At 41.6% G+C, this 63,365-nt stretch overlaps 1 protein-coding gene across 1 annotated transcript; it reads right to left on the reverse strand.

Annotated features, from left to right (window-relative positions):
• Positions 1-17,819: 17,819 nt before the first annotated feature.
• AMOTL2 (angiomotin like 2) lies at positions 17,820-45,199 on the reverse strand. The gene is made up of 10 exons (XM_027845237.1): positions 44,832-45,199; positions 41,077-41,895; positions 34,288-34,585; positions 32,094-32,238; positions 31,087-31,179; positions 25,869-26,164; positions 23,804-24,096; positions 21,763-21,977; positions 21,148-21,339; positions 17,820-19,936 (listed from the first exon to the last, which is right to left on the reverse strand). Exons 2-10 carry the CDS (start codon positions 41,817-41,819, stop codon positions 19,878-19,880), a joined length of 2,334 nt encoding a protein of 777 aa, XP_027701038.1. The 5' UTR covers positions 41,820-41,895; positions 44,832-45,199; the 3' UTR covers positions 17,820-19,877.
• Positions 45,200-63,365: the final 18,166 nt, after the last annotated feature.

Here is a 63,365-nt window from a genome sequence, read left to right on the forward strand (position 1 = left end):
TTTCTTTCTTTCTTTCTTTCTTTCTTTCTTTCTTTCTTTCTTTCTTTCTTCTTTCCTTCCCTCCTTCCTTTGTTTGTTTCTTCCTTCCTTCCTTCCTTCCTTCCTTCCTTCCTTCCTTCCTTTCTTTCTTTCTTCCTTAGTGGGGAGGGAAAGTATAAGGGAGAGAAAATAAAAGCTTGTTAATTTGAATTTTAATTTAATTTTAGAAATGTGTGACCCACACTGTTGCACAAACTGGTAGCCTAATTTAGAAGTTCTTTATTTTGAGGCTCAGCTTATGTGCCACCTCCTTTAGAAACACTTTTTAGATTCCTCTTGTCTGTGCTTTTCTTCCTCAAGTCAGGTCAACAAGCTTTTATTTTGGGGGCAGCTAGGTGGTGCAGTGGATAGCGCTCTGGCCTTAGAGTCAGGAGTACCTGAGTTCTAATCCAGCCTCAGACATAAAACACTCACTAGCTGTGTGACCCTGGGCAAATCACTTAACCCCATTGCCTCATCAAAAAATAAAAAATAAAAACAAGCATTTATTTTCTTCTGTGTCAGACTCTTTGCTAAGCCCTGAGGATACAAAGACAGGCAAATGAAAGTCCTTGCTTTCAAAAAGTTCACAGTCAAATGGGGGATGCAACATCCAAAGAACTATACAAAGATATGTATATAGAATAAATACAGAATATACAGAATAAATACAGAAATGTACAGAATAAATTGGTAATAATCTCAGAGGGAAGGCACTGAGATGAAAAAGGATTGGAAAAGGTTCCTTGCAAAGGTAGGACGTTAGTTGAGACTTGAAGGAAGTCAGGGAAGCCAGGAGACAGGGAAGAGGAGGACAGAGAGAGTTCCAGGCATGGGGGACAGACAGCGAAAATGCCCAGAGATGAGAAGCATCCTGTGTAAAGAATAGCAAAGAGGCCAGGGTCACTGGATCACAGGAAAGGTAGAAAGGGGCCAGGTTATAGAAGGCTTTAATAACCAGAGAATTTTATATTTGATCCTGGAGGAAATAAGAAACCACTGGAGTTGACTGAATGGGGACAGGGAATGGTAGGGATGATCAAAGTTGTGCTTTGGGAAGATCAATATGACAGCTGAGCCGAGGATGGATTTTAGTGAGAAGAGACTCGAGGCTGGGAGACCAACTAGCAGATTATTAGAGTAGGTGATGAGAGTCTTCATCAAGATGGTTGAAGTGTTGAAAGAGGGAAGAGAGCATATATACGAGAGATGCTACGAAGGTAGAAATGACAAGAACCTGGAAATTGATTGAATATGGGGAAGTGAAAGAGAGAGTGAGGGCCGGAGGAATGCACCTAGATTGTGAGCCTGAGTGACCGGGAGTGTGGCGGCGCCCTCAACAGTCACAGAGAAGTTATGAAAAGAAAGGGTTATGGGGAAAAAATAATGAGTTCAGTCCGGGACATGATGACTATTATACTGCATGTATTTATCTCTTTAAGTGTTGCCTTGCCCTAGTAAAATGTAAGCTATTTGAAGGTGGGAATTGTTTCTGATCTTGTCTTTGTTTTCCCAGCACCAAGTACAGCACCTTTCTTAAGCATAGGAAGTCTTTAATAACTGCCCAGTAGATTAGACTGAAAAATTGACCCTGCTTCTTACTTTACCTGTGTGATCTTGAGCAAGTCACTTAACATCCGTCTCTGAGCCTCCACCTATCTTCTCGTCTATAAAATGAAGGGACTGAACTAGAAGGCCTCTGAGATCCCTTCCCACTCGTGGTCTAGGAGCCCAAGATTCTATGAATTGACAACGAGAATGTAGGCATGCTTTAATTCAGAGCAGATGCTATTCAAGACACAGGCAGAAACGCTGCTTCGTAGTAACAAGGTATGTCATAGATTGGATGAGAATGTCTGCATGCTTACAATTTAGTCCTGGAGTAAAAGAATGTGCCAGACGGCTGGAAATATTTTCAGACCAGATCATATTTTCTTATGGTGTCAGATGTTCAACTGACGGTTCTTATTTTAAACAGGATGCAAAACCGGATGAGCCGGGCTTTCATGTTGAATTGTCCATGGCCAAGTCTCTTTGTGGTGCTATTCACATGTTTTAAATCTAGTAACAGTAAATAAGCAGAAGAGACAATTTGGAGCTTACATTCCTGGGACAAAACTTGAAGGGAATCACATTAAAAAAATGAATATTTTGTGGGTGCTGCAGTAGCTGTCAAATATTCACCCTCACTGGGGGAAAAATGGAGGCCATTGGAGTCCATGGCAGCTACTTTTTGGAACTTCGAAGGCTCTTTGGGACAGACAAGGCCAAGTGGCTAGTGATGCTATAAGCAGTAGGACTTTATTAGGGATAAGGACCAGAGCTGCGATTTCATTGCTATAGGGAACTCCCAGATGAGACAAGTCCGTCTAGCAATGTAAATTAGCACCTTCTCGGCAAGTTATTCTCTTAAAGAGTTGCCTAGAGCACTGAGCCGTTAAGTGAGTTGTTCAGAGTTGCTGAGACAGTATGTATCAGAAGAAGGATCTGAACTCTGGTCCCCCTGGTCCCATGGCCTACTTCATATCCAATGCCCCATGTTGTTTCTCTAGAGTTTTATTATCAGTGCATCTTCATTTAAGGGAAGGCTTACTGCTTGAAGAGAGATACCTGGGGGTGGGCAAGAGCAATCATATGCACAAGGGCAGAGGTAACCAAAGAAAGCTGCAGTGGCTAGTGATTAAGGATACAACTAAGGAGATCACTGTAACCCCCAGAGGAATGATTTTCAGGCTACAAAAAGAGGAAGGGGGTCAATGGTCCTTTGATCCTCTGAGAAATTGCCCTCTAGCCTCATCACATGACAGCCATGTCAAGCTCTCATGGCTCCTATTTTATGGATGACACCTGGGTCCTTCATGCAGACATCAATGCAGAGGTTAAATGGAAAGATTAGAGTTTCAAATGGAGTGATAGGTCTCTCTCTGGCATAAGGCAAGGATTGGCTATGAGGCTGTGTTACAGAAGGTTCCAGCATTGACCATTTGTGCATGAAGGATTCCGAACATGGAGAGTTTCAAAAAGAGACAGGGCAAAAGGTGCCAAACAGGTGGAGTAGGGGCACATCTGAAACAGAGGCAGCATGTTGCAAGAAATGCAAAGACATCCTCCCCCCCAAACAGAAGTTTTTCCAAAGTATCACAGGGGACTAAAAAGTGAAGGAGTGCAGGAGAAATTTCTGTCCAACTTGGGTTAGAAATAATCCTATTTAGAGATAGGGGACTGGACTAAATGACCTTAGGGGAGGGGCCTTGGTGGCCTGAGAAATTGACAAAGCTGTAATTTGATATTTTTAGGTAGTGCCAGCTCCTCTATAGTACAGCCAACTTGCAGTTTATTGTGTGCTATTTGTCCAATAAATACTTGTTGACTGACTGACTTGTGGAATCCTGGTACATACCAGAGCAGAAGACAAAGTTAAACATTAATCTGAAAGCATGTTGTTCTGGGACACTAACAGTTCTCAGGAAGCAGAAAATGTTAATGAGCTTTCAAATGCCGGGTTAGTGAATAAAATCTGTTTTGAAACTGGTTGGGGAGGGGAGATAGAGGAGAGGTGGCACTGAGCTGGGGGGGAGGGGGACTCCCCTGCTTCTGGCTGAATTTCTCTCCTGTGCTCTCAGTGCCAATGACAGGAGGGAAGAGAGACTAACCAGGAAGTTAACCATTGATAGGTGGGCATTCCTTCACTCTCTGCAGGTAAATAGAATGAAACAATGGGGAGACGGGGAGATGGGATCATTTTTCTATAGCAGACTTCACAGGCCACCAACACTTTTATTTAAAAGGGCCATGGAAAGATAGACTAAAAATTAATTGGAAACTAAATAACCCAATCCTAAAGGATGAATGGGTCAAAAAAAAAAAGAATGAATGGGTCAAACAACAAACCATAGAAACAATCAATAACTTCATTCAAGAGAATGACAATAATGAGACAACATACCAAAACTTATGGGATGCAGCGAAAGCAGTTCTGAGGGGAAGTTTTATATCCCTAAATGCTTACATGAATAAAATAGAGAAAGAGGAGATCAATGAATTGGGCATGCAACTAAAAAAACTAGAAAAAGAACAAATTAAAAATCCTCAATTAAATACCAAATTAGAAATACTGAAAAGCAAAGGAGAGATTAATAAAATTGAAATTAAGAAAACTATTGAACTAATAAATAAAACTAAGAGCTGGTTTTATGGAAAAAAACACAATAAAATAGATAAACCTATAGTTAATATAATTTAAAAAAAGAAAGAAGAAAACCAACACCTTTATTTGAGGAAACTGAGTCCCAGAGAATTCAAGTGGTTTCCCCAAAGTCACAGACTAAGTGTCAGAGGCAGATTCCAAGACTAGTTTCTCTGTCTCTAGGCAGGGATTCTTTAACTTGATGCCTATAAACTTGTTCTTGTTTTTAATATTTGGATAACTATATTTCAGTGTAATTAGTTTTCTTTGTAATCCTATGAATTTTATTTTATTGAAAATGTATTTTACTTTATTTAAAAATATTCTTCTGAGAAGGGGTCCATAAAGTCCACCAGATGGCCAAAAGGTGAAGATTCCCTGTGCTGAAGTCAGTGCTTTTTCTACCCTTCCACATGATATGGCCTCCCTAGAATCTTAGCATTAGAAGAGACCTCAGAGATTGGCTAGTCTAACCCCCATCTGAACTATGGATCACCTCCACAGCATTTCCCTCCCTGCCCCACTCCCCAGTAGGCATCCTACCTTTGTTTGAACACTTATACTAATGGGGACTTCAGTGCCACACCTATTAGGAAGTACTTTCTTATGTTTGACTGAAAACTGCCTCTCAGTAATTTCAACAAGCATTCTTTAAGCACCTAACTCATACTGAACAGCTTGGAAAGGGCAGTATAGTTCCTGAAATTCAACAGGGGGAGGGCATTCCAGGCATAGGAAACAGTATGAACAAAAGCCCAGAAAAAGCAGGTTCAGAGTACAATGAGTAATCCAGTCTGACTATATATAGGATGAGAGAGTAATAGCCTGAATGCAATGCTGGAGATGTCTTGTGCCAATCTGACTGCTGAGATAACAATAATAATAGTTAACATCTATGTAGTACTTTTTTTTAAGGTTTGCAAAGCACTTTACAAATATTTTCTACTTATAATAATCTTGTGAAATAGGTGCTAATATTATCCCCAATTTACAGATGAGGAAACTGAGGTTAAGTGATTTGCCTGAAGTCACACAGATACTAAGTGACTAAAGCCAGATTTGAACTTGGCTCTTCCTGATTCCAGGTCCAGGTCTCTATCCACTGTGTCACCTAACAAAGTTGGAAAGTCTGGTTGCCTCCAGTTTGTGCAAGGTCTTGTATTCTAGGTAAGGGAACTCAAATATTACTTGCTAAGCAATAGGGAGCCAGTGAAAGTTTTTGAATAGAGGGGACACAGGATAGATGTCTATGCATAATGGAGATCAGTCTGAGAGTGATTTGACAATTTTATTAGAAGGGAGGAAGAGACAACAGGTGAGGATTATTAGATCTTTTAACCATCTCTTCCTCAATCATGCCCTCTAGATAATCATCCTTCTTCTGCCACAATGCTTTAGATGTTCAAAAAAATCTACCCTATCCCCCCAAGCACTCTTTTCTCCAAGTAAAACATCCTCAGTCCTTCTGGTTATTCCTCAGGTACCAAGGTTTCAAGTCCTCTGGGCCACACTGATTGCTTTCTTCTGGATGTGTCCCAGCTTGGCCCTTTCTGTCTTAAAAAGAGCCTCAATAGGGCAACCTCAGAAATTCTCTGGAGGTGGAGTAAAGGTGGTTTTGCTTGGAAAAACAGATGTACTTTTCCTTTGAATAGAGCTGAGAACTTGACAAAGAATGGGAATTTAATGAAATTCTAGCATTTTCTAAGTTCCCACTGTGTGTAAGCCATTTTGCCAGGCTCTGGGGACACAAAGGTAGCTATGAAATGGGCTTTGCTCTCAAGGACCCTACAATGAATGCAATGGTGGGAGTGGGGATGGGGGGAAAGAGAGAGAGCAGAAAATAAGAGGGAAGAGAATAATTTGTATAGGGCTTTCTATGTGCCAGGCACGGTGTTAAGTGCTTTTTACAAATATTATGCCATTTATCATAAAACATTTGTTTATGAAAGATTCTGGGCATGGAAAGTTTTGGGAAAGAGATAGAATAGGGGTGCCAAGCAGGTAGAGTTGAGGGCACTTCTAGAATAGAGACAGTCTGTTGTAAGGAATGCTAAGACACCCCAGAGGTTTTACTAAAGTCTCATGGGGGTCTAAAGAGGCAAGGAGAACAGGAGAGATATCTATTCTGACCCTCATAACAGCACTGTGAGATAGTGCCATTATTATACCCATTTTACAGTTGAAGAAACTGAGACAGACAGAAGTTAAGTGATTTGCCCAGAGTCACAGCTAGTAAGTGTCTGAGGCAGGATTTGAATTCAGGTCCTCCTGACTTCAGGTCTGGTGCTCTATCCACTGAGCCACCTAGCTGACCCCCCTCCCTTTGTTCTTGTCAGACCTTATCTGAAATATTGTGTTGAGTTTTGAGAATCACATTTTAGGAAAGGCAGTGACAAACCATCTAGTGAAACCTAATTTGGTTGGTGAAAAAATTCAAAACTGTATGGGTTAAAACAAGCATAGGTTAAAAGAACAGGGAATATTTAGACTAGAGAAAAAAGACACCAGTCACTCAATAAGTATTTATTTTTATTATTAGAGGCAATTGGGGTTAAATGACTTTCCCAGGGCCACCCAGCTAGTGTCTGAGGTCAGATCTGAACTCAGGTGCTGCTGACTCCAGGGCTGGCACTTTGTCCACTGTGCCACCTAGCTTTCCCCTTAATAGGCATTTATTAAGCACTTAAAATGTGCCAGGTGCTGTGGGGATATAGAGAATGGCAAAAGTAGTCCCTGTCTTCAAGCCACTCACCTTCTAATGGGGGAGAAAACAGGTAAACAGGTACATAGAAGGTACAATCAATCCTCAGCTCTCTGGTGTTTAACTTTTGAGACTTTGCCAAGCATTTGCATGATTTTATTAATAACCTCATTTTCCACCTTCACGTTGGCAACTGCACATTCATGGCTATGCACAGTAGAGACAAAGAGTGAAAGGCACAATGCCCGCAAATTTGGGGAGCTACTAGTAGGATACCTAATAGGCACTTCACTGGTCTTGTTCACCCCACTGTTGTAAAAAGCTCCCCAGGTATTCGTTGTATATTTTAATTGTTTGCCTTGAAAACTCAAGTTTTGTGGTGCGATTATGCCCCCAAAGCAAAGTGCAAATCTTTTGGGCTCTAAGCCCAAGCATACAAAGTCAGTGATAGGACTTTGTGAGAAAATAAAGGTGTTGGATAAGCTCCGTGCCAGAATGTCTACAGCCTCTCCAAGCTGTGCATTTAGAGTTAATGAATCAACAATTCAGTATGTCCTCAAAAGGAGGAAAGCATCTATTGGTACTGTAGATTTCATATGTTGTGAAAAGTGAATATTGTCTGAAATCAATGTTTTTTTTTTTAATTGAGACATTAATTATTAACAAGCAAAAATATTTTGCATATCACCAATTTTATTTTATGTACTAATTTTATGGGTTATTTCATGGTTACTGTATTAGGAAAAATGCATATTATCAGAGTTGATCTTATAAAGAATTGTATGCAGAAACGTGTGTTGGCCACCTCTAGAGAAAGATTACAGTTCTTGGTCATGGGAACCTAACCCCATATTTCCCATACATTCAATATCAACATTCACATTTCATACTTTCATATTTTCTAGGATCGTTAACCTCACAAAAGTTGAGGATTGACTGTATATACAGAGGAAATGGAAAGTAATCCCAGAGGGGAAGGCACTAACAGCTGGAGGGAACAGGAAAGACCTCCTGCTGAGGGTGGAATTTGAGCTAAGTTGAAGGAAGCCAGAAGGTGGAGGTGAGGAGGAAGGGTGCTGCAGGCATGAAGGAACAGAGCCTACAAAGGTCTGGAGAGGGCTGCTAAGAGTTTTCTGTGTGAGGAATGTCAAGGAATCCAGTGGAGCTAAATCAGAGAGTGTCTAGAGGCTAGTAAAGTGTAAGAAACCTGGAAAGGGAGGAAAGGACCAGGTTGTGAAGATCTTTAAATGTCAAACGGAAGGCTTTACGTTTGGTCCTAAATGTAATAGGGAGCCATTGAAATTCATTGAGTTGGAGGGAGAGGACACAAGATCCATACTTAAGGAAAATCACTTTGGCAGCTGAATGGGGAGATAATTGAGGTGGGGAGACTAATTACAAGATTATTGTAATTATTGTAAAATTATTATAACTGATTGTAAGATTATTACAATTATTGCAATAGTCTAGGAGAGGTGATGAGGGTCTGAGCTTGAGGGGTGCCTTAGGAGCCAAGAGGAGACATACAAGAAGGGCTGCCAAGGGCTTTCATGGGGGAGAAGGATCAAGTTGTTCTGCTTAATCCCGAAGGGCAGGACCAAGAACAAGAGCTGAAAGGATAGCAGAAAAATGCTAGATTTGGTGTCAAATAATGTGGTTGTTATTTGGAGAGGCAATTGGGTTAAGTGACTTGCCCAGGGTCACACAGCTATGAAGTGTGAAGTGACAAGTGTCTGAGGTGGGATTTGAACTCAGGTCCTTGTGACTCTAGGGCCAGTGCTCTATCCATGCTGCCCCATGATGTGGTTTTAAATCCCATTTCTGCCACTTATTATCCATGCAGGAGTGAGAAGGAAAAGATAGGTAGAAAAGATGTTACCAAGGCAGAACTGACAGGATTTGGCAATCGATTAAATCAGAAGGGAGGTGGCTTGAGTAAGGGAGAGGCAATTAAAGGAAAGGGAAAAGTCAAGGATGACCCTGAGTTTAGGAGCCTAGATGACTGGGAGGACAGTGGTGCCAGCCACTGATCTTTGGCAGTGATGCCAATCCAATGAACTTTATCCCAAACCCTCTTAGTCTCTTCATTTTTGTGGTAAAGATCATTAGATAATGCAGTCAGTGCTAAAATGGATCTTAGAGGTCATCTTCCCTGACTTGTCATTTTATAGATGAAGACACAGAAGCCCAGAGAGGTTTAACGACATAGCAAAGGACACTCCAATACTAAGTAGAGATGCTGAGATTTGAACTTAGGGCATCTGGGACTCAAATACGGCATACTTTCCACTGCCCTGGGAGGAGCTCCCATGAGAATTGATTCCTAATTTCTCATATCCATTAAGGACTGAATAGGAGAAATGACCCTATATATGTTGAAGTAAAACTAAAGTAAGACTTCAGGTGGAAATTTTTAATGGTGAATATTGAAAGAATTTGGCCCAGACTATAGAGGCCATGGACTTGAGCTGATGAAAGTGGTTGTGGTAGAATCTCTTTTCCTAGAGACCTTTAAAAGTAGGATAAGATAGCCTTTTGTTTTTCATTAACTGCAATCTTTCTTGAACCAGTAAAGAGGATGGATTTGAGAGGTTCTCTTGAGACCCCTCCCATCATTCATTTCTATGTTTTAAGTATCTGTTGTGCTGTGCACCAGAAAAGAACCTAAAAAAAAATACTATGCCTTCTACCCCTGAGGAATCAAGTCAGCAAGTATTTATTAAGCATCTACTCCATATCAAGCCCTGTGCTAAGCAGTAGTGAGACAAAAAAAAAAGGCAAAAGACAGTCTCTGCTCTCAAGGAGCTCATAGTCTATAATAGTTTACAACATGTAAACAGCTAATGCACAAATAGGATATAGACAAGATACATTGGGACTTGAAGGTAGCCAGGGAAGGCAGTAGGTGGAGATAAGGAGGGAGAGCAGTCCAGGCAGGGAGGACAGTTAGTGAAAATGCCTGGAGTCAGGAGATGGAGTATCTTGTTCAAGGAACAGCAAGGAATAGCAAGTGTCACTGGATTGTAGAATGATTAGAGGAGAGCAAGGTGTGAGAAGACTGGAAAAGTCTTCCAACCAACAGACTAAGGAAGTAGGAGGAGCAGAAACAGGAGACTGTCAATTATGGTCTTTGTGTGGGACTTTTTTAAGGAGAGCAAATAGGGGTTTATAGATTGCATGTAGTTAATTTCAAAAGAATAGGTATAATCACCTTGAAAATGAAAAATAATGATTCAAACCTAGATTATTCATAGTATCACTCCCACTTTCTTCCTCCTGCCCTTAACAAATACAAGGAGACCAGAATTTTTTATTTTTACCAGTGGTCTTTTGTCCATATAATGATAGTCTTACCTCCAAATATGGATTTGTTCATTCACTGTTTTTCCTTAAGCAAAAATTTATAAGTAACTATTCCCTCTGTCTAGGGTTAGGTGAGTTTAGTAGGAAGATGGAGGGGTTCAGGGAAGCTGGGGAGAAGAGGTGTATACTAATACCTAGAATACAAGTTAGAATATGATAAATTCAAAGGAGAGGTCAAACAGAGACTTACAATGGATTCGAGGAAGAAGGTATGGATCACTGGTAGGTGGGAGAATTTGGGAAGGCTTCATGAAGAAACAGCACCTAAGCGAGGCCTTGAAAGAAGGGAAGGATTTTAACAGACGAAGATGCAGCAGATAGTGTTGGACTGGGGTAAGAATTGCTAAAGTGATGGATGAATGTGAGTTGCAGTGATATTGCTGTCACTCAATGCTTAGTGCTGCGCATTGGCCATTATTAGATCCTAAATACATATTGCTGATTGGAAGAATGAAAGTGAATTTTCCTTTTTTTTTTTTCATAAGCAGCAATGTATACATTACTAGCTATCCTTTATTACCACATCTGAATCCTGGACACTTACGGTGTCCGAGGGAGTAAGGGGACAATGATTTGGTTCGTGTTCCTGATGAGTAGAACTTGGAAGATATGTTTAGATTCTTGCAATTCTCAAACACTGCAATGAATCTGCAATCTCACTAATGCAGATTGCAATCCATCCATAATTGCCCATCCTATCAATTCTTTTCCATGTTCTCCCATAAGTCTTCTTGACTCCAAACAGTGTCATGTCCACTTCAAAATTCGACACACCTCTTAAAAGGGTTACACCCAAACTATCCCCCAGGAGAAATTGCTAAGATCCCCGAGGGAGACATGGATTTGTAACCCTCTCGGAAGACAATTTCGTAGGATCATAGACTTAAAGATGGAAGAATCTTGGAGGCCACCAAGTCAATCCCCTGATTTCAAAGATGAGGAAACTGAGGCCCAAAAGTTAAATTTTCCCAGGGTTACACAGGCAGTAATTGTGTAAGTAGGATCTTCCACACTCCTGCTTCCATACCCTCTTCACTGCGGCATTCTGCCTTAAAAAATATCTGTATCTATATCTATACATATGGATATGGGGGAGTGAGAGACAGTGAGCAGTTAAGGTTTTACTGGGAACCTGAGGGACAAGGAGGAAGACATTGCTCTTTACAGTAATAGAGAAGGCAGGAGTAGGGGGAAAAATAACGAGTTCTGTTTTGGACATATTGGGATATCTACCGGACATCCAGTTTGAGATATCTGAAAGACATCTGGAGACATAAGATTAGAAGTTAGCAAAGAGATTGGTTGAGGTTGTATAACATCAATTTGTACTGGATCCAATCAGATAGTTACTGATTTTCTTCATCTTTGTTCAACATGTTATCACATATGTAGGAGATGGATGGTGAAACTGAATCAAGGTTGAGACTTGCTTGGGTGTCATCTGCAATATGACGAGGGGGCCGAGGATTCAAGAGACAAAAACTGTGTGGAGTTGAAGTGGTTCACCAAGGGGTCAAGAGGGGAAAAGAAGAGAGAAAGGCTAGCACAGGGGAGATAGTCTGGGAGATAATTAAGGGGTGAAGGGATTAAAGGGATATATATATTAAAGGTGAAGGGATTAATAGTGTGGAAGAAGAGTAGGGTTTTGTAAGGGAAGGCAGAAGGAAAGGTGGCCAATAGTTTATGATCAATAAGGGAACTTTGGAATTCTAGAACGTAACAGTGGTACATTTGTGGGTGATGGCAAGAGCAAAGGCATGATCATCTTTGTATGTGGCTGAAAATAGGGTGGAGGAGTAGCTCATGGGAGGAGAGTAGGCTGAGGAACTGAGTGGTTAGGGTATTTGAGAGGATCAATATGTATATTGAAATCCCTTAGTACGAGGGCAGGAGCTGGGGAGGAGAGAAAATTGTAAGCCAGGAATCCAATTCACTGAGGAAGGAAACAGAGTGACATGGAGTTCTGTAGACACAGCCACCAGAATTTTTTTAAAAAATTATTTTATTTTTTAATTTATGGAATAAAATAAGCATTTCCATAACACAGTATAATAAAAAATAGATTGCACATGAAACTACAAATCTATAATGTACAATTTGCTATTCCTTTTAAATATATAATAAAGTTATGTAAATTTCTTTTTTTTCCTTTTTTTCTTCCCTCCTCTACCCAATGGCTACCATTAGACACAAACATATATATATATATGTATACACACACACACATACACATACACACATATATACATATATATGTATATATGTAAATTCTATACATACTTCTATTTATCAGTTCTTTCTTTGGATGCAGATAGCATCTTTCTTCATATGTCCTTTATTGTTAATTTGGATATTTGTAATAGTCAAAATGATGGATTAGCTAAGTCGTTATTAAAACCCTACTGCTGTTACTATATACAGTGTTCTCTTGGTGCTTCTCATTTCACTCTTCATTATTTTGTCCAAGTCTTTCCATATTTTTCTAAGATCATTGAGCTCATCATTTTTTATAGCACAGTAGTATTCCATCATGATCATATATTACACCTTGTTCAGCCATTCCCCAATTGATGGGCATCCCCACAATTTCCAGTTCTTTGCCACCACAATGAGAACTGCTATAAATATTTAAGAACATATAAGTTCTTTTCTTTTTCTCCTAATCATCTTTGGAAATTGACCTAGTAGTGGTATTGCTGGGTTAAAGGGCATAGGCAGTTTAATAACTCTTTGGGCAGATATGAATAGCATGAAGTCAAAGGAATAAACATTTAATAAGCACCTACTATGTGTCAGGCACAGCATGGTGACACAAAGAAAAACAGAAGAAAGTTCCTGCCCTCAAGGAGCTCACAATCTAATAGAAGAAGACAACACCTAAAAAAAAAAAAGCTGAAAAGGGGGGAGGGAAAGGTTGATGTCTTGCAGCAACAGAAGGAAATAATCTGAGGAGATGAGAGTTTCAGAGTTGATTTCATCTTGCAGAATGATGAGTTTCTGGAGATCATAAAGTCCAGGAAAGTAGCCAGTTGGGAAATGATGAGGAGAATTCCCTGAGAGCCCTTCTTAAATGGTGAAGGATGAAGTTCCACTCAGGATGTTTTAAGTAATTTGAGGAGATGATCATGAGTATTACTGAACAACATGTATTTATTAGTTTACTTTTTTTTTTCATTTTATTTATTTAACTTTTGAGGAATAGCTACCTTTTTATTTTAAGCAATGATGATATTGTATAATTTCAATTATATCCAAATATTTTCATCAACTTACAGTAAAACATTTTTATCATTTAAAAAAAATGGTGGGGGATGAGGAAGAAGTCTCCAATGCATCACTGCATTATTTCCCTTCAGTGACTGAGGCCTCACTAACTCAAAAATCTGCTTATCCCTTCATTGAAGAGCAGTTAGGGAGGTAGCATGTTGCACAAAGAGCACTAAATTTGGCATCTCAGCTCTACTACTTAACTATGCCTGTGAGCTGACAAACTTGTGTGACTCTGTGCCTCTCAGTGGCTCAGTTTCTCCTCTGCAAAATGAGGGAGTTGGACTAGATAATCTCTAAAACCCCTTCCACGGGCAGCTAGGTGGCACAGTGGGTAGGGCTCTGGCCTTGAAGTCAGGTGGACCTGAGTTCAAATCCAGTTTCAGACACACAACATGTACTAGCTACGTGACCCTGGGCAAATCACTTAACCCCAATTGCCAAGCCAAAAAAAAAAAATAGTCTAAAGCCCCTTCCAGCTCCTAAATCCATACTTCTATCAAAATGTTCTTTTACTGAGCCAAAATATGCTTCCCTGTAACTTGTGAGGAAAGGACTTTGTAGATTTTTACAATGCCACAAAAATGTGAGTTATTATGGTTGTTATTATTCCCATGAAACTTTATTGTGCAATTCCTGCCAAGAAAGGGTTATTAGAGTGAGAGGAACATGTAAATAGGCTTTCATATTGCACCTTAAAGACTTACATGCTTCAGCCATTTGGAATGTACTCAATCTCCCTATCTGCCCTAAAGAAAAACTCAAATGATACTTGATAAAAAGAAAAATACCACCAACACTCCTAATGAATATATATGGAAACTACTATTAGTTTTGAGGCCAGCATTGGCAAGTGGAGAAGGTGGGTGTTTCATTGTTTTTTTACTGGCCACAGAGAGTCCCAACTGTCTGTGTAGCCTCTGTAAGGATCAGAGGTTCTTGAAAGGAGAGCCCACTGTGAACACGTGAGGATTCTGGATATGATGGATGTGAAGGTGGTTTATCTATCCTTTTTTTTTTTACCTTGGGGACATAATCACTTAAACTCACCCTATTTGATACCAATATTTTGATGAGAAAGATTCCTGTAGATCTAGTCTTGGCAGACAGTACAGAAAGAGGAAATGATATGAAGCTTCTGGGTCCTATTCAAACATTGCCAAAGATAATCTAGCCCTGCTTGTGTAAAAGCTTCTGGGTGCCTACCTAGCAAAATCAAGGAAAAACTCCACCTCATCCACAGTATATTAGGACTAAATCACAGACAGAAACGAAAATCTACCAACTAGCTATGAATCCACATATCCCTTCTCCCCATCCCTAGCAATCTATGCTGAGTTTGGGCAATGGTAGGTAATGAGTGAAATGATCATAGAATTCAGAGCCGTAATGGGTCTTAGTCAAGGCAATTAAAGAAGCTTGCATTAAAAACTTAAAATGTGCCAGGTCTTCAACTAGTCTAACCCCTTATTTTCCTATTTTTTACTAATTTCAATCATTCTGTGTTTACTGGTTGCTTCTCTACTGCCTACAAACATACCCATAACTCCCCCACCCTCAAAAAACCCTTACTTGATCCATCCGTCATCTTTGCTCTTGTCCCACATCTTTCTTCCATTTTGTGCCTGAACTCCTTGAGAAAGCCATCTACAATAGATATTTTCCCTTTCTTCTTCACTTTTTTATCTGGCTTCTAATATCATCAATCAACTGAAGATGATCTCTCCAAAGTTGCCAATGATCTCTTATGTCACATCTAATGACCTTTTCTCAGTCTCTGTCCTTACTGACTTGTTTATAGCCTTTGATACTGTGGATAACTCCTTTTTCCTTGATAATTTCTTCTTTCTAGATTTCCCTGACACTGTTCTCTCCTGACTTTCCTCCTGCCTATCTGACCACAGGCCTTTCTATGTCTCTATTCCTGGATCTTCATCAAGTTTACATTGGATAACCATTGCGGTCCCTCAAAACTCTGTCCTGGACCCTCTCCTTTTCTTTATACAAGTTCACATGGTGACCTCATCAGCTACCATGGTTTCAATTATCATCTCTACACATATGACTTTCAGATCTACTTGTCTACTGTCTACTAGAGACAGATCTAATGTTTCTCCCAGTCTCCAGTCTTGCTTCTCCAAATGTTTAGTATGCATCTTGAACTGGATGTCCCATAGATATCTTAAACTCAGTATGTCCAAAACTGAACTCTTATTTTTGACCCAGACCTTCCTCTGCTCCTAACTTCCATATTGCTGTTGAGGGTACTACCATCCTCTCAGTCACACAGGCTAGAAACCTGGGTTTCATCCTTAACTCCTCACTCTCAATCTTCATATCCAATCAGTTTCCAAGCTTTGTAACATTTTTAATATACGCCTCCTTTTCTCCTCTGTCATCATTTTGGAGCAGGTCTTTATCACCTCATATCTGAACTACTGCAATAGGTAGATGGTTGGTGTCCCAGCCTCAAGTCTCTCCCTACTCCAGTACATCTTCCATTCAGTTGTCAAAGTAATCTTCCTAAAGCATAGGTCTAATCATGTCCCTCCTCTTCCCATTCAATACACTCCAGTGGTTCCATTTCCTCTAGCATAAAATACAAAATCCTCTATTTGTCTTTTAAAGCTCTCCATAGCTGGGCCCCCTCCTACTTCTTCAGTCTTCTATATACCTCCCAATATATTCCACAATCCAGTGTCACTGGCCTCCTGGCTTTTCCTCAAACTGGACACCCCATCTCCTAACTCCAAATGTTTTCCTTGGCTGGTTCCCAGGCCTGGAACTCTGTCCCTCCTCATTTCACCCTTCTAGCTTATGTAGTTTCCTTCAAATCTCAGCTGAAGTCCTACCTTCTGTAAGAAGCCTTTCCAAATCTTCCTTAATCTTAGTGTCTTCCCTCTGAGACTACCCTTGATTCTTTCCATCCATCCATCCATCCATCCATCCATCCATCCAACCATCCACCCAATCTTTCTCTCTCTCTCTGCCTCTATCTCTTTCTGTACAAGGTTGTTTCCATGCTGTTTCTCCATTAGACTGTGAGCTCCCCGAGAGCAGGGACTGTTGGCCTCTTTTTTCCCCTTAGCACTCAGTGACTGGAATATGTGTTTAGTGAATGCTAGTTGACTTGGATTCATTTAAGGATCAGACTAAGTGTTACCTCCTACAAGACGTTCCTGTTCTCACCAGCCCATTGTTTCCCTCTGACTGTCCCCAACCTCCATTTCATATTTATTTGCAAATATTTCATATTTACTTGGGTACTTATTTCTCCCTTGGTAAAATGTAAGCTCTTTGAGGGCAAAGACTTTTTTTCATTTGAGAAAGGAAGCAGAAGCAGCTGTGGGAATTGGGAAGGGCCTCATTTAGGAGGTGGCTTTAGAGCTACCTTTGAAAGGGTGGGGCAGGGAGGGGAGAGCAAGGGGGAGCAATATAGCATATAAACACATTCCTATGCATTCTCACTCCTCCTTGGGCTAAAATCCAATGGGAACAATCTCATTTTACACCTTTCCTTTAAGCTACATCACTAAACATTTAAGTTCTGCCTTTTGTTTCCCAGGTGATTGTGCCCAATTTTACCTGTGCATTGCAAATAGATGCCTATGACCAAATGTGCCAGCCCATTGCCCCTACAGACATCCCAGAGACATCAATAAATAAGAAGTTAGCCAGAGGAGATCCCTGATCAATTTGATTAATTCCTCAATCAACTTGAAGAATAGAGAATATTTAGGGAATCTGATGAGTCCCTTCCCAGTACAGCATCATTCTGTCTTCAGTCATTTCAGTCCTCTAACTCTTCGTGATCCCATTTGAGGTTTTCTTGGCAAAGATATTAGGCTGGTTTGCTATTTCTTTCTCTGGATTATTTTAGAATAGGAAACTGAGGCAAACAGGGTTAAGTGACTTGCCCAGGGTCACATAGCTAAAAAGTGTTCTGAGGCCAGATTTGAACTCAGGAAGACGAGTCTTCCTGACTTCAGGCCCAACGCACTATTCACTTAGCTGCCCCTAATTTATTCAACATAAACTAGATTCTCCTAGTTGGAAATGATCTCAGGGGCTACCTTAGCCTGCACCTGCCCCTTCAAAGCCTCCCAAGGTAGCCCACCTCACTTTCAGAAAATAGCAATTATTTAGTATTGATTGTTCATGAAAATATCCTGATCTTTGTTTAAAACATGACTGGAATGAATCTGATTAAGGTTACGATTTGGAGTTCAGATCTCTTTGCCCCAGGGTCTCTCTCCATGCAGGGATAAAAACAAAGAGAACAGCTTGTTTCAACATTTTTACTTTTTTTTTTAATTAAAATACTGTTATACCAAGTGGAATGCTACAGCAATCCTGGTACAGGGCGGCACAGCAACACAGCCAAGTTTACATTTTTAAATACTTAAGATAACTTAAAACATACAAACAAACATCATTATCTTTGGCAGAAAAAGTTCACAGCACGAAAAAATACTTTTAAAAGAAATACCAATATTAATCCAAAATATATTAAGTTGTCTTCCTCTTTCACAATATTTTTCCGCTTTGTTTTGCTTTTTGTTTTTGCTTTGTAAACAATGCACAGGAACCAAATCCATTTTAAAGCGTGTAGGGAAGGGTAGACAATAAAAAATGCAGTTGTCCAGCAAATGCACAGATGGTTTAAAAGAAAACTTAAGGAACCAGGAAAAAATATACATATATATATAAAATCTAAAAACAAAGAGAGGGATAGATATGCAGATTGAGCTGAAAACTGGAAGGACAAACCAGGGAAACATTATTTTTCCTGGGGTCTGAGCTGTATGACTTATATACAAGTCAAAATCCACTACTGTCAGAAGCCAGCTGTCAGTAGCAAAGGGCACATTAAGAGAATTTTCACTTATACAATATCAGTGTATTTGGTATTATTCCAGAGTGTGGGGGATCAAAATGTGCAGCTAAAAATCCAATTAATCCTCTGCCTGTTTAAAAAGGAAGTCCTTTTTTCTTCTTCTCCTAATTCTGTTGTGGCTGGTGTTTTTTTTTTTTTTCCTTTCTTTCCCAAAGCATAATCCCATCTCCAGCTCAGGGTTCTGTGACCTCAAAAAAAAGTCAGCTGAACTTAAGATGGTTGCTGCCATTTGTCCCCTGAATGGAAACAGAGAGAGAGGAGAGAACACTGGGATACACCCACTACACTCAGATACTCACACTGATACATTCCATTTGGCTCATGGTTTATAACCAAACAAACAGAAGGGAAATTCCACTGACAGGAATCGTGGAGACTGTCCAAAAGGCAGGCAATGGCATCTGAAGGGCTCTCCAGATGGATATTTAATGTTTGAAAGAAACAGGATGCAAAATGGAGGAAAAGGATAAGATGGCAAACTTTCAAAAGATCAGAGTGTTCGCATTCAAAAGGATTTAAAAAAAAATTTAAGAAATCAAATATTATAAAGGAACAGGACAGGGAAAGGACAAAGAGAGCAGCTGACAGGGAAAGGGAAAACAAAGCATGTGGGAAAGAACCTGAAATGAAAAATATCCACTGTTCCCCACAAGAAAGAATTATATACAAATAATAGGACAATGTCTCCTAGTGCAGCCGCCTAAGGGTACACGGTCCATTCTAAGAGTGTTAAGGGACTTTTCCTCTTAGCAAGCTGGCTGGAGCAGCTGATAAAACCAATAAAAACCATATCCACCCCACCAGATTCCAGTCCTTGTAAGATGAAAGGGGAAGAAGCCAGGGCTGGAGAACAGAGGAGGAGTAAGAATCTTGCAGAGCCAGGAAAACACAACACGGGCTGACTTCAGGCAACTTGCATTTGAGGTTTTACCAACAAGATGGCTCTCCATGGAAACTGAGCAACCAGTTCTTCCAGGACCCACATGTGGGTGTCTTCTCCACACACGGCCCTCCCCACATACCTTATCACTCTTAACTGCCTCCCTCTCATTGTTCAAGGCAAGTTAGGATCAAGAGGGGGGCTCAGCCCCTCTCTGAACTCTTTGCATCTCTTTATCTGCCTGTGGGATTTGCGGATAGCTCCAGCAAACCCTGACTGGGCCCATGACTTCCAACAGCTTGTTCAGGGAGAACTGTGGTCAATGGGTCATGTAGGAGGCAGATCACACAACAGCTCTGCTCCCACCTGATCACTTTCCTTCCAAACTCCGAGGCCTAAAACTGGCCAAACAGAGTGAGCGCGTCCCCAGCCAGGTCACAGGGTAGGAAGGATTCCCCAGATTATGTCAGAGGAAAGATGGGAGCTAGTAGTTTGAGAGGGATCTGATGGGATCTGCGGAGGTGGGCACGAAGCTATTTTGAGGGCCATGGAGCCAGCTGCTTCTTTAAATCAGGATTTCCACCATCTCAGATATGTCCTGAGTCTTCGATGTAGCGGAAGACTCTGAGGAAGAGAAAACACACATATGAGCGAATATCCCAAGGCCTTTATTTTTCCCTCTTCTAATATACAAACATCATTTTAAGACAAGCCCTCTCCTTTCTACACGGTGGCCTGCCCTGACATTTTTGGTGACAGAAATGCTCATTCAAAGAACATGTAAGAATCTGTTCCCTTCTCCCTCCTAGCCTCTAATGTACGCAGATACGTTTATCTCCTTTCCTTTGGCTAGAGGCTTTGGGGGGAGGGTGTAAGCAGTATGTGAGGGAGGGGAGGCTGGAAGTTCTTCACATATTTGTGGTTCTCTACTCCGATGAGGCACAGACAGAACTATGTAGATTCTACTACTGAAGGGGCGGGAGAGGAGAAGACAAAAGGAATCTCCTCTGTGCTCTTCCCTCCCAGTCCCTTTGTAAAACAAATTCTTCTGATTAGAGAAGGCCATTAGCCTAACTGGTCAGTGTGGTTTTCCAGGCCTGGAATACATTCCCTTCTCACCTCCACCTCTTCCTTCCTTCAAGGCTAAGCTCAAGTTTTAAAGTCTATAAAGCCTTTCCGGATCCCAGCTGCCACTCCAACATTTCCATTTACTTGGAATATAATTTTACATTTATTTCTATGTGACATGTCTGATATGTCGTCTACAACCCTTAGAAGAACGTAAGCTCCTTGAGGATGAGGACTGTCCTGTTGTCTCTGTATCTCTAGCATCTAGCATGGTAGGTTTATAGGTGGCATAAAGTAGGCACTTAATAAATGTTTGCTGAATGAATGAACCTCATGAATGATGAATTTCATCTCTACAATGCAGTGTGCAAGAAACATCAGACAGATTCACATCCCTTTTCTTCTTGACTTTCATCATTCTCTGTTCTCTACACCCTCCTCTCCACCTCACCCCCATCACAATTTGCTTCTATGATCTCAGCTACAGCAGCATACAAGCACTTTATGAACTCTTTATGGTTGTCAAGGCCAGCTCATATCACGTAGGTTAGGCTCAATCAAATGTCAATGGTTTAAGACGATTGGTAGAAGACGATGGGGAGACAAGTTTTATTTCATTTCATTTCCTTTTCCTTCCTCCTTCCATTCCTACCCACTCACCCCCTTTTCTCTCTCTCTCTCTCTCTCTCTCTCTCTCTCTCTCTCTCTCTCTCTCCCCGGAGTTAGGGACAAGTGACCAGGGCAGCCCAACAGGGTGAAATACTTACCAGTTAGAGCTCCACCATGGTTGCCGTTGCTGCTACCACTGTTGCAGCCCAGGAGGCCCTCAGGCCCATGCCCGTGGGAGGTGACGACACTGTCAGGAAGGCCATCAGTCTGAGTACTTCCATCTTTGCTTACATGTTTGACATGGGAGGGATGGGGGCCAGTGGGCATCTCCTCTGCTGGGACCCGACCTCCTAGAAGAACATAGGATATTTTAAGGTTGTCATCAGCACCCTCACAAAATGGTACTTATTGGGGAACATTAGGGAAAGAGAAGGGAATAAGCAATTATTTAACAGCTATATTATATGCCAGGTACAAGTCAGGCACTGCTAAGTTAAGTGTTTTACAAATAATATTTGCAAATTTTTTTTCATTTGGGATTTGAACTCCATTCCTGACACTCCAAATCTAGTGTGTTTCTACTATACCACACTTAATCTAGTAGGGCAGCTCTATCTTCTTTGGAAGCTCACGAGAGCTCAATCTCTTGCTTTCAGGGTCCCTAGATTTTTGGATGAGATGAACCAAATAAAATAGGAACCTTGAAAAAACTAGTGTAAGACCTCAAGGCAAAATTCTCTCCACATTACTCCATTCTCCCAGGGTCCTCTTACCTGCTGCTCCCCAGGAGAGACCATCAGACTGTCCTTCACTGATGGTTGAGACCGCCTGCCAGCCTTGGGTCCCTGAAGCTGCAAAGATGGATGGCACAGATTTAGCAGGTCGCAGAGAGCACTGCAAGGCCTTGCCTGGGTCCTTCCTTGAACGCTGCTGAAGTACTTTTATCACAGCATCCTTCTCCAGGATCTGGGCATGAAGCACTTTTAACCTGGGGTTCGGGAAAGCAAAGAAAGCATCTATTTAATGCTAAGTCAAAAAAAAAAAAACAGTAGCAACAGCAACATTTTTTGAAGATGTTCCCATCTCAGCCTCCCTTGTGCCTTTTGGAACCACAGAAAAGTCAAAAGAATGCATGCAGCTTGAGGGCAAGAGGCATTTGTTTCTTTCATCTTTGTTTTTACCAGTGGCTAGCATAGAGTTTAATGCATAACAGGGCAATTAATAAGTGAATGCTGGATTGGACTGAAAACAGCTGCTTTCTCATGACCAAGGTTCACTATAGGTCCTCTGGATACACAATCGCATTCTGACTTCTAATTACAGCTTAAAATCCACATTCTGAAAACAGGACCTATATAAGCTGTTAGAGCATTTCTTCATCACTTGCAATGGATGGGAAAGGCATAAGATTTAGTGTCTAGTACTGGCTGGCTCATAATAGGTACACAATAAATGCTTATGGATTGATTTAAGTCTACTTCAATGATGGCACCTACACAGCCCTTCCTTCAGAGGCACCAATTAGGTATGCTGTACAAAGATGAAGTGAAGCCATGCATGTGAAAACCAAGCCCTATATCTGCCCACACAGACCAAAGAGTTAGGATCAAATGCCAATCAGCTGGAAACATCAAATCATTTGACATCTGCTCAGAAATAAACAGTCAGCTATTTTCAGAACCATAGTCAGATTCTTGCCTAAAATGTTCGAAGATAGTGGGGCCTCATGCTACTCATGAGCTCTGCAAACTTAGGGCAAGTCTGCCTCAGTTTCCTCGTATATAAAATGTAGGATTTTTAGGGAGAGTTAAACTCCCTACTTCACTGGGTCACTATTAGAATCAAATGAGAAAACTAATGTAAACCATTTGGAGAATTTTAAAACACTGCTACTGTTATTATTATCCATATCTATTTTACCTGGTGGCAAAACTAACCTGTTCAAGTGTGCTATAAATTTTGTAGAGTCAAATAGTGAATAATCCTGGGAACATGAATCTTTAGAAACCTATCATTAGCATCATCTTCACTGACAAACAGTGTTTGCTGATTACCTTTAGGGTTTTTACTTGTGCCTGAGAATAGGTTTTAAAGTATAATAACATACTATACCATAAGAATACTATATAACAGCCCATATTTCTAGAGTACTTGATGGTTTACAAAGCATTTACCTCATTACCCTATGAGATTGGTAACATGTGATTATCTCCATTTTACAGAAGAGAATGTCTATAATGGATTTTACAAGTCTTAAAGTACTACATAAATGAAAGCTGCTATTATTCTGTTAACCTATTCAAATCCTACCTCAGATACTTAATAGCTTTGTCACCTTTGTCAAGTCACTTAATCTGTCTGCCTCAGTTTCCCCATCTGTAAAATTCAGATAATGACAACACCTGCCTCCTAGGGTTATTGTGATGAACAAATGAGATGTTTGTAAAGCATTTTGAAAATATTAAAGTGTTATATAAATCTAGCTATTATTGTTATCATTATTTATACTCAGTGAGAAACCTGAAGTCCAGTGGTTTGCCTAAGGTCTTAGTAGCGGAACACAGACAGAAGCCAGGTGTCCCACCTGCCAGTCCAATGTTCCTTTCATCATGCCACACTTCAGTTATTCATTACAGTCAAAGAAGCCTCACCGGGGTTTGCGTGATCAGGATAACTGCCCCAAACTTGTGTTTCACTAAAAGCTACAGAGATTCTATTTGGCACTGCAGGGCTTACTCAGCACTTCACCAAATTAACTTCCGTAGGGGAGGTACAGGGAGAAGAATAGGGCCAGGTGCCTCCACAAGTTCCTACCTGTTCTCCATCTCCTGGTGTTTGTGGTTGGCGAGGAGGAGATCTTCATTGAAGCTGCTATTGGGAGAGTGCTGAGGGGAGTGGTTGATGATGGTGGTGTCCCGCTGAGCGGCGGCTGTCGCGGCGGCATCCATGGCAAACTGCTTCATCGTACATTCTTCCAGGTACTTCTGCTCCCACTTGGTCATGTCTGCCTCGAGGGCTAAGATCCTCTCCTCCTTTTCCCTCAGCTGCTCTGCCAGCCTCGGCACACTGAGCTCGGGCGATCCGCTGCTGGGCGCTGCCATCTGTCTCTGCATTGGCACAAAATGAGGCTAAGGTCACCTACTGGCAGCTGACCGATATCAAAGGAGGCTGGTAAGCAGTTAGACCCACTTTTGAGCTTGCTTCATCCCTCCCCCTTCTTGGACAAATAAGTTCATGTTTGAGGGTGGAACCTTCAGATAGGTCTTAGAATAACAAATTATGTCTAGATCCTTTTGCAAGTTTTACTGCCTACAAACTCATAAATGAGCTCAGGACAGACTATGGGTAAGGTCAGGAGTGCTTCTGTGAGTGATGGTAATAATAATACTTCGAATTTATATAGCACCTTAACGCATGCAAAGTACTTTACAAAGGTTATCTCATTGAGCCTTACAACAATCCTAGAAGGTAGGGACTGTGATTATCTCCATTTCACAGATGAGGAAACTGAGGCTGAGTGAGATTAAGTGACTTGGCCAGTCACACAGGTAGTGTCTGAGTCAAGATTTGAATTCACCAGGTCCGGCACTCTTTGCACTATGCCTCCTAGCTTTCAGCTAACTGCCAAAATTCTGCTAAGAGCACATTAGGAAAGAGAGACACTTATTACAGATGGTAGAAGGCAAGATCCTGAAGGCAGGGGGGTGTTTTTCATTCTGTCTTTGTATTTCCCCAGCCCCTAGCAGAGTGACTTCCACAAGGAAGTTTAATAAATCTGGAGTCAATGGTCACAAATACAGAGAATGAATTTAGTACATAGGCTATCAACCCTTGTTGGAAGGGTCAAACGAGTCACGTCAAGTGGCTGAGTGATGCTAAGTAAGTCCCTGACTTCTCTAAAGCTCAGTTTTCTCATCTGTAAAAGGAAGATAACAATACCTATGCTACTACCTACCTCATAGAGTTGTTGAGAGGATCAAATGAAATAATACATCTAGAACAAGGGAGCTGGCCAAGATGAATGTAAGGTGGTAAGACCTATAGCTATAAAATGCTATACATATGTACAATTATTATTACTGTTAATAACAAGAGTTAACATTTATATAGCACATTATGGTCTGCAAACCACTCTATAAAAAATTAGCTCATTTTATCCTCGCGATAACCTTAGGAGGTAGAGGTGCTATTATTATCTGAATTTCACAGATGAAGAAACTGAAGCCAACAGAGGTTAAGTGACTTGCTCAGGGTCACACAGCTGGATTCAAATGCAGGCTCTCTTGACACTAGGTCCAGCACTCCTTTCCAGCAGGCTACTCCTCTCCTACTGAACCTTCTCCTTGGTTGTCATATTTTAAAACTCTCTGGCCTAGAAACCTTTCCTCTAATTGCAGATATTCCCACTCAGCATGATAATTGACTGTCCCCACCCCTCCTGCTCCCACCCCCTTTTAAAACAGAGTCTGAAGAACCCAATTCCCTATTGATTTAGTCTGGGAAGCAATTCTGTCCCCAAAGTGGTTTGGGACATGGAGAAGTCTGATTAGAGGAAAACAGATGTCAAGGTCACGATTTCCTCATAGTTAACCAAATAACAGTTGGCAGAGCTCATGTCAACATCAGTTTGTCGGAGGGGCTGAGCATCCGGCAAATGAGCAGAGGAACTTTTGGTTGGTTAGAAAAATACCAGCCATGTACATAGACCTTGGGGGTAGGGAGAGGGTTGGGATCAAAGAAGAAGAGGCTTAGTCACAGATTTAGAGCTAGAAGGGACCTTAGCAGGTGACTTGTCCAGGGTCTCATGGCTGCTAAGTAAGTGCCTGTGGCAGGTCTTCTCGACTTTTAAGTATAGCCCAGGCATAGGTCACTCACTCACCTGCTGTGTCCTAAGAGTCTTCAGCTCCTGCTCTAGGCGGGTCCGAAGACGTAGCTCCAGCTGTTCCCTCTTTTCACAGGCTGCCTGGAGCTGCCCCAGGGCCTGCTGAAGCCTCTCCACCTTCTCCACGTATGCCTTCTTCTTCCGAAGCTCATCTTCTGCCTTTGCGGCCCGGGCCTGGGCATTACCCAGGGCCTGCTCCAGCAGCTCCGCCCGTCGCCGCTGGTCCTCATTGGAGCTTCGGAGCAATGAGATCTCCCGTTCCATCTTTTCCTGTTCTTGCTGAGACTCATAGTCTGAGAGGGAAGAGAAGGAGAAGACGTCTATTCATTCCCTTGTTCAAAGATTTGATGAGAATCTAACATGTACAAGGCATGATGGGAGACAAAATGATAGGAAGACTGCTTCTTTCAGGAGGATTCCTGGGATGTAGCTATTGGAGGGTTCTTTCACCCAGACACATTTCATTCAGCTGACCTGTCTGTTATATGCAGAAAGACTTATTCTAATGGGTCAATTCCTTCCAAAGGAGTAAGATTTAGAGCTGGAAATGACCTTGGAAGATGTTCTGGACCAGAAGTGTCAAACACATGGCCCACAACACTCCCGAGAGCAGATCAAACCAGATTACAATATAACTGGAAAATATTTAACAAAACAAATCAATAAAATGCAATAAAATCTACGTAATATTATTATATTTTAAAATTAAGTCAATCTGTGGCCTGTAAGGGATCCTCTTGTATAGTGGCCCCCATTTCTATTTGGGTTTTGACACCACTGGTCTAGATCAATCCTTTATTTTATAGATGGGAAAAATTAGGCCCATAGTGGTCAAGTGACTTATCCAAAGTTACTCAGCTAATAAACATCAGAGCTGACTCTTCCATTTCCAAAGCCAGTGCTTTATGCTACATCAGCAGTGTGCTAAGAAATGTGAAACTGCTCTTTTCCATTCCCTCTTGGAATTGGATTTTAATAGTGGGGAAGGTAAAAAGGGAGACTTTGCAAGCCAGTATGTGTGTTTCCTTACAAAGTATGAATTTGGAAAATTGTAGAAGAGAAAGCCTATGTTTAGTACAAGGTGGTTCATTTTTAGTGAAAATATCAAAACTCAAAAAATGTATTTAGACAAGTGGGAAGTTTTTTTTGGGGGGGGGGAGGTTGTTTGCTTTTAAAAAAGCATTCTATTAAGTTTCTAAGGTCAATTCCCAGATATGTCAAGAGGCCAAGATCAGGCTGTCAGCTAGAATAAATACCCTGAGGCCTAGACCATGATGGGAGGGAGAGAGGGCTTTAACTGCACGTGGAATTTTCCCTAAAACCCAAGAGCTGGAAAATAAGGAAAAGGTAGGGACTGACATCCCAAGGCACCACAAATAAATAAATAGACAAGCTCCCAAACCCTCAATTCAGTCTTAGTTTTCCATGAGACAACTTTAAGAGTTCATTCAGTCCAATCTCTTCACTCGAAGTCTCTTCAAGGAGGCAATAACTTGGTCAAGGTTGTAGAGTTTAATTAGGGACAGTCATAACTAGAACTCGGGTCTCTTGACTCCTCCAGTCCAGGACTATTTCCACTACTGCCTGTCACTCTTATTTGCCAAGAGTCTGCCAAATATATGAAACTGCAGGGGAGCAAGGAACAAACATGCAGTATAGGCGTGGGGTAGAAATGCTGGCGTTGTGAGACTGCTTAGAAAACAGATTTTTTCACTGAAAGACAAGTCCAATTGTAATAGGGACTGCTGAAACAGCCTGCATTTTCTCTGATGTCAAAAGAGTTTTAGGAAAGAAGAGAGCCTTGGGAAATACAATAATACCCTAATGCCCTAAGTGATTAGTTTACTTAAGGTTGGGAGGGCCGGAAAGGGGAATGCAGGCCTATCCCAGACCAAGCCCTTTGTTTCCTTCTGTTATGAAATCATCAGATGTATACACAGGCATAAAAAACCATTCTGGGGCAAAAGGTGCTCTTTGGGAGAAAGTTTGGGGTTTTTTGTAGGGGGAAATGTGGAAACAGGTTTTAATTTTTTGTTCATTCTGTTACAGCATCAAATGTCTGAATAATAGGCTTGGGGGAGGAGAGGTCAGCAGAGGAAGAAAAATGAGTTTGATTTAAAAAAAAGTTTAAAAATATTTTGATCTTTGTTTTTGTGTTGTCTGAATTTCCCCTTTATGTCCTGGTCCCCACCCCTACCCCCAGTCCTCCAAAAGTTTGATCTTTGTGGGGACATGGGGAAGTAGACAAGAGAGTTTCTGGATGGAAACACTTCAGGGCCCAATGAGACTCTTCTTCTACCTTGCTCTACACCTTTTCCCAGTTGGCGGCCTGGTCCAGGGCCATTCAATTCATGTTAGAACAGTAGCCACGTGGAGTGTCCAGATGATTAAATAATCTCGAGTTCACAGCTCTCAGTCAGGATTATCAGTGCCATGTGTTTATGTATGTGTGTGTGTGTACACATATGTCATATCTAAATTTTATAAGAAAAGACTGCCACAATGTCTGCCTTTTAAAAGGTAGCTTACTGCCTCTTGGATAAAAAAAAAATAGCATGGCAAACACTGGAGACCTTTGATGTGAAAATAAACGTTTCCATCCTGCGGGCTGTGAGGGGCTAGAAAACTAGGCAAAGAAACACAGCCTTGTTTGCAGGATACTAAAATTTTGCAGAAGGAATTTTGTCAACATGTCCCCTTCCCAAATCTCCCAGTTCTAGGTTCTCAAGAGCCTTTCTTAGAATGAGCTTTCTTTCAGGATGTGTCCCCCTTTCTTGTGCACCTGAGTGGGAGGAGGAAATCAGTAAGTCACACTTTGTCTTCTCTCAGCTGGCCCAAACAGGACCCTGATGGAAGAACGTAAGATAAGTTTTATTTCAAGGAGGGAAACTTCATCAAAGTAAACAATTTGTGTGCCTGTGGGTGAGTTTGTGAAACAGAGGGGGTGGTGGAGGAAGGAGCACAATTGTAATAAGTGGGTTAGTGAATGGGAAAGGTGATGTGATAGGGTGACTTTTAGAGAAAATTACAGAAAATGCTTTTAAATAATTTTACTGTAAGACCATGAATGAAACAGCCTAAAGGCTAACCCAGGGGTGGGAAACCGGCCCTAAACTGAAGCCCCTTGGGTAAAATATAGGTACACACAGAAAGAGATGTGGATGTGTATATATATGCATATACACACATACACATGCACACATATTAATACACAGAATAAGGGAAAGAAGCTAACAGACTTGGGACTGAGCTGAGGGGAGGAGAGAGCACAGAATGGAAGAGCAGGAACAGCCTCTGGAATGTGAAGAATCCAGGTCACACTGATGGCTGTGGTGATTAATAACTGGGGCTGAAGTGCCAAGAACAGCTTAGTTCTCCCTGAGGAACTCAAAAAACTTTCAAGAGCAGATTGGCCTCTTCTGCTGCCTTAAAGAAACCTTACTCTGCCTCCCTCCTTACCATTTTCCTTTCTTTCTAGCAAAATTCCCAGAAGCCTATATCCCCCATCTGCCATCCCATGTCTCCATGCAGTATTCACCCGAATTCATGCCCACTTTCAACCCTTAACCCCAACCCCCAGTAAGACCACACCCTTTCCACAGCTAAGTTCTCTAGGGCCTTTTTTACCTGCCTTCTTTTACCTATCACTTCCCACACCTATGTTTCTCTCCCTCTCTAGGACCTTTAAATCACTGAACCCCTCCCACTATGCCTGGTCCATGAGGCCACTTCAGGCACCCACTCCCTCTTCTCTGCTCAAGATTCTACCCTGAGCTATTTGAATGGTGCCCTCTGGGACACCTTAGCCTTCCTCTAAGTCTCTGTGGGTCACCAATGGCCAATTCTGGATCACCGCCCCCCAGCTACTTTTTTTCAGGTCACAGGTAATGTTGGGAAGGAAGATGATGAACCATGGCCCATCAGAGACTCACACACCCTCAGAAGGATTTGTCCCAGACCCTCTCTCTTTTCCTTAAAATTCCCTAACACCAAAACCTCCCCAAACAGTAACTTCACATCTTACTTGACGAAAAGGGTACTCCCTTGTGTCCTCCTGCCTTCACCTTGACATATCTGTTCCTAAATCTCTCCTCTCAATCTTTCTTCTCTTCAATTTCAGAAGGTACTTTCTCTCCAGTTCTATTAAGCTAAGAACTCCTCCACTTGAGTCCTCTGGGCTTCTCCCCTTCCGCCTCCAGACGTGCTCAGGCTGCATGCTAGGTATTTAATAAATATTTGCTGCCTTCTCTTTAAAAACAAAAACCCAAATACTTGACTTGACTCTACCCATTCTATCTACCACCTAATTTTTCTCCTTCCTTTCACAGCCAAACATATTTCCTGCTATTTCCAAACTTTTTGAATGTGAGGGTTATAGCTGTTGCCTCCACTTTTCATTTAGATACTTTATATATCCTCACCATTCCCCTGAAAGTAATAGATCAATGAGATCAATTGATTAATAGATCAATGGCCTATTCTCTATATTTATCCTTCTTGACTTGTCTTCAATATTTGATGCCCCTCACTGACAATTTCTTAAAACTCTTTCCTGACTTGGTTTCTTTGTTACAGCATTTTGCTGGTCTTTCTCCCTCATATCCCTTTTTTGACATAGTTTTTACTGTCTCAGATCCAGAGCTGGAAGGACCCTCAGTGGCCACCTAGCCCAAGATCATACCTATACTAAACATCACAGGTGGGTTTGAACCCGGGTCCTCTGATATATCCTTTGCTGGTTCTTCTTTCCTCCCTATCTTCAAAATCAATACTCTTTACTTTCCCAAGCAGCCTAAACTAACCTTCAAATTCAGAAACCCTCTCCCAACTTTACCATTTCTATAAGTGGTAAAAGGATTATTCCAGTCAGCTAGGTTGAAAATATTAGTTGTCTTTTCCTTTCCTTCTTCCCTCAGGGCTAATCTGCTATTAAGTCCATGGTTTCGTCCTCCAAAGTCCTTCTCAGTTGCGTACTTTACTTTCCAACCTACCCACCACATCATTACCCTTATGATGTCATTCATGCCTGGATTACTACAACACCCTTTCTCCCCACTGTGGACACACTTGGGTTTTTTTGTTTGTTTGTTTGTTTGTTTTTGTATCTCTCTCACTACCTAGCACAACGCTATATACTCAGCCAAAAAGTGTCACCTCAGCCAGCCAAGCCCCACCAAGACAACAAGAAGGCCAGAAAAGGGTATTTGGTACTTACTCTGAGCCAGAAGCTTGGCCACCATGCCCTGGTTGCCCTCCTGGGCCTCCTGCGTCTTGCTGGCTAGTTGTCTGTTTGCAGATTCTAACCTCTCTGTTTGAAATGTTAAGAGAAGGAAGGAAAAAAAAGTTTTTTCTTCAGAGTCTAGGTAAGCTGTAACCCAAATTTTTCCCAAGAAATATATGAGGAAAAAAAAATTCACTTGAACTGAGCCTGGCTGAAATGGGAATTAAGAAACACTTAAAGTTAAAGCTGGAATATTCCTCATAGATAACCTAATTTAATCCTCTCATTTTATAGATGAAGAAATGAAGCCCATATAGAGGAAATGACTTCTCCAACATCACAGAGTTAAGGCCACAGCCAGGACTAGAGTCAGGGTCTTTTTACTCCCATACTAATGCTTTTTGATTCAAATCAGAAGAAGAGCTCACCCACAAACCATCAAAGGGTCAAGAGTTTTGTGTCCGTCCAGAGACCAGACAGCCGATCAATATTTTTTCCAATGGCAGCGACTAGTAGTGACTCCAAGGAAAATGCATCAAGGCTTTAAAAACACATCTGGGGCATTGGCCTAGATGAGTCCCACCTCCAGGAGGAGCCTGCCTAGAACGTGCAGTGTGGCTGGTATCTAATATAGAGGAGTAATAGGAAGTCCCACAGCATGGGATGCCAGGAAAAGGTCCTCAATACAATTTATGAGTTTAGGGTGAAGAGACATTTTTATGTTGTCTCCCCCCATTAGACTGTGAGCTCTTTGAAAGCAGAAACTGTTTTTCTTTCTTTGTATCCCCAGCACTTAGTATAGTGCCTGGTACATGGCAGATACTTAACAAATGCTTGCTGACTTGATTTAATGTAGAGATTCTGAGACTTTTCCCAAGGTAGAGGAGGCAAACGAAGACATCTTGGGAAAATAGAACCCCACCCCCACCCCGAGTATATTGGGTCATAGGCAGCAATTGTTTCCACACTGCTTCCCTTTGACCATTTTGACTTTTTCTCACCTCTTAGATCGCTGTTAAAATCCTGCAGCCGCCTCATCTCTCCACTCATCTTGTTCCTCATGGTCTTCTCCAAGGTCTCTCTCTTAGTAGAAGCTTTCATCAAGTTTTCATAGGCCTCAGAGATGCATTGGATTTCTGTTTCCAGCTGCGGGAGAGGGGTAGCAAAAAGGGACATAAGGGATCAGAGTCTTTTCTCAGGAAAGCAGAGAAGAGCAATAACTAAGGTTATCATGAGTAGCTTCAGTCTTTTTTTCTTCCTTTTCTAACACTGTTGAAACCTTCTATGTCTAACTGGATTCACAAGTTAATTCTTTTGAGGACTGTTCTGCCCTGAGAAGCTTAAGGAGGGAAGTCAGAGAGGGGAGCTGGAGGAAGCTACATAAAATCGTTGCATTCTCATTCCTGTCTGCAACAGAATGGTTGTTTGATACAGGCATAAAAACTGAAGGTGTAAATCAATGGAATTAACCATTTCCAGTAGCAGAACAGACATATCTTGCTTGAGGAATCAAAAGAAAAATTGGCTTTAATGGTTTTCACCATCAAGTCCCACACTCAGAATAAAAACCAGCTTTACAGGATCGTGAGATCATTGGTCTACATGACCTCAACAAATTAGGTACTCCAGGATTTTCATGGAGTACATTCTAGAAAGACCCCAATTTGTTGTCCCTTTCTGATGGTTCTGTAAAATAATGCCATCTAAAAACTCTCTGAAGGCTCATGTGGTGGTGGGGTGATTTATATCTAACCACTACATGGCTCCTTTGGACATGAATCACTATGAACTTCTGCCTTTAATAATGCAAAACTTCCCAGAGAGAAGTATTCATTTTCAGGCCAGCCTATCCCACGAAGCACAGGAGAGGATGTGGACAGTTAGGCTCCTTCCCACTGACAGCCCATTTTGTCAAGGATCTGGTGTCCTTCTCTTGTTTTATTATCAGGCCACATGGGAAAAAGTCTCCTGTGCCTTTAACACCCTCTGAAGTCATCTTCCTGGGATTTCCCCATCTGTGTCTTGAACTTCAGAGTTGCCAATTTCAGAATTTAAGTCATGGAAAAAAAGAGAGAGCAAATACTATCAAATAAGATTTTCTTAAGGATATAACCAGCCAAGTCAGTTTCCACCTCTTTCTGCAGTCTTCTCTCCTCCTCAGCCATATCCATCCACCACTGGGAAACTACAAATCGGGTCTAGATCAAAGGTTCTTAACTTGGGGTCTAGGAACTTCTTAAAAAAAATATTTTGATGATTCTATTTCAGTATAATTGGTTTTCTTTGAAATACTATTTTATCTTATGCATTTAGAAATATCATTCTGAAAAAGAGGTCCACAGGCTTCACCGGACTGCCAAAGGGGGTTATGAGACAAAAGAGGTTAAGAACCCGGAGTCTGTCGAGATCCCACTTAATTTTCCATTTTTATTCAGGTTACTACGGGTTCTGCACGTGCTCCCTCGAGTCTCCAGAATTCCTACAAGTCACCCATCTGTTCCGGTATGGAGGGGGGGAGAGGAGGGCTCTCTCTTTGGCTGAAGCTGGCCTGAAACAGAGTTCCCGTTGTGTACCTTAACACAAAGGGCTCTCTGTGGGAGGCCCTGCAGAGGGAGGGACAGAGAAAAGTTGCAAATGTGAAGGGAGATGGTGAATGGTCTCTTTCTAATCAGCCCAACAACTGTGTCTGCTCCAGACTTCTTGTATTGTATGTTACTGCTTCACAGCTGTTTGAAGTGTATGTGTGAGTGTGTGTGTGTGTGTGTGTGTGTGTGTGTGTGTGTGTGCGCGCGCGTACTCACACACGCTCGCATAGAGGGCTGTTAAGGAGTGTTAATGCCCTGGGTGAATTTGGAAAGGTGAGGAGCTTGAGGACTAGGACTGTGAGATCAACCATTAAAACACAGTGGAAACCACCATTTTCTGTTCCTTTTTCTTACTCTATCCAATCCCATTCACTTGAACCTTCTCACTAATCTCTTTGTTTTATCTTGTGGAAATCCTTTATTGCTCCATGGATCCCTGGACTGTGTTAGGTCTGCTTGCCCTTACTGGTCAGCTAGAGTCAGCCAAAGGAGCTCATAGGCACCGGTGGCTCTGGAAAGGGACATCCCTGACCTCAGTCCAAGGAAAAATACTGAATTCACTGTACACACATTTGGCACTCTACCCAGTACCACACATCTATTAACATACCTTCTGAATCCGGCTCGCCTTCTCGTTATAAGTCTGAAATTCCCTCAGCAACTTCTCATTCTCTCTCTGTAGTTTCTCATTGTCTCTCAGAATGGCCTCCATCTGGGCCAGGTGGCTGTTGGTGGAAGCAGCCTGTGCTGACATCAGTGCCTCAACCCCAGCTGGGGTGAGGGAGCCCATGGGGCTGTGGCACAGGGCAGCAGGGTGGGGGTGGGCAGGCTGTGGTGGTGGGAGCTGCTGCTGTTGCTGCTGCTGCTGCTGCTGTAGGAAAGTCTGGGGCACCTGAGCCTGCAAGATCCTACAAGAGATTCAGAAACAATTGGAGAAGCCATTAGTCATTACCTCATTAGCAGCCTTACCTGCTCTTTTGAAGGGCTGGGGAAATCTTGTGTGGGTTTCAACTTTCACCTGCTCTCATTCTTTTGGGGGAATTTCAGTTGAGGATGAAGCACTCTTTCTGAGATCATCAACATAAAGGAAAGAATGCAGGACTTGGAATCAGGAGACCTGGGTCTGAATACCACCTCTGGCATTCACTAGTGGTCTAGGAAAGTTGCTTCCCTTTTCTGAGCCTCAGTTTGCTTGTCTGTAAAATGGGGCCATTTGCACTACCATGACTGATGGGGGGGGATTATTTGTAAACTTTAAAGAGCAACACACATGAGTTTTCATTAGCATCCTATTACTGTTAGGTTTTAGGAAGCAAAGAAATTACCTACTCCAACTCCCTCATCTCAGAAAATACAAATAATTTCCTTAAAGTAACACCAGCATCTTGGGAGAGCCAAGATTCAAGCCCATTTTCTGACTTGTTTCTCTACATCATGAAGTGGTGATAAGACTGTGAGAATTTCTCTCTTAAATGACAAAACCATTTTAGCTTCTCAAGGGCCATTCACATATGCCCAGGTGCTCTCTATAAGGACAGATGGGTTAACACTATGAAGGAGAGATCCTTATTCCTGGTAAGGTGCAGGCCTCACGTCAAGACTTGACTCCCAGTTCCATATATTTTTGTTGGCTATCCTGACACAAGGATCTCTCCCTCTCTCCCCAGAACATATTTCACAAATAAGGTAACATTACTAACACAACACCAAATGCTCACTGAGAAGGAACTTTCATTGACTGACTAATCCAAACCTCTCACTTAACAGATGAGGTAAGTGAGGCCAGGGATGCTAAATGAATGGCCCAGGATCACCGAGGTAAAGTGTCAGGGGTAGGATTCAAACCTAGATCCTCTCTCTCCAGAGTCAGAGTTTTTTTCATTGTACTCCACTGCCTGCCTCTACTATTCCTCAAATCCTTGGAGTAAGAGAACATCTGCCTGCAGAAAACTCCAATCCATACTACCCTTTCCCCTCCCTCAGATACCTACTAAAATCTAAGAAAATACAGTAAAAAAGAAAGACAGTCCATGTTCCTCTTACATCAGGAGCCTGTGGGCCAATGGTCATTATGCTCATACTTGGGATTGTGAATAAAGGCTTGTAATGTTGGATGAATAGGTAATCAAACTCCTTGCAGTCAAAAAATTCTCCCTTTACTCTTAAACTAATGGACACACCCCAATGAATTCAATATGGCTGCTCTCCTGCAACTTGGCTACCAGACACTTCCTTAGGGACTCACACCTCCATTTGGCCGTAGTCTGGCTCTAAGACGATTAGTTAAACATAGCCTGCATTCTTCTGTGATGACTTGGTTCCCAGAAAGAATAAAGAAGTCTCCTTTCTGCCTCACACCTCCCTTCCCTTCTCCTTTTCTTCCCCTCCCCCTTCCCTTACTTTTTGTTCTCCAGAAAACAGTCTACTTCCTTTCTGTGATATTATCTTTTCCTGTCAGAGTTCAATAAGGCTGGTCCAAAAGGAGAAGCCACTACTTAGTTTCCAAAATCCTTCCCAGACAGTTCCCTGAAAAGCCAAAGATAATGTGGGTAGCTTTTTTTTGGGGGGGTGGGGTGGGGGAAAGTGGGTAAGAGTGGGAGGAATCAGAAGGGACAAAAAAAAAAAGAAAAGAAAAGGATAATTGGGCTTTCTTTCCCTCCTCCACTCCAACTAGGTTAGGTCATTCATTTCAAGAAACTATATGACTTAAAGGTGAAATAAGCCAGCAGAATGAAAATCAGGCAGGGAATTCAAAGACAGACAGGCTTGCCTCCTCTTTTTTTTTTCCTTCCCCAATTTAACTCTTTGTTGAGCATTGATGGAAATCCTTGGGATTCATGGGGAAAGGAGGATGATAGGCTTCTGTGTGTATTTACATCACAGAATCAAGAAAAGTGAGAGCTGGGAAGGACCACTGAAGGTCGAACCCCTTGATTTTACAACTGAGAAACTTGCTCAGTTCTGCTTACCTAGGTGATAAGGGGAGTGGAAGGCAGGGAGAGCAAAGGACATAAAATTGAGATGAGGTCAATGTCTCCCCGGAGGTCAGATGATTTCTGGGAGCCAAATGATTTCTGAAAACTCTTTTCAGGGCAGGCACAAAACTTGATTTTAAAAAGTCACTGGAACTTGGCTTTGAATTCTAGTTCTCTGCCACCACTAGTGTGAACCTGTTCAAGTCACTTAACCTCAGTTTCCTCATCTGTAAAATGAGAAAGCTGGACTAGATGGCCTTTCCAACTTTAAATCTATGGGCCCAAGAAAGACAGAGGCCAAGGTTGCCAAGATGGAACAATAGGGTCCTATAATAAGTAACATGGGACTGTTGTGCTCAGCAAGCAGTTCCTATCCTGAGGAAGTATCTCTGCTGAAATGACAGAAAACAATCCTCTTTTCCCTTGACCCTGGGCTCTGGCTGGCCCTGGAATGAAGCCTGGAAAGCAGATTCCTAGAATCACAAATCTAGCACTAACATGAAATCTCAGAGACTATCTAATGCAGCCCCCTCATTTTACAGATGGGAAAACTGAGGTGAGAGAGGTTTTAAATGGGTGCCCAAGGTCACTCAAGTAGTGTCACAGGTGCCAGGTGAACCCAGGTACTCTCTAACTCCAAAGCAAAGCATTCCTTACTGTGCCTGGTTGAGGCAATCATAACTTAATGCCTCTTCTTGGAGAAGAAGCTAGTTAAGTAGTCAATTAGCCAATCAATCAATAAACATTTATTAAGCACCTACCGTATTCCAGGCATTGTGCTAAGCACTGGAGATACAAACAGGGACGAAAGACGGTCCCTGCCCTCCAGTGTTTAGGAAAGCAAACAATCTCCAGGTCTGAGTGGGCCTGGACAAATCCACTCTGAACTTTTTGGGTGTTTCCTCTTTCAAATAAAAGGTTTGGATCAAGTTGTCTCTAAGGTCACTTGCAGTTCAAAAGCTGTTACCTTTGGATTTTTAATCCCCCTTCTGCATACAGTGTTCAGGGGGACTTTCCAAGCCAGCATGACCGCCTTTGCTCTCCTCCATCTTTGTTCTGGCCAATTCTCTACTTGCAAAGAGTAATATTTAGATGAATGTCTACTGGACAGAGTAAATAAAGAAGAAACCCAAATCTCTCTGTTTTGCCTTGGGTGGTAGAGACGATAGAGTACTGGACCTGGAATGGGGAAGACCTGAGTTTGAATCCTGTCTCAAGATACTAACTGTGTAACCTTGGGCAAGGCACTTAACCTTTCTCTTAGCCTCAGTTTCCACATCTGTGAATGGGATAATAACAGCACTTAACTCACCAAGCTGTTGTGAGACTCAAATGAGATAAAATACAAAAAGGACTTGGCTAGCATATAAATATTAACTCGTTACTCGCCATAATTTTAGTAAAAGGTTGGGAAAGGGAAGGAAGGAGCTGAAGCTGTCAAATTAAAAGGGGTATTTAGGTCAAATGATCAAATACTCTATGTGTTCCAGCCTACTACTACACTCCACTTTGAACACAAGAAATATTCAAGGAGGCCACTATGCTGAGCACAATACTGAGTACTGAGGGGACACAAAATAAATACTCAGCTGCTCTCAAAGAACTTCTGGGGGGCCAAGTACAGTCAGAAGTTTGATCTCCTAGACCCAGAATAAGAAAAGAGGAGACTAGAAGCTTATGGAATTAGCAAATTGGAAAAAAAGTTTAGTATAGCTGGCTAAGGCAGGAGCTAGTCACCCCGAGTAAGGATTCCAGGTGGATTCTGATTGAAGAGTTAACCAGTCAGTATTAGAGGTCTAGGGTTTGAAGGCTGCCCAGCAGGGACACTTCAGGGACTGAGAAGATTAGGGACCACCAGGACAAGACCAGAGGTCTTGGAAATAAGGTAGGTATATGTGTGTGTGAAGAGGCATCTTTCATCCCTCCTTTGCTATGGTCTTTCCCTTAGTCCCCCTTTTGTTTTATTCCCTAACCCCTTCACTCCCCTACCCCAACATTCCCTCTCTTTTCCTTCAATCTGCAATGGCTAACTTGCAAGAGGATGACTTTGGCTTTGGGGCCCATCTGGAAATGTCTATTTCTTAAGGTTGCCAAATGCCCTGTAAATAGGAGACAGTCCTATGTACACACATGAGACTGATCCATTTTATCAGTGCCTTGTTCCATAGTCTACTTTGTTCTGACATAAGGCGCCTGTGTTTAAACCCAAGCAGACACTGCCAAAGACTTTTCTTATCAAATAACTCCTCCTTGACTTATTTAGACTTTGTCCTATTTCTCCAAATTAAAAGCAGACAGCCTTACCACTGTTACACCTGTCCCCCTAATGCCATGAATAGCAATAAGGAGTTAAGAATAGTATAATTTATAGAAAGAGAAATGTGCCAATTAACTGAGCGGTCTAGGAATCAGGAGATTTGGGATTTAGTCCTAGCTCTGATGCTTACTAGCTTTGTGACCCTAGTTAAGTCACTCCCAGGTCCTCAGTTTCCTTATTTATCAAATGAGATAAGACTATAGATCACAGGTTCTTAACCTGAGGTCAATGAACTTTTTTTTTTAAAATAACTATATTTCAAAATAATTGGTTTCCTTTCTGGAATTCTGTGTATTTTATTTTATATATTTAAAAACTTTATTATGCTAAGGCATCTATAGGCTTTACCAAACTGCCAAAGGGGTTCAAGATCCCAAAAAGATTAAGAACCCCTGGGTTGGATAATCTCTAAGGTTTTACTCTGATCCAATGGCTGTACTATGGAAGTTGGTGCTTTTGACTTCACAGCCCTCTGGGAAAATCTATCAATGATTTGGAATTAAAAGTCCATAGACTCTTTAGTTTAGAGGGCTGGTTAGGATAAGGTGCAAACTCTCTGGGCCTCACCTTTCCCAATTCTTACCTACAGACAATAGTTCCTTTTCCTGAACTTAAAAAGATGATACACAGATTGAAAAGATAATTGTAGGTACACAATATTTCAAACCCCTAACTGTAAACTATAAGTCAGACATGTTATTCCTGTTCTTAACTGGGGCTGGGCTCCTTCTCTACCCAATATGTACATTCTCTAAGCCTAGCTTCTAACCATTATCTTTAGTTCATTAAAATAAGGGATTTCCTCCCCTGGACAAACAGATAGAAAGGGTTTGCAATGTCACAGACAAAGTCACAAGATTCAAATATGAAAAAGAAATGCAACTTCAAAGAAGACAAATACAAAATGGAAATGATACACACTGGCCCCACCCCCACGGCTCTCACTGCTTCCTTAATATGGAAGGAAGCAGCAAAAGCAGAAAGGGAAAGGCACCATTTCTAAAGTAGAAACTGTGGCTCCAGATAGGAGCCTTCCCAACTCAAGATGACTCTGCATAGACTCATCTAAAGACAGTCAGCTGGTTCAGTGGATAGAGTGCTAAGCCTGGAGTCAAGAAGATCTAAGTCTAAATCTGTCCTCAAGACACTTGCTAGCTGTGTGACCTTGGGCAAGTCTCTTAACCTCAGTTTCCCCAACAGTAAAATGAGGATGATAATAGTACCCAAAGTGGTTGTGAGGATCAGGTGGGATAATATTTGCTAGCACAATGTTTGGTACATAGCAGGTATTATATAAATGCTGTTATTATTATCTTTGCTTAGTATTAGGGCTCAATGGCGGAACTACAGGCATCTCAAGGAGATGGCTGGGGAGTAGTTGGTCTTGCTGAACGTTTTTAATTTATCAGTGGAGGTTAGGGAGTGATATTCAGAAATAAATGTGATCTAAAAACAAAAGGCATCAATCCTAAAAAAATTAAACATATCCTCAACATGCAATGGCCCCCGGTTGCTAGATGCTTTCCCTAATATCTAAGTTCACCCTTTCTGCTTCTACTTTGATTTTTTTTGAAGCTTTAAATTTGGAGGCAGAGGGCCCTGGATTTGAGATTTGGCTTGGTTACCTCCTACCTGTGTGATCTTAAGCAAGTCAATACAAAATAGTATTAATAATGATGATGATAAAGCTTCTACTACCTTCACAGGCTGTTATGAAAATGTGTATGTATGGAGGACACATATAAATATCAGCCACTAATACTATTGCCTTTGGCTTATTCAGACAGACTTGTCACTGGAATGCTACACATACACAGGCTAACAAGAGAACAGATGGTTTTCTGATTACAAGTTAAAGGGCTCGGGGAGTCAGAGAACTTGTGTCCAAATCCTTCTTCTGATACACATTTCCTATATGACCTTCAGCAAGTCACTTAACCCCGGACTCAATCTCATCAGTAAAGTCAATAGAGTTGGACTAGACAGGTTCTAAGGTCCCTTCCAGCTCTGTGACTCTAAGGAAAGCTTAGAAAACCTAAATGTGGGGATGGGAGTGGAGCCCCCCCAAGGTCTCAGAATCAAGATAAGAGAGCTGTTGTTGAGTTACCTGACTTCAGGATGCTGGAAATCAGGGCTGCCCCTGGAATAGTGCCTGGGGTCACTGCCTGTAAAGGGCTCCTGTGGTGGAATGATGTAGGGGTACTCTGGCGGGGGACCCCGGGGCTCCAGGCCCTCAGTGTGATGCCCCCTGGTGGTGGACAGCTGATAGTGGCGAGAAAGCTGAGGAAAGCTGTGGGAGGAGCTCATGTGGTTGTATGCCTTGGCACCATTCCTCTCTAAGGATAACTGGAGGAGGCGCTCGCTTAGCGACCTTACGTGCCCATGTTTCAGCTCCTTCAGAGAATCATCCTGCCTTTTGTTGCTTGCTACATTGCCCCTACGGGGTTCCTTGTCCACAGGGGCCCCTGGGCAAGGCAAGCCTGCCTGCTGTCCTCTTTGCGAGGCGTAATACTGAGAGTGGACTTTTGCTTCTTCATAAGTGGGCAGCTCCTCGCCTTTGCTCTGGGGCTGGTAGAATCGGTAGAGGGCATTCTCCAAGTAGGCATGGTCGCCATGGTGCTCCTGGCCCTGGGGTTCCTGCCTGGTGGACTGCTGTACCATCTGACTCTCTTCTTGAGTCAGGCTCTCTAGGGAAGAGCGGGGGCTGCCCCCGTTCCCCCCACCTCCTCCTCGAAGAGCCTGCTGTTGGATGGCCAGCAGGGTTCGGTTCTCCGTCAGGTTACCATAGCGCAGCTGCTCCTGGATGAGCCTGTGCAAGACGGTCCCTGAAGAATCTTCCACAGTTCTCATTCTTTGCTCTTCTGTAAACAACTGGAGGTCTCACAATCACCTGGAGCTCTAACAGCAATTGGCCAGGGGTAAATACCTGCAAAGGGAAGGACAGAGTCATCAAGGGTGGAGCTCCTTCCACTGGCCCAGGAGAATGGGGAGAAGGACTTTCCATAAAACACTATGTAGTGGGATTTCATTTTCATGGAACCCCACTATTCTGTTTTGTCCTGAAAAAGGTATCATTAGCCCTAAATCCCAAATAATAGTCAATAACTCTACTGTAGGCTCTACCATCTCTGTAGTTCAAAAGTTCAGTGACAACTAGAGAAAATGCCCCATTACCACTCCCTGGTGAAGGTGAACCAATTCTAATCATGAAAAGGCTATAACTCACATCTATGTGACATGGGGAGGTCTGACCAGGTGTTACTTCCCCCAAAACAGAACTGGCAGGAGCTAAGCTGACATGTTTGAACCAATGTCATGGGATGACCTTGAGGATTATTCTGAGACAGCGAATATCAGAAACAGGGAAGGAGGAAATGAATATGTAGTGCCAGATAATGAAGAAGGAAAGGATCGGATATGAATTATGGTATTGTGAACAGAGGCTTTATTTAACAAGCCATTGGAGCAAGAATGTCCTGCCAACAAAAACTAGTCAAATCACATGGTCCCCATAAGCTGAAAAGCATACACCCTTTTACCTGGTCCAACTCACAGTGTCTTAATGCATCAGAGAAGTCAAGGATGACAAAGAGGTAATTTCCCTAGATATTTTTTTCCCCACTATTTGGACAGAGTCTAACTGGCTGTCCTCCTCAGTCTGCTGATAGTAATTCATAATAGCTGTAGTCATAATTAACAGTAATAGCACATTCCCTACAGTGGCAGTACAATGGGTTCTCACCCATTCCATGACTTCAATAGGGCACAGAACTGAGTCTAGTAGGGGTTGTCTTGTTACAGTTAAAGTGTTCTAGGGAAGAGCTTTCCAAGTTATCATATCTGGAAGCTAGGAAGCTACTGACTCCTAAGACATCACCATCACCACAACATTCCCCAACTCTTTAGCCATCAAAACTCAAATCAATTTGTACATTAAACTCATTTTTAAAAGAGAAGTCTATGATAGTGATTTTGAATAGGGGCCATATTTCCCAAGCCATACTGAAGTGACCATCTCAGAGAGCTGAGTGAATTTGTGAGTGTTCCTGAGTCTCTAAGCCAATGTGATATCTAGAAATCACCAGTTTAGTTTGGTATAATGATAATAATAATAATAATAATAAAGAGCAGCTAGCATTTATATAGAGCCTTAAGGCTTGCAAAGCACTTGACAAATATTTTCTTATCTTCATAGAAATTCTGGGAGGTAGATGCTATTATTATCCCCCATTTACAGATAAGGATTCTGAGGCAGACCCAGGTTGAGTGACTTGCTCAGGGTCACACTGATAGTAAGTTAGTAAATGCATGAGGCAGGATTTGACTGACTCCAGGCTCTATCCACTATATCACCTAGCTGACTACCACCCTCCTTCCCTTCCCCCTCATTCTATGCCAAACTCCACAACCCAACTATGACACTGGAAGGATCTTTGGCTAAGTTAGAAATTGCATAAATAGTATAACTTTCCACCCAGTCTTTTCATCATACCAGCCTACCACTCCTAGGCCAGGAGTGGAGAGATTCTGAATTCACAATTTACAGAACCAACAAAAATCCTTAGGAGTCAAACCACCCTTATATTTCATAATTACCAGGGCATTTTCTACAGTAATCACAGTCTAATAAATGGTGGGCTCACTAATGAAGACTGTCAGGAAAGAATAAATATCAAGACAATCCAGAATCTACTTCAGACACACCATCACTTGAGCTCTCAAGGTGTACTATGCAAATTGTCGCGTCTTGGGGGCAAGCTAATAATTTATTTGTAATGTTGGCCCTGATGAAAAAACATTAATCTCAAATATCAAATAACTAAACCACAAGACCATCATAAACTACAAGTCCTTTTTCTGTGGGTTAAGGAGGGGACTGGAGCTATAAATTATTATACAAATAATCATCTCCCCCTAAAGTATTTATTTTCTAGCTTTCTGTTAACACTTAATGTTCCACTAAATAAGGCGGAGTGGGGGTGGGAGAAGAAACTGCCTGAAAATTCTCTCCAAAATACTGAGATTCCTAGGTGCCTAAATTAAACCAGGCTTTCTAACAACTTCTGCAAGAGTCCCAGAATTGTAGCTGGATCTCCCCCGCCCCATACAAATAACTTCTGAGTCAATATCCTCCGAACTCCTTAGTTTTAGAACCAATTTGAACATTAATTCACCTCCAAAGTGTTCGACTGATTGCCATCTGAAAAGTATTTATATTTCCTTTGCTGCTGTGGTCCCTCTTTGTTTTCCAAATATTTCGGCCCTGACATCATCAGGGTTTGGACTGCAATTAACATTCTTTCTAAGTGAGAGTCAGGCTTATGGCTCCAGAAAGCATTTTTCCAAACAAGACAAAGAGGATTTCTTTAACTAGTTGGGGGGCAAAAGCACCTGTAACTCAAAACTAAACAAATAATTCTTGGATTGCCCCCCTTTTATTTAATTCCATCCCTCTCTCTCCCCTTCCTGCTCCTCCCGTTTCCAAATACCAGAAGACTGGGAAATCCACAGGCTTCAAGGGCACTGAAAGAGCCAGGGTCAAGAGCTAAGTTATCCCCCCTTCTGTCCCCCAAGTATCCTCAGGCTGGAATGATCCAGCCTACGGGAAGATTTCGCCCATCTAAACCGCAGAAAAGCCTGCAAGAGTCGCGCAATGTAGAAACCCAGTCTAGTCAAAAGCACTGCGACCTATCGTAGGGAGAACAGACGAATGGGGGACCTTTCTCAGCTCCGAATCATCCGCTCTCGCCTCCCCTAGGCTCTTTCTGCATTGGCCGGGGTGCTCGCTCCCTCTCTCCTGGCTGTGCGCTAGGATCTACGAGCTTCCAAATAGAACACGTTAATTTCCCTTGTGAAACTTACCAACCCATAGCCTGAGAGCCTCAGTCCTAGAACTTCAGACCCAGCCACACAGACGTCGCCGGGGAGCTAGCCGTACAGAGCTCTTTCGGAGGGAAAAAAAATGCAGAATGCGTGCGTGCCTTGGCTTATTTGCGGCCCCTTCCTACCCCCACTGCCGAAGTGCCAAAGCAAAACTTTAATAATAATTAAAAAAAAAAGAATTGGAAAAATCAGAGGAGCGCAAGGAAAAGTCCGCACGCAGCTCTGAGCTCCCGTGCACTGAGATCCTGCCTCTGTGACTGCTGGAAGCGAGACTGCGCTCCTCCAGCTGTACCGCGAGCCACAGAGGTTGGACTGTGCAAGAGGCGGCAGCTATGCCAGGAATGTGAGAGTTTCAGGTTCCCCCTTGGGATCAAAGCTAACCACAAATAACCTCTTTGCGCTCGGCCCATCCAGCGGCAGCAGTGAGAGGCTGCGCACTGCAGGGGCTACTAACTGGGCTCCCCCGCCCCCTTCACCACATGGCTCCATAGCCCAAGGAGAGATTCTTCCCCCAATTTTTCTTTTCTTCTGATTTCTTCTTTCTACTTGGCTCAGGCTTCTAGCTGCCATTAACTCATTCACTCCCAAATGAATATTTGTGCCTGAGGAGTCTCCAATGGATATTTTTTTTTGGACCCTAACAATATTTAAAATTTTAATTTCTAATTAGTGCAGTCCCTCTAAATAAGGAATTCTTAACTTGGGGTCCGTGGACTTCTTTTTTTAAATTTTGATAGCTATTTTTCAACATAATCGGTTTCTTTTGCATTCCATATAATCCTATGTATTTTATGCATTTAAAACATTATTCTGACAAAGAGTGGATACGGCTTCACTAAAATTGCCATAGGGGTCCATGACCAAAAAAAAAAAAAAAAAAGGTTAAGAACTCCAGCTCTAAAGAAAGTTTTTTTTTTTTTTTTTGGTTTGGGTTCAAGCTACAGATCTTTTATACTCTTAAATAAGTTTGCAGAAACTCTTTACACATGTTATTTGATCCTCACAACAACCCTTTGAAATAGATGCTATTATTATCCTCATTTTACAGATAAATAAACTGAGACAAAGAGAGTTTAAGTGACTTGCCCAGGGACACACAGCTATTAATAAATTGACTAAGGCAGAAGTTAAACTTAGATCATGGTGTCTCCAAATTCAGGATTCTGTCTGTTAGGCCTCAGCAAAAGAATTCAATCCATTTCCAAATTCTCTAGGCCCTCACAGATTAAAATGTAATTGGGAAATATTCAATAAAATAAATCAAAATATAATTGAACATACTGAATGTTAACATATGGTTTCTTATGTACAGTTTAGTGGCCCCAGTTTCTACTTAAGTTTGACCCAACCATGTTTTGGGTATAGATAGTTACAGAGGAAGACACAAATAGAAAACTGGACAGTTAGTTATTTGGATAATTTTATTTAGGTTTTTGTTTTTGTTTTTTTTTTAATCTTAAACTGGGGAAGCAAAACAAACACAAATCTAAACACTTTTCTATCAAACAGACCAACAATGCCCATTTGTCAGCTAATGACTGTGTTTCCCTGCCTGCAATTCTCAGAGCTTCTGGATGGTCCCAGTGATGGAGTTATCAATACAAGACTTCCCAAGGGATATTTAGTGGGCAAGAAGCCATTAACAAAGGCCAGTGGTGTGTGTGTGTATTTTTCTTGGAAAGTGAATGCTACAATGCTACTATATCTGTGTTCCAAAGAAATCATAAAAAAAGGAAAAAGACCCACATATACAAAAATATTTCTAGCAGCCTTTTTTTGTGGTGGCAAAGAATTGGAAATGGAAGGGATGCTCATCAGTTAAGGAATGGCTGAACAAGTTGTTGTATATGGTTGTGATGGAATACTATTGTGCTGTAAGAAATGATGAATAGGCAGACTTCAGAAAAAACCTGGAAAGACTTGTATGGTCTAATGCTGAGTGAAGTGAACAGAACCAAGAGAACATTGTTCTCAGTAAGAGCAATACTTTGATGGCCAACTCTGATGGACTTAGCTCTTCTCAGCAATGCAATGATCTAAGACAATTCCAAAAGGCTCATGATAGAAAATGCTATCCACATCCAGAGAAAGAACTGGTGGAGTCTGAATGCAGATAGAAACATTCTATTTTCATTTTTTTGGTAATTTTTCCTTCTGTTCTGTTTCTTCTTATACAACATGACTAATAAGGAAATATGTTTTACATGATTGCACATATATAACCTATATCAAATTGCTTACTGTCTTAAGGAGAGAGGAGGGGAGGGAGAAAATTTGGAACTCAAAATTTTGTTAAAAATCATTTTTACATGTAATTGGAAAAAATAAAATACTATTTAAAAGGAAAAAAAAAGAAAGTGAATGCTAAGATTCCAGGAGGGAGTATGATCTGGTGGAATTGGAAGCTGGACACATGGGGGTTCAGCCTTCTGACCAAAGACCTTAGAAGGCCATGTATGGCCTCAAGGCCACAGGTTCCCTACCCCAGTGATAGATGCACCTATTTATAATGGTAAAAAACTCATTCCCATCCTCTGTAGGCCTTTAATTTGTGAAAAGTCAAATGTGATACAAAAAGGAACCCCCAATTTCCCAACCTTGTCCTAGGGCATACAAACACCTAGTCAGCCCAGCTTTAGGGGAAGGGAAGAATGAGACTTAAGACTTGAAATGACCTGGCAGACCCGGCAGAAATGTTGTTCCTTTCTTGTACAAGAGCTTATCACTTGAACATATTGAACACTATTGCTTCCTGAATTATTCTCAATGGATTAAAACAATGTTAATGACCAAAAATATTTAAAAATCAACAGACTCCAGAGAAAAGGGTCCTGGGATTTCTTGTCACCAATCCCCGAATGGAGGTGTGTTTCTCAGCTCTTCCCCAGTTAAACCAGACATTGGGTCTGCCCCATGGTAACATTCTGAATAATAAACACCATACATGTTTGCACCTGTGCCTGTGTACCCATGTGCATGTTCAGCATTTCTCTTCTCTATCGTGCTGTAGGTTCATATGGTTACCTGACAAGCAAAAATAAATAAACAAATCACAGTCTGATGGCAGGAAAAGGAGTTCATCTTCTAGCTTGGGTATGATTCGTGGGCCCGGCAGAGGCCACCATTTTGGGATCTTGAGATCTCTTTTTCAGGGTCTCTATGAGTCTTGGTTGTCAGGAGAAACAAAGCTCAGGTGGTCTTTGTGCTGGTCTTCCACAGCTCTCAAGCTGAACCGTCAGATTCCAGCATAAGAAACACAAAGGAGGGATTCCTGGTCCAGACTCTACTCTCCTAGCTTTGTGGTATCCTAAAATAAAACCAAAGACTGGGAGGTACCACAGTAGTAATCCTTGGAGAGACGCAGTGATAAAATAGGCCACTAGATTGAATGATTGATCAGCAAAAGGAGATTACGCTAAAGTCAACTCGTTATTGATTCACAGTTACCATTAACGGGAGATAGAGAGATAGAGAGATGATAGAGATCTAGATAGATAGGTAGATAGATAGGTGATACTGTGTTTGGTTTATAGCTGATTATGTGGTCTGCCCATGTGCTGCAAGCAAGTTATCTATGTGTATTTTTTTTGGCAACTGTCTAGACACTAGCTTTCCTTGGAAATGGTGAGTTGTAGCCCATGCATCTGTATGAGCTAGAGTGATTCATTTTTTGAGGAAAAAGAAGACATGGAATATACGCTTGTCATTCAGAAGTGTTTGGGGAGATACCTCAAAAAAGTCCTTAAGATATGAGACACTGTTGTCCAAAGTATCCATTTAAACTAAAGTTAAGCAGATACTTTATCAGGGAGGTTTGAACTAGAACAGGCACTGGAAAAACTACAAAGCCTTTTTTGTTTTTAAGTTTCTAAGGGAATAAACTAGTGGAATTAGTACTGTTTTAGAGTCAGAAGACTTGGGTTCAGTCCCTGGTGATTGAACTCCTGTGATCTTGGAAAAGTCACTTAACTCTGTATCCTCATCTACAGAAGAAGGGGATACGTTAAAGATCCTTTCCATCTCTAAATTCCATGATCCAGCAAAACACAATAAAGGTTCTGTATTTCTAACTTTGAATAAATTCCAGAAAAATATTGCCCAGATTCCCCATGCTGCCAGTCACAAGGTAGTCTGGTATCACACAGAATTTTAAGGCAGAGAAGGATCTCAGGGAGTCCTCTAGTACAACTTCCTCATTTTACAGATGTGGAAACTGAGGCCCAGAGGGGGTGAAGTAACTTATTTGAGGTCACACAGTCAGTTAAGTGGCAAAGCTGTGATTCAAACCCAAGTCTTTTGCCTCCAAGTTCAATGTTTTTCTACTATTTCACTTTTTCCTGTTCAGTCTCTCTATTTAGGAAAGGATGACAAATTTCTTGGGCCATTTTTTATGGGGGTTGGGAAATTTTAAAGGAGATATCATATTTGGATCTAACTCATTTTTATAATAATAATAATTGCTAACATTTATATAGTACTTACCATATGCCAGGCACTGTACTAAATGATTTAAAATTTTTACCTAAAATGATCCTTACAACAACCTTGGGACGTAAGTACTATAATTATCCCCATTTTACAGATGAGGAAACTGAGGCTAACAGAGGGGAAATGCTTAGTCCAAGGCCACACAGCTAGTAAGCATCTAAGGCAGGATTTGAACTTAAGTCTTCCTGACTCCAGGCCTGGCGATCTATTCATTGCACCTCCTAGCTGACATTTCAGGGGATGACTCAAAATTATGTATTAGTAGGCAACTATTAAATGTGATTGTCAGCGTGAAATTAGCAAATAAACTAGATTGATTTAATATGTAAGAGCATTCTAAGGTTTGCAAAATATTTTCTCCATCACAACCCAGGCAAGTATTCTTATCCTTCTTTTATAAATGGGGAAACTGAGGTGCAGAGACATCACATGAGATATCCAGGATCAAACAGTAAGGGCCAATGCCTGTACTCAACATTTCGACTGCAAGAAGGCAGAAATGTTTTGATGACACCACACTGTTCTCCATATGTACAAACCTACAGAATTCAGGCCCCAAAGCCCTGTGGGTAAAGAGAGGAAGAGCAGGGGGTGGGGAATTGAGAGGATTGTGCTAGCCAGCTGTCTAGGGAATAAATCTTCTTTAATCAAAGCTGGGAAAGACTCTGGACTGTTTTTAATACCAAATAAGCCAGTCTGTTCCATCCCACGTTGACCATCTGCTGCTCTCCCCTATCCCGCCCCTGCTCCTGCCCCCCTCTCTGTGAAGCTTCTCTTCCTTGCAGGTAATGATTACTAAGAAACAGTAAAATGGCTTGGCCCTTATGGGCCACCTGCCTGGAAAGATGTATTTATTAACTGATCCACTTCATAGAATGAGCTATTCTCCAAACCACTCACTTTTAAGTCTGACTCTTTTTGCCTCCAGTGAACAAGTAGGGGTCAGGAACTGTGGGTTCTAGACCAGGCTTAGCAGCTGCTCAGTTTTGCCATTTTATTACCAACATTTCCCCTAGGTCTCTGTTTACCCACTTGGGGGAAGAAAAAGAGATGCCCTTCCTTAGCTAAAGGGATGTGAATATAAATGGGTAGAAATAATAACAACTCTGGTGTGTCTTGTACTGCTATAAAGTTAAGAAACACCTTTTCCATTACAATCAGGTGAGGAAGATGCCCCTGGGTAATGGAAAGAGTACTAGGGGTGGAGTCAGAAGATGTGGGTTTGAGTTCCATCTCCATTTTACCCAACTTTTGTTAAGTACCCACTAAGTGCCCTCCCTCCTCATCTCTACCTCATGGCTTTCCTGGCTTTCTTCAAGACACAGCTCTACTGTCGACCAGGGGCACCTCCTTTTCTCCTCCCTGCTTGGAAGGGTCTTTCCCTCCAATAACTGCAAGTGCAGTAACCCTCTGAGATCATCTATCTTTTACACCATATAAATCTTGTAGATAATCAGTGACCTGAATGTTGTCTCCTCATTAGAGCAGGAACCCTTGCTTTTACTTTTTTAATTTTTAATTTTAATTTTTTGTACCCAGCAGAGTAATTTTGCACATTTAATAACTGCTTATTGGTTGGCCGACTGCCAGGTACTGTTCTGGTGGTGAAGATATTAAAAACAAACAAATGTGAAACAGTTCCTGCCCTCAAGGGGCTTCTGTTCTACTTGAGGGGAATAAAATACAGAAATACCTACTTCTGTAACCCATTTCCTCATCAGTAAAATGAGGTTGGTGGATGATCTCTAAATTTCCTCCTGGGAAAAACGGGGTATTATTAGCCTGATGTCATAGATGAAGAAATTGAGAAACTGAGAGATTAAGGTGACACACTAGATCTGTTGCTGTTATTCAGTCATGTCCAACTCTTTGTGACACCATTTGGGGTTTTCTTGGCAAAGATACCGGAGTGGTTTGCCATTTCGTTCTCCAGCTCATTTTACAGATGAGGAAACTGAGGCAAACACAGGGTCTAGTAAGTGTGTAAGGCTGGATTTGAACTCTTGAATGTGAATCTTCCAGATTCCAAGTCCAGTGTTCTCTACCCACTGCACTTAGCTGCCCCTACTACTAGACCTACCCACAGCGATTTCCCTCTCTCCTTTCCCTGGAACAGCAAAACGAGAAGAGAGAGGAGGAGGGGGAAAATAGTAATATTTTTGATGCTTGGGTCTCATCTCCTACTTTCTGCCGGCCACCCGCTTCAGTCAACTGCTACGATCCCAGCTTGATTCCTTGAACGACAGCAAGACAGGAATGTGCTTCTTTGTGGAGGAGGAGACTTCAAAGGGCTAGGTGGCTACATCAAAGAAGCCTCCTCCACTTGTGAAATTCCCATTTCCAACCTCTTCCTCCTCCTCCCCCTTCCCCACCACTTCCTGTTTGCAGGTTAGCATCTCATTAGCAATTGGTACACCGGAACCTGAGGGTCACAAATTAGCATTCAAAGGCTAGGAATTTGATCAAAAGGCTGGGGAAAAATTCCATCTAGTGGGGTCTCCAGTCCAAGAAAATAAAGTAGAACTGTATAGATAAATGAGAGAGGATGAGAATGAAAACTGGGTCCCACTTTGGAGAGAGTGCAGAGGTCCCAAAGGGGGCGTTTTCCTATGCCTGGGTTCAGATCCTATCTGACGTTGATAAAGTCATTTTCCCTTCTCTGCTTCTCAGTTTATGCCATGGTAAAATAAGGGGTTTGGACCAGGTGGTCTTTTTCAGTGATAACTCATCATCCTACCCCAGCATGAAGTCTAGTTGATTAACGGGCTCCCAATGTGCTGTTTATCTCTTTGTGAGATTTTCCCTGAGTTAAAGGCTATCTCTCCACCCCACTCCAGGCTCCTGAAGAGCTAGACCCCAGGGCACTGGACATTAGAAAGCTTAATTCCACCTGCTGTTTGAAAAGGAGAGAGGGTGGTTGAAGATGATAAACAGCCCCACTTAAATGAAGTGAAGACCTTTCCCGGCCCCAAGATTTTATGAAGCATATTTATATTTCCTATGCAACCTTCTGTCTCAGTAGCTCACATAGGCAGAACTGTTAGTTGCATTTCAGCCAAGCATGGTGGGTTCTCAGCTCATAATAAAAGTCTCTCATCAGTGAGGCTCCCCGATTTCCACCATATGATGACTATTTAAAAATTCCTAGTTAAAAGGCCTTCAAATTGCTATACTCCAAAGCTCCCTTCTCTTACTTATCCTCTTCCTCTTTACTTAGATCAGATGTTCTTAACCTGGTGTCCATGAGCCTTTTCTTGGGGGGGAGGGTATTTTAATAACTAAACATAATTATTTTCCTTTTTAATCCTATATATTTTTCCTGAGAAGGAATCCATAGGCTTTGCCAGGATGCCTAAAGGGTCTATCACACAAAAACAGGTTAAGAATGTTTTCTACTGTAAGCATTCCCGTGGTTCTTTTCCTATCGCAAAAGTACCAGTACATCACTTGGACTGTCTGACTGCTCTTTCCCATTCTCAATCCGTGGTCAACCTACATCTTTTTCCGATGTGTCCTTGATGAGTGACTTTTATTTCTGTCTTCATTTATATAGTGAATGTGACAATAGAGATGAAGTTCATTTCTTTCGGCAATGCATTAGTGGTTTCAGTCATCTGACAAAGATTAAATCCTTGCTGCCCCCAACCCCCCACCCCATCCCTTTCCAGTTTTCTTACACTGACACCCCACCATGTATTCTATGCTCCAGTGATTCTGCTCTTGCTGTTTCTGAAACAAGACACCCCATCTCCTGACTCTGGGCATCTTCACTGGCTGTCCTTCATGCCTGGAATTCTCTCTCTTCTCATCTCTGCCTCCTAGAATCTTTCAAGTCCCAGCTAAAATCCTCCCTACCATGGAAAGCCTTTCCTGATCCTACTTAGTTCTAGTGCATTCCCACTGTTGATTATTCCCAATTTGTCCTGTATGTAGTTCGTTTGTATATTTATAGTTGTTTGCAGGTTGTCTCCCTTAATAGACTATAAGCTCCTTAAGAGCAGGGACTATCTTTTATCTTTCTTTATATCCCCAGAGATTAGCACAGTGCCTGGTACAAAGTAGATACTAGTAAATGTTTACTGACATACTGGATAAAAGACCCTACTTTCACATTGAATTTATCAATTATACATTACATATTGCATATTGTTCCTGTTCCTGCTCAGTAGGGTTGAGTCATACCAACCTTTTTGCTGTCCCTTCACCAGAACAGCCTTTCCAACTCTCCCTGGCCATCGCTGTCGCCCTTTCCCTGGAATGTATTCCTCCTTACCTTGGTCTTTTAGAAGCCATTGCTTTCGAAGACAAAGTTCATACTTCACCTTCTACATGAAGCCTTTCCTGATCTCCTCAGCGCTGAGTGTCCTCATCCTTTCTAAAATGACCTTGGGTTTATTCTGCATAGATTCTATGTAAAGTTTACATACATATTGCTTCCTCAGTAGAATATAGACTACTTTGAGGGGAAGAACATTCATTTTGGTCTTTATATTATCAGAACCTAAAACCGTACCTGTACATAGATGTTTAATAAGTGCATGCTGATTGATTGTCTTTGGAAGATGTAAGAACAAGATGTTTCCCCAGCTTATAGCCATTTGATATTCTTGTTCACTTCCTTGGTCACTGTGACTATAAACCTACAACCTTCTGGTGATGAGCCTTTCCATTCTTATCTAGGTTTCTTCTGGAACAACAAACATGCCATACTTGTGGAAGGCCATCCGATTCTTGAGAATCTTTCCAACTTGGTCTAATCTTCCTGGCTATTGCTCTTCAATAGCATTTTAGAACCCAAGGACAGCTCTGCCACACTAAGATGATATTCTAGCCTATGGCATTTGTGGTTCATAAACAGCACACATTTGTTCCATGCCCTCCGCAGATTAAATGTCTCTTATTGGAAATGTGGGATGATGTTTGCAAACCTTTTGGTTGGTAAGTAGGAAATAATGTTCTGAAATACTTTCTTAATGCAGATTGTACTGGCTGTCAAGACTTCCTAGTTATCAGCTTTCTGGTTTGTATCTCTCTTCAAGACTTCGTTGGGTAATACAAATATCACCTTGGGGTTTATATCTTTCCTCTTAAGGGGAATCCCCATCTATTTCAAAGCTATGAACTTTGTCTGCCTAGAAAATATACTCACCCACCTCAGGCTAAGAACCAACATTGGACTAATCAACTCTAAAAATTCTGGAGACTCCAAAGCATAGCATTAATTTTTAAATAAAAATTTTATTAACTTCTTTGCTTTTATATTACCTACATTTTCCACTGTCTCTCCTCCTCCCTTTCCCAGAAGTACATTCATTATAATGAAAGGTTCTTCTAAAATATATTTTAAAATTATTACTAATTTTATTTTTAATTTATAGAATAAAACAAGCATTTCCATAACAACCTATAATGAAAAAAGACAATTGCACATGAAACTACAACTCTATTATGTACAACTTGTTATTCCTTTTAAATATGTAACAAAATTATCATGTACATTTATCTTTTCCTTCCCCCCTTTTTCCCCCTCCCCTAAGGGCTTTTTTTTAAAGGAAGAAAGAAAAAAAGTTCTGCAAACCTAACTGACATGTTTAAAAAAAAAAAGTATAATCATTGAAGCTAATCCCCTCCTTTTTCAGATGAGGAAACCAAAGCTCAAAAAGGTTAACAAACTTGCCTAAGATCATCTAAGTAATAAATGGAAGAACCCACATTTAAAATTAGGTCCTCTAATTACAAATCCATTACTTCTGCCATGGCACCAAGCTAATAGGATGGTTTATAACCTATTCATACTTTCTCATCTTTGGTGGCTCGTCTGTATTCTTCCATAAGTCCTTTAGAAAGTGTACATTGGAAAGCCTCCAGCTAAGATTGATCCCTCTCTCCAGTAAGCTTTCCCAATGGCTTTGTAGCAGTTCCCATACTTTCACATTCTACTTTGTATCATAGTTATTTGTACACAAATCTTACTTTCCCCCACCAGACTATGAACTCCTAAAGGGCAGGGATCTTGTTTTATCTTTGTTTTTCCAAAAGTGCTTAGCACCTAGTAGGTCTGCAATAAATATCAAATTGAATTGCACAGAAAAGCTGGAAAACTCAGCTGCCATCTTGTCCAGTCCCCTTATTTTTACAGGAAAGGAGCTTGGGATCCAAGGACATTAAGTAATTTGGCCCAGGTCCCATAGAAGGTAAGGGTCAGAGGTAGGATTTCAATCTAGTTCTTCTTATTCCAGACCATTGTCTTTGCCACTGTACCAAACAGAATCTGGAGACTTGACATTTCTAGTCCCAGCTCTAGTTGCTTCTTAGCTGGGCGAATTTGAATGTCAGTGAACATCTCTCAGCCTCAGTTTTGCTCATCTCTAAAATAGGGACAATAATGCTTACTTCACAGGGCTTTTGTCAGGATAAAATTATGTGAAATCCCCTCCTATATAGCCTGTAAAAAAACCAGGCAGATTGCATGAATAAAAGTCCTTCTCTGGCTCTTAAGACATCAATTTTATCCTTTCAAAAAAGAAGCCTGGAAAAAATCACTTTCTTTCTAAGTTACAGCTATCTTTCTTTGAAAAATAAAAGGATTAGATCTGGGTATATTCTGCTAAATTCACTTTGATCTGACTCTAACCTTCAATTCTAGTAGTCCAACCATGAATCCTGGGCTTGCTACTGCCTGGTAGGGGCAATGATAAAATGATGGAAGACCGCCCTCTAGTGGATCCTCATCTGTATGCAACAGGGGGCTAAATAGAGACTGACCCACAAATTAGGCTCAGGACTGTTAGAGACCACCCAGTAAACCAGTTCAGTTTCCTCTGTTGTTATTGTTGTTGTTCAGTCATTTCAGTTGTGTCCTACTCTTCGTGACTTCAGTCGGGGTTTTCTTGACAAAGATACTAGAGTGGTTTGCCATTTCCTTCTCTAGCTCATTTTACAGACGAGGAAAAGTGACTTGCCCAGGGTCACACACCTAGGAAGTGCCTGAGGTTGGAATTAAACTTACAAAGATGAGACTTCTTGACTTCAATTCCCTCCACTGAGTAGGAAAATGAGAACCAGATAGTAGTGACTTGATTGAGAGTAAACAGATCGCAAGTAGCAACGCCATGATTTGAACCTAGATCTTCTCACTTTAAATCTAGAGCTTTTCTACTGTGCTGTATAATCAATCCCAGCAGCTAGATGGCACAGTGGAAAGAGTGTCAGGCTTAGAGTCAGGAAGACTCCTCTCCCTGAGTTCAAACCTTGCCTCAGACACTTACTAGCTGCATGACCCTGGGCGAGTCACTTTACCCTGTTTCCCTCAGTTTCTTCATCTGTAAAATGAGTTGGAGAAGGAAATGGCAAACCACTTCAATATCTTTGCCAAGAAAACCCCAAATGCGGTCAAGAACAGTCAGATGTGACTGACCAACAACAACATAGTCAGTCCCACAACTGTTTTGTCTCTAGAACATACTTAACAGTAGCCTTCCTTGAGGGCTGTGTTGGTCTAGTATCTGGTCATGCTCTTGGATTTTACTCATATTGGTGCTTCTTGAATCTGAGCTGGCTCCAGCACACTCCCATGACTGTATCTATATAAAGGATAGCTAGCTCTCTGCATGGACAGATTTAAGGATTGGAGGCAGAGGAAGAGAACCTCTGCCAGTTCTAGGACTTGATGGTGAATTTTAATGTGCTCCATTCCAGCCTGAACTGGGACAAATCACCAGAGTGCTCTAAGTCCACTAAGGACAGGCAGCCCGGTTGAACCTTTGACTTCTTTTGGTTGATCCTTCAGCACCAGACTCCGCACTTGGCCTTTTATGAGCCAGAGGAGGTACTCATCGCTTTCAAGTACAATCTTAGTGTAGTATGATGACCTCCCATCATGACCCTGAGAACCACTGGGCAGAAGCAGAGAGACAATGGAGTGGGAAAACAGGAGAATGAAAGAACATTGGATTCAGACTTGAGAAGTGGCTTCAAATCCTGGCTGTGTCCCTAGTTGTTTGAATATGGTCAACTTTGATCAGTTTCTCTATCTGTTAAATGAGGTTTTGGTGTAGAAAGTGCAAAAGAGCTCCTTATTTCAGAGTTTTTATTTTTTGGTTCATGTTTAAATGTTTTTAAAGACTTTATCTTATCTTTGTAGGGAAACTGAGTGGGCCCTAAGTGTATAGAAAGGCCCAACTATAGTGGGTGGCCCACCTATGGTGAGGGCTTGCCCTTGTGGGAAGCAGATTAGATATCTCTAGTCTTCTTTAAAAGAGGCTTTCATTCCTGCCAGGAGAGGAAGCAGGATGTTGGGGCAGAGGTCGTTCAACTCTCCTCAGAGTGGTGGTACAAGCTGGAGGAAGTATCAGGCTAGAAGTGTGACTATCTGCTCCCTTAAATATTACTAATCTAGGGCATATGATCACATTCCATCTAACTTCTGATTGCTTTGTCCTTGGGGGAGGAAAGGAGGACCCCAAGCTCTATCTATATCCAAGACTTAGCCCCTTCCCTACCTAATACCAGTTCCGCAATGAACACACATAGAAAATAGCAAGGAAGTAAATTTATCCAAATCAGTAACAAAACAGAAACAAGAGGAGGTATGCCTAGGAGAATATATACCAGGTAATTCAGAGTGAAGGAGTTTTCCCCTTGGGAGTGAGGTAACAGCTCAACCAAGAGAGAGATTTCTGAATCAGGTCCAAAGGAAAACTCCCCAAAGTTTCTGGAGCAGTGAGCTGGGAAGAGGAACATAATGGAGGCTGCTGTTTCTCTCATGTCTTCCCAGAATCTTTTCCTCGTGGAACCTAAAGTGGGGCTGCTTCCTTGTCAAAGCCCGAAGTGATTTGAAATTTGAAAAGTCTTGAAAAATTCTGGAGCTACAAGAGTCCCTAAGGGTATTGGCCCAGAAGAATCCTGAAAAGGGCTGGCAAAGTCTGGATCTCTCTTGCATCTTGGCAATTCTGCCCTGTCCTTCATGCAGGTCAGGGCATTCATCTCCACTAATGAGGAGAGTTCCGTACCAATGGACTGTGGGATAGGGGCTGCATTTTATTGATTCCTTTGTTTTCACGTCATGTTCTTTCCCAATTATTGTCCTCTCCTCCCCTACTTGACCAAGAATCCTCTCCAATGGTAATTCAGCTGAGGGCCTTCACTGAGAGGGAGTCCACTACCTCAGGAAGCATCCCATACCATTTTAGGGCAGCTCTAGTTGTTGAAAAGTTTTCCCTTAAATCGAGCTCAAATCTGTCTTTTTGCTCCTAATTCTGTCCTCAAGGGCACAGCAGAACACATCCAAACCCCCTTTTATATGGTGTGTGGCCTCCAGATAAGTGGACGCAGTGACCATGTCCCCAGTCTTAGTCTTTTCTTTTCCAGGCACTTACTGTACCAGGATGATCTCCAGGCTATTGTCCGTTCTGCTTACCTTGCCTGCTCTGATCACTCAACAGCTTATCAATATCCTTCCTCAAATGTGGCATCCAGACCATACTACAGAGGTGATTGAGTCCTGACAGAGCACAGAGCACAATATCATGTTCCTAGTCCTAGATACTGGGCAACTAGGTGGCATAGTGGGTAGAGTACAGGGCCTGGAGTTGGGAAGACTCATCTTCATGAGTTCAAATCTGGCTTCAGACACTCACTAGCTGTGTGACCCTGGGCAAGTCACTTAACCATGTTTGCCTCAGTTTTCTCATCTGTAAAATGAGCTGGACAAGGAAATGGTAAACCATTCCAGTTTCTTTGCCAAGAAAACCCCAAATAGGGTCAGAGTCAGAAACAACTGAACAAAAAGACCTAAATATTATACCTCTTAGTGCTACTTAAGGTCATATTTGCTTTGGCCACCATATCACACTGCTCACTCATACTGAGCTTGCTCTCTACTAAAATCCCCAAATTTATTTTTCTTTTGGTCAACTAATTTCTAACTTTGGCTTCCTCATCTTATACTTGTTCTCTTTTCCTTGATATTATTTTTTCTCTAGGTTTTCATGACATTTTTCTTTCCTGATTCTTCTCTCAACTATCTGAGTGCTTTTCCTTGTCTTCTTTGCTAGATCTTCATCCAATGCAAGCCCGTTAACTGTAGGTGTTTCCAAGGGCTCTGTCCTGAACCCTCTTCTCTTCTCCCTCTTTGCTATTTTACTTAGTGATCTCATCAGCTCCCATGGATTCAATGATCATTCCTATCTGAAGATTCTCATGTCTATTTATGCATCCCTGACTTCTCTGCTGACCTCCAGTCTCACATCTCCAAAGGCTTTTTTGACTTCTCAGACATGTTCAAAATAGAATTCATTATGTTTCCCCCACCCATCCCAATCCTCCCCTCTTCCAAATTTCCCTATTACTCTAGAGAACACCATCATCTTCCTAGTCACCCAGGCTGGCAACATAGGTATCACCTTGAACTCCCTCCTCTCCCTCCTCCCCCTCCCCCCATACCCAATTTATTACAGAGGACTATTAATTTTGCCTTCCTAAGATCTCTCAAATATTCCCTCTTACTTCTGTTGACACTGCCGCCATCTTGATGTAGGCCATAATCACCTCATGCCTTTCCCAATTCCCTTTAATTCTAGTAGGTTCTCTCTATGGATTACTTCAAATTTAACACATATGTAGCTTTACATGTTCTCTCCCCTATTAGATTGTGAGCTCCTTTGAGGGAAGGAACTGGCTTTTGACATTTTTGTATTCCCGGTGCTTAGCACAGTGAAATGTTTATTGACGATCATGATCTTATAGCACTATACTCTTCCCTTAGTCATGCTGGGTGAAGGAATTAAAAAATGGCTACAGTACAATTCCTCCCCTCAAGGAGATCACAGGAATACAAAACACATATACAAGCAACTAGAATATAAAGCAGAACATGATAAGTTCACAAAAGAGGTAGGAACAAAAGGCTCCAAGGATTCAGAAAAGAGAAAGATCAGGTGTGGAAGTCTTCAAGGAAGACGTGGCATTCAATCTAGCTCTTTAAAAGTGAATAAAGTTAGGGACAGCTAGTGGCACAGTGGATAGAGCACTGGAGTCAGGAGGACCTGAATTAAAATCTGACATTTGATACTTACTAGCTATGTGACCCTGAGCAAGTCATTTAATCTTAATTGTCTCCAAGCATAATGAATAGGATTTCTTTATTTAAAAATTCTTCTTCTTTTTTTTTTTTTTTGGTTAGGCAATAGGGTTAAGTGACTTGCCCAGGGTCACACAGCTAGTAAGTGTTATGTATCTGAGGCCGGATTTGAACTCAGGTCCTCCTGAATCCAGGGCCAATGCTCTATCCACTGTGCCACCTAGCTGCCCCCAAATTTTTAAAAATTCTTAACAGATGCCAAATAAAATGAGCATTCTATTTACAAAGTAGAATAGAAAAAGATTTTACATGAAACTCTGAATCCTTATATACAGCTTGCTTTTCCTTTTAAGTACATAATAAATTAAACACAAAACTTTCAAAGCTGTCTTGCTTATCTGCTTTTCCTTCTAAATGTCTTTCTCTTCACTTCATTTAAAAATACTTCAATGATTCTCTTTTCTTTTCTTCCTTTTCTTTTTTTTTGGCAACCCTTTTGCTAGGATTGGCCCCCCAATCCATAGGATTTCAATAAGTGTTGGAGTCATGGAATTAGGGAGGCCATTCCAAATGCAGGAAGTAGCATTAGCAGTATGGTAAGGAGAGTAAAGTATACTTTATATATATATAAAGGGAAGGTAGTAAGGAATGGAAATAGAAAAGAATTCCCTCGTTTTGAACATAAGAGATTTCACAAAGCGTGTGGAGAAAGGACATAGGAGCCAAAAACAGAGCCTTGGAGGTAGAAATTGAAGATAAATGGGAGAGAGAGTGACTACTAGAGCAAGATGATTACTGGAGGGAGCAGGAAGGAATGGGATCAAGGGCACAAACAGAGGGATTAGTTTAAATGAGCCTTCTGTGACTGAACAGGAAAGGAAGTGGTAGAAGATAAGGCTGCCAAAATAGTTGGAAGCAGATTACGAAAGGTCTTGAATTTTACATTAAGGAGGGGATTATGATAGAGACTGGATTTGGGGTTTTATTGCTATAGAAAACTCTCAGATGAGGAAACTGCCCTTTACCAATGATGTTTCTGTGCAATTTGTAGATGAAAGCAGAGGCGTCAGACTCAAGGCTTTCGAGTCCTGTGCAGCCCACAATACTCCTGAATGCTGCCTGAACCAGATAAGATGTAATTGGGAAATATTTAACAAAAATAAATAAAAGTACAACAAAACATAGATAATATAATATAATAACAGATAATATAAACTAGGTCAACATACAGGCACAGGGATCCTCATATATAGATTAGAGGCCCCATTTCTATTCAAGTTTGACACCTTTGCCTTAGAGTAAGGAGAAGGAAAGTGATGATTTTGCCTTGGGTCTCATAGAAAGCATGTGTCAGAGGCTAGGGGGTTCTCCATCCCCTACTACTCCATGCAGGCAATTGGAAATTTTTCAGTAGGAAATGGGAATCAATTAGATGTTTTGTGCATCAGTGGGGCACCATCAGGTCTGTGTCAATCCAGGGTACTACGGCATTAGGCAGATTAATCTAGTTGTAGTGTGGAAATAGATTGGAAGGGCAGAGACTGGAAACAAGGAGACCTGTTCAGAAGTTATGGCACTACTCCAGGTGAGAAGAATAGAAGAAGGGGAGTCCAGAACCAAAAGACCAGTTTTCTCATTCATGAAATAAGGCGATTGGACTAGGTAATCTCTCAGACACATAATCATTTGTAGGTCTAATGTCCTGAGTCAATCAGATATTGCAGAGGTAGAATCTTGGCAATCAACTGCTATGGAGGTGAGGGAGAGGTCAGAGCAATAGCTCACAGTAACCCAGGCCAGATCAAGGAAATAAATGCTTCAACTGAAGATCTGTAGATTGGGAACTTTTATCTTGTACAATTCAGTTGGCCCTCGTCATGTGTGAAGTCTTCTGGCTTGGGTCAGGTAGAGTAGCTTGGGCTTCCCTGAGGGGAAATACTATCCTTTACCCAACCAGAACCTTTCAGTTTCTGGATTTAAAGGGAGAGCCAAGACCTCCAGCTGGATTAGGGGCTTTACTGAAGCATCAATTAGATAATAAGCATTTATTAAATACCTACTATGTTCCAGGCTCTGTTCCAAGAGTTGGGGATACAATGAAAAGTAAAAAACAGTCCCTCCTGTCAAGGAGTTCACAGTTTAATGGGGGAGACAATATGCAAATGACTATGTACAAATGAGATCTAAACAGAATAAATTGGATATAATCAATAGAAGGGAAAACACTAGCATTAAAGGGGGTTGGGAAAGGCCTCTTGTACAAGTTGGAATTTTAGCTGGATTTGAAGGAAACCAAGGAAGGCAGGAAACAGAGATAAGGAGGGAGAGAATTCCAGGCATAGAAGAAAGTCTGTGAAAATGTCTGGCATCTGGGGATGGAGTATCTTGTTAGAGGGAAGGCAAGAGAGCACTTAGGCTGATTCATAGTAGTTCCTCAGGAAATAAATGTTTAATAAATGAATGAGTAATGGCATTCAACCCCATTCCTCACAGGTGGCTTCATCTTCTTTGGGATCTATCATAGTCTCTTGTAGCTATATTGGGACATACAGAATTTTCCAGAAGAGGCAAGCTCTCCTGTGTTGCTAAAAACCAGAGGCCTTTATTATAGGTATATTTCCAACATGGAAAATTCTAAGTGTGGAGACAATTTCTGAAAACACTAGGGTAGGGATGCCAGACAGGAAGAAAAGGCATGTCTATAGTAGAGGCAGCCTTCCAAAAGACAAGTTAGGCCCACCCAAACCCAGGGTGTTTTTGTGACAGTGTCATAACCCTCAACCTCTGTACTCTAATTGCCCTCTGAAATGGGATTGAAATTCTCCACAAAAAGAGCTGCTAGAGATATTTTTGAATGTATAAGTCCTTTTCCTTTCCTTTCCTTTCCTTTCCTTTCCTTTTCCTTTCCTTTCCTTTCCTTTCCTTTCCTTTCCTTTCCTTTCCTT

This window comes from Vombatus ursinus, unplaced genomic scaffold (assembly GCF_900497805.2).
Source record: "Vombatus ursinus unplaced genomic scaffold, bare-nosed wombat genome assembly UNPS02014959.1, whole genome shotgun sequence".
In the NCBI taxonomy this organism is placed as follows: Eukaryota; Metazoa; Chordata; class Mammalia; order Diprotodontia; family Vombatidae; genus Vombatus; species Vombatus ursinus.

Bases quoted from the DNA above. Each gene is read 5' to 3' on its own strand.
- AMOTL2 (XM_027845237.1), bottom strand. From the start codon at position 41,819: ATGAGAACTGTGGAAGATTCTTCAGGGACCGTCTTGCACAGGCTCATC. The intron at 32,239-34,287 runs GTATGTTAATAG...CCTCTCCCGCAG, and splicing joins AGGCGAGCCGGATTCAGAAG to CTGGAAACAGAAATCCAATG. The intron at 26,165-31,086 runs GTAAGTACCAAA...CTTCCCTCTCAG, and splicing joins GGCCAAGCTTCTGGCTCAGA to ACTATGAGTCTCAGCAAGAA.